This window comes from Gallinula chloropus (genome assembly GCF_964237585.1).
Source record: "Gallinula chloropus genome assembly, chromosome: 23".
In the NCBI taxonomy this organism is placed as follows: Eukaryota; Metazoa; Chordata; class Aves; order Gruiformes; family Rallidae; genus Gallinula; species Gallinula chloropus.
This window is the reverse complement of record NC_140108.1, coordinates 1,041,371-1,111,309: the sequence shown is the minus strand read 5'-3', so window position 1 is coordinate 1,111,309 and position 69,939 is coordinate 1,041,371. Positions and strand designations below refer to the sequence as shown.

At 52.9% G+C, this 69,939-nt stretch overlaps 1 protein-coding gene across 1 annotated transcript; it reads left to right on the top strand.

Annotated features, from left to right (window-relative positions):
- Positions 1–13,429: 13,429 nt before the first annotated feature.
- On the top strand, positions 13,430–32,690 carry DISP3 (dispatched RND transporter family member 3; the record flags this gene model as incomplete). The annotated part of the gene is made up of 20 exons (XM_084274534.1): positions 13,430–14,357; positions 16,087–16,306; positions 18,361–18,497; positions 18,868–19,002; positions 19,234–19,394; positions 19,743–19,882; positions 21,382–21,527; positions 22,974–23,135; positions 23,524–23,685; positions 24,537–24,659; positions 25,244–25,380; positions 25,970–26,151; positions 26,605–26,735; positions 26,833–27,008; positions 28,141–28,267; positions 29,385–29,530; positions 29,847–30,006; positions 30,401–30,514; positions 31,482–31,648; positions 32,328–32,690. 20 exons carry the CDS (start codon positions 13,430–13,432, stop codon positions 32,688–32,690), a joined length of 4,017 nt encoding a protein of 1,338 aa, XP_084130660.1.
- Positions 32,691–69,939: the final 37,249 nt, after the last annotated feature.

Sequence of the window (69,939 nt, the reverse complement as noted above, 5' to 3'; positions counted from 1 at the left end):
GCCTATGACAACTGGAAACAAGATGTATCAGCAGGTAAATGTTTCATCCCCTGCAGCACTGCTTAAACTGAAGAACAGAAGCTTCATTCCTGTAAATCTGCTACATGGATTCAATTCCTTGGTGTTCCCTCACAGTAACCATAGAGTTCACTGCATGGGTGTCTGTGTAAGCGGTACAGTGAAGCGTTTGACCTTATTTAGATTCAGGTAACGAAGCAGCAGGGACAAATGAAGTTAAAACTGTGATGACATTTCCCTTACAGACTTCTTGCTGTTTCTTGTATTTCTCCTCTATTTCTGATGTGCTGTGGGGGAGATCATTCCTTCTGGATCCATGTCTTGGCACACATGCGGCCAAATTCATTCTGCACGTACACCACCTGCCTACATTCCCATCTATTCAGTTATGGTGCAGATCCTGGTACTGTTTGCATTGCCTTTCCTCTGGATGATTTGCACCACGTTTGCTCCCTTAATCAGCCAGCTGGGCCTAGTTTCCAGAGGAGCAGGCACGGTGCCACTTACTCCATGAGTAAGCCCCTCTGAAAATCCGTTTACAAATGTCTGTGCAGGAATAGCCTGTGTTTGCTTGTGGAGGGGCATCCCAGAAGGTTTTGGGATGAAGCAGGTTGTGAAAGGATGGAAGATGAGGTTTCAGACTCCAGAAGCTGAAGATGTTATTTGTTTCTGGAATGCTAGAAAAACCAACAGCAGAGCCACAAATGTTTCCTTTGTTTTTGCAGTCAGCACAAGTAGCATCTTGGCCTGTGAATGCCTGGCTGGGAAGTGTGGGATGCAGTGAGGCCCTGGGAACAATCGCCTCATAAGCTCTGATCCTTTGCCAGATGGCAGTCCCTTGGTATCCTGTGGCTGGACAATCGGTGGTCACAAGGCCCTGAGCTCGCGCGGCTCCTTCATCTCTGACACGCTGGTGGTAGAAGGAAATAGGGACACCGGTGACATCTGCTTCCTGAGCTTCCTCTTGCTAGGCTTAGATCGTGCTTCTCTGGGTCTGTGCTGGGAGGGAGGTGAAGGGGACAGAGCAGGGACACTGGTGCTGTCTCGGCTTCATCCTGGTGGCCTGAATCTGTGTCCTGTAGTGCCTGGGAGCTGCTGCCAGCACCAGCCCCCCTCCCTTGCACAGGGACTAACAGGAACCAGCTCTTAGCATCTTGTGTCTGTATCAGGAAGCATCTTGGACTCTCCCTGAGATTAATGTGTCATTAAAGCCTGTTTGCTTATTCTGAGACCCTGCCTCCTCCTCTGCTAACGGTCTGCAGGACTGTGCGCATTGAGCTGTGGTAACATTTAATGTGAGTTTCTGCATGGTTGGTGCAGCTGGCAGTGAGCTTTAAGTCCTCATACTGGCAGGGGATCTGCCGACATGCTGTTCAGGCACTGAGGCATCTTGTCTCGGCTCCACATCCTCCCCTTCCCCTCAGGAAGTTCTCCTTCTGTGCTGGAAAGCCTTGCCTGTGCCCAGGCCCTGCTCTGGAGCAGTCAGCTGTAGCACTCGTGGCTCTCCAGCCTCTGGGGGTTGCATCTCTGCTTCCACATTGCTCACTGATCCTGGGAAGATGAAAAAGCAGTGCTAATTAATCTAATTCCAGAAGCACCGGGTTTTCATGGGAGGAGAGCAGCTAGCTGCATATGTTTCAGGGAGAGAGAAGTGTGGGAGGTAAGAAGGACATACCTGCTCACATCCCACTTCATCGGCTGCTGAGAGCCAGCTGGCTGCAAGCTGCTTTGTGAGTCCCTCCTGATCTGGTAGTAAGCCTGCCATGGGTGATAACAGAGCATGGGATGCTGCAGTTATTCCCACTCAGCTGCAGTGACTGTCAGGATGAATTCTCCCCAAAATTCAGGCCCTTGTGTTCTCTGAACCATGAGGCCACGTCTGTACCACAGGTGAGCTCTGCTTGGTGTGGGGAGCTGGAATGGTGCCTGAACAACCTTGGGTAAGTCTTCTGCTCCTTCAGGAGCTAAAGGACTACAGCTTCATCCATTCCTCTTTCATGCTGGAAGCCCTGCTGTAATGCCAAGTGTGACTGAAATGCTGTGGGAGCTCTGTCTCCACCATAGATTGCCAACCTTATGGCCTGTGTGAACCTGGCATTTTCTGATGTCATTAAGTTACAGTGGTCAAAATGGCAAGAGCGAGGCTAAGGAAGCATCTGGAGTGAGAAGTGCTGATTTTCTGCCTGTCCCTCCTTCTCCTGGAAGGTCAGAGAAGATCACAGAATCATAGACTGGTCTGGGTTGGAAGGGACCCCAAGGATCACAGAGCTCCAACACCCTGCCACAGGCAGGGACACCAACCTCCAGGCCTGGAGCTACACAAGGTTGCCCAGGGCCCCATCCAACCTGGCCTTGAACACCCCCAGGGATGGGGCACCCACCCCCTCTCTGGGCAGCCTGTTCCAGCCCCTCACCACTCTCTCTGCAAAGAACTTCCCCCTAACATCTCATCTAACCCTTCCCTCCTTCAGCTTTAAAGATGAGCAGGGCTGGCCAAATACAGTGCTTCAGGGGAAGGGGGCTTCTCAGAACGTTTTCTTTTCACCTTAATTGCATTTTTTTGTGTTGGAGTGGCAAGGAGGGGAAGTGAAATAGCTGCCTGTGCAGTGGTTGGCAAGAGCTGGCAGTATGGGCTGGTGTTCCTGCATTACCCTTCACGGTGCTGCCCACAAACCATAACCAGCAAAGTCCTCAGCACAAACTGCTGCTTAGGCAAGGAGGCAGCTCACATTTGTGGTGGATGAGAAGCTTGACATGAGCCAGCAGTGTGCTCTTGCAGCTCGTAGGGCCAATGGTATCCGGGGCTCCATCAGGAGAGGGGTGGCCAGCAGGGACAGGGAGGGGATTGTCCCTCTCTGCTCTGCCCTCGTGAGGCCCCATCTGGAGTCTTGTGTCCAGATCTGGGGCCCCCAATACAAGAAGGATGTGGAACTGTTGGAGAGGGTTCAGAGGAGGGCCCTGCCCTACAAAGAGAGGCTGAGGGAACTGGGCTTGTTCAGCCTGGAGAAGAGAAGGCTGTGGGGGGACCTCATTGCAGCCTTCCAGTCCCTGAAGGGAGCAGAGGAACAGGAGGGGAATCAGCTTGTTAAAGGGCAGAGACTGGCAGGATAAGGGGGAATGGACTAAAGCTAAAGGAGGGGAGGTTTAGATTAGATATTAGGGGAAAGTTTTTTCCAGAGAGAGTGGTGAGGGGCTGGAACAGGCTGCCCAGAGAGGGGGTGGGTGCCCCGTCCCTGGGGGTGTTCAAGGCCAGGTTGGATGGGGCCCTGGGCAACCTTGTGTAGCTCCAGGCCTGGAGGTTGGTGTCCCTGCCTGTGGCAGGGGGTTGGAGCTCTGTGATCCTTGGGGTCCCTTCCAACCCAGACCATTCTATGATTCTATGGGTGGTGAGGAAGAAATTGCCCTCCTGCTCCTCCTCAGTAACCAGCAAACAGCTTATGGGGAGACCCTGGAGAGGGCCCTTTGGAGAGGGTGTTTGGATTCCAGAGGCCTGGTGTGCACACAAGCAGGCTATTGCTGGGGAGCTGCAGATGGAGGAGAGTGCACAGCCAGCCCTTGTCTTCAGACTTCCTCCGAGGAGCAGGTGTGGGGAGCAGGGTCAGAGCTGGGGAGCACACAGCTGAGCCTAGTGTCCTACCAGTGCCTGTGGTGACGTAAGCTGGGGGGCCTGGGCACGGGCTGGACTAACAAAGGGCTGGTGGGGGCTGACAGCAGGACTTGGCTTTCCTTTTCAGGGTGACAGTGATGTGGGAAGCCTGAGTTCTATCGAGCACAGCACATGAGTTCTGGGCATGGCAGACTTCCCAGTTGATTCAAGGGGCTTGGGAACTGGTGAATCTTCTCTGTGATCTGAGATTTCTTACTGGAGTGAGTGACATACTTGGGATAACAGTCCAAGGCCCTGGTCTGTGGCAGCTGGCTGTATTTAATGACCTGTAAAGGCTTTGCTATGAGCACAGGAGCTGAGGAATAGACACCAGAGCACAGACATCCGCACTCCCTTAATGAGCTTGTTATGGTGGGTCCCTGGTAGGTGGGATCCAGGGAGCTTTTGAAGCCTCTGTCAAGGCACCCAAAGGCACACAGCTGATCCAGAAGCCAACCCTTTGCACAGCAACAGCAAGTGACTGGGGCTCTAAGTCATTTTTGAGGCAGTTTGGTAAGCCACTTCTGCAGCATATCAGAACCTTGGCTTGCTCGGTGCCCGTGTGCAGGAACCTGGGAGTGCCAGATGCCTGAGTGACAGCGGGGCCGTGTCGTTAACACACGAAGTAACTGGAGTGGCAAACACAGCAGGAGGCTGCAAGGCATGTTTCCTGAGACTGTAACCAAGAAGCTGTCTTCTCACACCCACAGTTCTTAGTTACAATAACCAGGAGCAAAGTATTTTATCAGGAAATTAATTTTCTTTGGCAATGACGTGTGTTGGTGAAGTTCTTGCCTGGGTTTGCCTCTGCAGCAATCAGGGGATGGCAGGGCACTGAGAACACCTGGTTTGAAGCCAACAAAGCCCAGTGCCCTTTCTCTTTCTCAGTACTTTGAAGCGTGTACATTGGGGCAATTCTTAATTTATTTCATTTTAAATTCTTAATTTATTGTGTCCTTTTGGATTTTTTTTTTCTGTCAAGGTACAGATTCTTCCTGGAGTCACTTAGGAGGTAGCACCCTAGGACAGGTGTCCCAGGTAGGGCTGCCTCAGTTTCCCCAGCTAACGCCATATGAAGGTCATGCCCATTCCAAGGCTGTGGCATTGTTCTTTTTCCTAGTGAAGGAAAAGTTAAGGAAAAGTGTGGTGTTCAACCAGGACCACAGAGTTGATGAAGGGCCTGGAGCATCTCCCCTATGAGGAAAGGCTGAGCGAGCTGGGGCTGTTCAGCCTGGAGAAGAGAAGACTAAGGGGGAACTTGTTCCTTGTTAATGTTTATCAATATCTGAAGGATGGGATGCAGGGGGAAATGGGCAGCCCCTTTTCAGTGTCTGTGGGGACAGGACAAGGGGCAATGGCTGCAAGTTGGAGCACAGGAAGTTCCACAGCAACCTGGGGAAGAACTTTTTCCCAGTGAGGGTGAGGGAGCCCTGGGCCAGGCTGCCCAGGGGGTGTGGAGTCTCCATCTCTGGAGAGATTCCAGCCCTGTCTGGATGCCACCCTGTGCACCCTGTCCTAGGGACCCTGCTTTGGCAGGGGGTTGGACTCGATGAGCTCTGGAGGTCCCTTCTGACCCCTACGATTCCCTGATTCTGTGAGACTCAGGTGGCTGAGCTTGTTCTTGTTTGTATCACCTTCCCCCTAGCAAAGCCCAGTACAGCTGCTGGTTTCTGAAAGCAACAAACAAAAGCAAAAGCTTTTGCTGTGCATCCTCGTGTGGATCACAGCTCTACCGGGACCCAGTCGTTCTGTCCACTTTCCTCTTGGTCTGTTCTGTGGGCAGGAAGTGGCTTCTTGCACAGCAAAGCAAACACTTCTTAAACCAGTCTCCCTTTTCCCATGTACTGGTCTTGCAGTCCCTTTTTCCAGCCTGTTCCTTTTCCACATGGCCACATTAGGAACAAAGGGAGATGGGGAAACTGGTGGTCCTTGCCCTGTTAAGCCTTTCTGAGGTGTCCCTGTACTGCATGCACATCACTAGTTAACCTAGATGGTGTGAAATGGGCTCTCACTGCAGAGGCTGGACATCCCTGGTGGGGGTTACATTGCACAGTGGTGGTTACACTTGATGTTACAGCTCCCATTCTGCCTGCAGAATGAACTGAGGTTTGCAGTTTGCTGCACACAGCTCCCATCTGCACCGTTCCAGGCACTGGAAGAAATTAGGTGTCTTGTGTATCTTAAACCAGGCACCCAAAATAAGTGGGTTTCTTTTTTTTTCTACCTTCTGATCTCTGGCATCTGTCAGATGCAGACACCACCCCCTCCGCAGAGATGCTCAGAGCAGATTCAGCTCAGTCCTGTTTGTTCAGCCCTCAGACTCTTGTCGTGACAGGCGGCGTTGAAAAGCTCATGAGGAAATTAATAATTCTGCCTCTGAGCCAGGCATGAGCAGCAGGCAGGAAATGAGGCGTTGAGACCACACGCTGAACAATGAGGAGAGAACAAGGTACCCAATAGCTGCTGGGGTTGGGGAGCATCATCCATCGCCCGCATCCGTGGAGCCTGGGGTCCTTGCCTTTGGACACTGGGCTTGGAAGGAAAACTGCACTGCAAAGCATTTACAGAAGGGGGGCAAATTAAGGATGCTGTGTCAGCCCTGAATTTGGCATTTCCTGACTGGTGAGTGCTTGACTTTGCAGCTAATCTTTCCACGCTGGTTTTGGCATGCAGTTGAGTAGATGGAATGAGTGCTTGTCAGGAATAGCAGGCAGGTGCAGGCAGGAGATCCTTGGTGTCCACGTGGTAGGCTGAGAGTGCTCCATGGAGCCTTTGTCCCTTCTGAAAGTGGGTCAATAGGTAGTAGAATCGTTTGGATTGGAAAAGGCCATTAAGATCATCGAGTCTGACTAGTTCCTTCCGTTTCCAGCTGCTCCTGTCCTAGCCAGGCTGTGAAAGGGCATGTAAGGGGAAAGAAGGGTAGGAAAGCCAGCTCAGGAGAGGATAGCTCTTAGGAATGTGCATGCACATCCTTGATTTATGACAGCTTGGGACATCAGGCAGTCCTCTGTGCTGTACACAGCTTTATTGTCTTGCTTCCCATGGGCAAGTGGAATTGCAGACAACAGAGCTTATATATTTTTATATATATAAAAATATATAAAATATACAGTATATATTTTATATATATATATATAAATTATTCTGCTGAACTGTTTTCCCCAGCAAGCACATGCTTACATTGTTGTGCTGCAACTCCACCAGCACTCTGCTGCTGGGACATTTTGATGTCATTCTGCTCTGCAAAACACCTGGGGTCTGGCAGTGGTTTTGTGCATCTGACCACAGGATTTAAAGCAAGTGGGAAGGGAAATGGCAAAGACCCCAGAAAGAAACCAGCTTCCAAGCCTTGGTGCTGTTGTGCTGTGCAGCTGGAGGAGTCGAGCTGCTCGATTAATAACGGCAGAGCCAACCCAGCCAGCAGTTTCAACCAGCGTCTTCAGCAGTGTGGGGGGTCTCTGGGCTCATATTCTCCCAAAGCAGGTCCTGGGTTGGATCCTCAGGTGTATGTTCTAGTCAATGGCTGACTTGAGCTGGTGCTTTCAGAAGGATTTCGGGAGACTCAGGGTCAGGTGCCCGGTCTGAAGTGTCCTGGGCTTACTTTCCTTTGCCAGGAGTGCAACACCTCTGACAGTCAGCCCTCCTCTTAGGGACTCAGAAACAGCATCAAATTCCTCCTTACTGTCTTGTTGTTTGCCCTGGCAGGTTACACCATGCTCTGGGTTCCAGCTGTGTTAAGGGGAGAGCAGGGACCTGAAAAAGCCCTTCTTGGTTGGGGTTTTTAGACTAGTCTCAGCGATTCAAGTGCAGAGCAAAACTCAGGTCCTGAGCCTCAGCGTTGCAGCAGAGCCCTGCTGCAGAGTGGGGAGGCATTAATGATGCTCTCCACTTGTTTTATGCAGCCAGAGCTGTGTACAGTGTTCTTCAGCATAACAGGGCCTGGGAGGCACCGTGTCCATCCCAGCTATCAGCACTGCATCGTTACAGGAGGTGGCTTTTTGCAGGAGCTGGGTGCTCTTTGGCTGATCCTCTTAGAGGATCCTCTTAGAGGATATTCATTTCACTAAGGAAGCAGCCTAGAGCTGCCTTTGCTAGGAACTCCAAGAGTTTTCAGGAATACAAATAGGACCACAGAACTGCTAGCTCTGCTCTGAGAGCTTTGCCCCTGGGAGAAATGAATGTGAAGTTTAATTATTCTGTCGATAGGAATCTCCCACATTACCCAAATTGTCTTTCCCTCCCCTTCTAGCCTTGTGCTTTCTTTCCTTTCTTCTTTCCAGCTTGCTGATGCACAGGGCTTCATTTTTCCTGTAAGAAGGAACAACTGAGTAATTGAAATGGAACACTGGTGAGGGTTTGTTGGTTTTTTTAATCTGAAAGTCAGCATTAATTAATCAGGTCGGGTGTAATTAGCTTCCTTGTCTGTCACTGCCTCTCCCCAACTTCTCAATGACTTTCTCCTCTCCTAGATTTCACTGAAAAAAGAACTCTGATGTGGGAGCTGCGTGGGTGTTTGTCCTGGTTGGGGTGCACGTGGGTGACAGTCCCTGCAGGGCTTTTGGGGTCTGAGCTGGGTCCCACCTGCTGCAGTCAAGGGCAGAACTCTTGCTGATCTTAAGGTCTCCTGGGTTTGGCTTTGTCCCTTCTTTCCTGCTGTGTGTCAGGCTTGCAGGAGTCCTAATTATTCCTACCCCATGCTCCATAGCCCTGCAGTGCTTTCAGTGCTCTGTCCCTGACTCGATGGGACTGGAAAGCTGCAGCACCCCATGGATGGATGCCCAGGTTAAACTGCTGAGCAAAGGGGCAGATATCAATGGCTTGAAGGCCCACTCTGCCAGTCACTGGTTCATCAGCAACAGTCATCTGGGGAGGAAAGGGGGCAATGCTCCTCCATTGGGCTCTGGTAGCATTGGTGGTACTGAGGTTCAAGCCCCTTTCCCCAAACCCAGGCGTTTCTTGGCTGGCCCCCTGAGTGAGGCAGTGCAGGGAGACGTGTGCCAGTGCCAGGCTGTGGGTGGTGGATGAGCAGAGCACAAACTGTGCTGGAGAACACAGGGGTTGAGGTTTCTATGCAGCCGTTAGGTAAAAAGCCCCGTTGCAGCGTGGTCTCTGCAGGGGGCTCCACAGAGCAGAGCTGTGCAGCACACCTCTGCAGCACTGCAACCCCCATGGTGAACTTCCCAGACCCACAGAACATCAGGAGATGGAAGGGACCTCGAAAGCTCATCTAGCCCAACCCCTGCCAGAGCAGGGTCACCCAGACTAAATCCCACAGGAACACAGCCAGGTGGGTTTGAATGTTTCCAGAGAAGTAGACTTCTCTGTGCACCCTGGCCCAAGGCTCTGTCACCCTCACAGGGACAAAGTTCCTCCTGACATTCCCATGGAACCTTCTCTGCTCCAGCTGCACCCGCTGCCCCTTGTCCTGTCGCTGCCATCCCTGAGCAGAGCCTGGCTCCAGCCTCCTGACTCACTCATACCGTGGCAGTGTGGGGAAGGGAAAGGGTCCAACACCCCACATATCCCCTGTGTCAAGCACCCCTTGCTTTGCCCTGCCTTGCTGTCTGAGCTGGGTGCCCAGGGTGTGCAGTCTGTCTCTGCAGGAGCTGCTGCAGGCTGGGAGGAGAGGCTTGCTGAGCTCTTTACTCAAGCAGCTGGTTCAGGGCTGCTCCATCACTCCCCTGCATCTCTCTGATGCTTGTATGTTCCTGGTGGTTAAACCTGAAAGCATCAGGACAGTGGGACAGGCTCCCTGATGTGGGGCTCCCCATGGTGACCACAGCTGCAGCTCTGGCTTCAGGCTGGCAGTCTTGGTCAGGGCTGTCTGTAATGTGCCACCAGAGGTTCCTCTAAGATCTGGCTTCATGTGGCCAAGCACATGACTTGAGAAGCAGAAGGTATTTTGTGGGGCAGACCTGCCATGGGGTGGTGGTGGTGGTAGAGGTTTTCACTTCTCTACTAAATACTTTGCCAGCTTCCTCTACCTTGGTCTGACTTAGTGGAAGCTATGCTTGTAGTAGGACCTTAAACCTGAGCCAGAACCTTCCTTACAGGAGAGGGTCTGTTGCCCTACAGAGCTCTGACTGGTTTTGAAAGCCCTGTTTGCTTTCAGAGGGGCGGAGGAAAGCCCAAGAAATCTGCATGCCTACCTCAGCAGGCTGAACTGGTGTCTCTTCTCCAAAGAAACAGATCCAGGGCTCCTAGGACTGCTCTTACCTGCTGTCCCTTCACAGCCTGGAGCAGGCTAAGCTCACACAGAAGCAAGACAGAGCTTTGATCAGGGCTGTGAGATTAGGTCCTCTGTGTGCATCCTGGAATTGGGAAAAAGTAACTGGGCCATGTTTCAATGCTGGGAGTCCCTGGGTGGTGTGGGAAGGGGTGGAGGGAGAACAGGCCAGCCCCTAAGTAAATCCAAACAGAAAAAAATGCATTTCATTCCCCTTCTAGCTGATTTCAGGGTTTATCTCCTCCACCAATTCACTTTGCTGTGGTTTGGGTTGGATAGGCTTTCATCCTGACCCAGGCAGGATCTGACAGAGGTGGTAAAGCCAGACAAGTCCCAATGGCCATGCTAAGTGAGCTGTGTCTGGCTCTGCAGACGAATCATGTGGTAAACTCTCCTTTTGAAGGGAGTTCAGAGCTGTGGTGGATCAAGGGCAGGATGTGTGCACACGCTTACCCTGCGTGCAGAGGGAGGACGTCACCATCAGGGACAGCACAGCCCAGGTCCCTCCTTCCTTGCCCTTTTGCCTGGTCCAACTCTGGCTCCTTCCCTGCCTCAGCTCACACATGAGTGCACACCATCCTGGGGCTTTTCCAGCCCTTGCTGTGCTGGGGTATACACCCACATCAGAATTGGTATCCGTGAGAGCAGATGGATGGAAGAGCCTGAGGGAGCTGTCTGAGGTCTGATCCCTCCTGCAGTTGAGGGTTTAGCTCTTGGTTAAAAAAGAAGATGGTATGATCCCCTTTCTGCTGGTTTTTCACTATCTCAGTCTCTCGTTTCCCTTCCTTGTCACGTGCAGGCTCTTCTGTTTCAGGATTAGGATCTTTTCCCTCCTTCTCCTCAGCAGCCCAACAAATGGGAAATGATGGCTCTTTACCTCGCTTTCTAAAGAGAATACATCTGCTTGATCAGCTCTTGCAGCATCTCCACTCTGTTGAAGGAGAGCCCAGGCCCACAGGACAAAGTGCTGGTGGGCGGAGTGGAGGTAACTGCCCATACACACCACCCAGCCCAGAGGGGACGAGCGAGGCTTGTGCTGAGCTCATGCAGCACCCATCTGCACGGCTAGCCTGAGCTGAAGCACCTTGGCTGGCTCTTAGGGACACAGGGGAGAGGTGGCACTTGTGAGTTCAGCGATGGGTGGTCCACACTGGCCAAGGCTTGTGTGTGCCAAGGGGAGCAGTGTGGGGCCACCTGTGAGCTGGGGCTGGTGTGTCCGCAGGGGATGGCACACACAGGGGATGGCACACACAGGGGATGGCACACACAGGGGATGGCACTGCCCTCTGCAGCCTGCTCAAAGGGATTTTGGCTGCTCTGTGGGGAGAGCCTTGGTGGGGGGGTGTGGGGCAGAAGACAAATGGCAGTGAGGAGCAGCAGGGAGAGGATTCGTGTGCAGATTCAGGGACTGGGGAAATCCTCTTCCCTGTTGTGATGTGGGTAAGGTGGGAGAGCCTCAGCAGCAACCTGTGTGCACGTGGGTGTGTGTGCCTGTGCAGTTGAGGCACCAAAGTGCTGCACACCAGTAGCTGTCCTGGGCAGTTGTGTGTGTACTCCTGGCCTTGCCCCCGGCCCATGGCATACCAGGGAAACTTCCAGACACTCCCTGTCTGTTGGAGTTACGCATCCTGAATACTAAAGAAGTCTTAATGGAGGCTAAAACCAGCTAGATTTTTCCTAACCTTTCCAGAGACATGAAAAGCCCTCCCCTTGGCTTTCCCCTTGCTGACTGACAGCCTTGCGTGTGAAGGGGGAAACAACACAGCTGAGTTTTGTGAGCTGCCCTCTCCTCACCCTGTTCTGTAGCCTCCCCAGGCTTGGGGGTCTGGCAGAGGAGGGACTGAGGACATGTGCCATCAGTGGTGCCCATCTGGTTTTGCACTGTTGGCTGACAGAGCTGGAGGAGGATTCAGCACAGACTCACCTTCCTGTGCTGCAGCCTGGCCAAGGTGGGTGAGCCAGAGCCATGAGCCTGACCAGGGCAAGATGTTGAGAGAGCGCCTGTTCCCACGCTGACAGGAAGGGTGGGATGTTTTCATACTGTATCAGTTGCAGATTAAAGCTGCTGATCAAGATTTGTGCTTTCCTTGGAGCAGCAGGGAGGCTGGAGCTCAGAGGCTGCCTGTTCTCCCTCCACAGGCTCTGCAGCACCGGGAGGGTTCTGCTCTGCTCAGCCTGGCAGCATGGGTACCATCCAGAGCAGAGTGAATCCCATGGGACCTGCTGGGGCAGCTCCCGTGGGCATCACCCAGGCTGACCAGAGCCAGGGACATTGCTGTGATTCTTGCTGCTTTGTGCATCCCTCTTCTGCCAGGGAGCATTTCTGCCCCGATGCTTTTCCTCTTGGTCCAAGTTCAGGCAGCTCCTGGAGCTTCTGAGGACCTAGAGTGCAGGGCTGCTGGCAATTCATCATCCTGCTGACAGTATTTTAACATAGAAACACTGCTTAGGAGCAAAGCATGTAAATTCCTCCTGTGTGTAAGTTGCTTGCAACTCTTGGGGTCAAGCAAGGCTCTGGATCTGCTCGGTGGGGGCGCTGTGGGCACTGCTGGGGGCTGGGAAAGGGAACGATGCTTGGAGGGTCTGGGCTTTGCTCTTAGGGATCACTGCCTGGCTTCCTGGCTTGAGAGGCTCATGCAACACCTGGATGGAGCATGTGGGAAAGTCTAAGAGCCTGTGTGTGCCAGCAGCCTTCTGCAAAGCAGAGCACCTCCCAGGGAGTCTGCCTGTCTGTCTGTCCTTCCTGCCACAGTGCTGGCTGATGAAGGAGTTCCCTCTGTGTCATTCCATGGGAGCAGGGACTGCTTTTGCTTCCTGTTTTTTTCCATGTGAACTGAGAAAGCTCACTCTGGGAACAACACCCTGAAGGTAGGGAAGGAAAGTGGGGCTGTTCAGCTCTTTTTCTGGCCCATGCTGGGGATGGAAAGCCTTTCAGGGACTAGAGCAGGGTTAGTGAGTTCTCTGGGGTGTCTGTCTGTGGGCATGGAGGTGCATGTGCTCCTGTCTGTGCACACATGTGTGTGCTTTGTGGGAAAGATGAGTACAGCTATAAACAGCTGGGAGAAATCCCATTGTCTGTTTTAAGGAGAGGAAGGTAGTGTCCCTTTTCATCTGGTAGTGTGAACTGCTCCTGGGCACAAGAACCAGGTTAGCTAATTAAATGTTCCTACTGCTGCAGCCTGAGCCACATGCTGTGAGTCCCCTGCCATCACTACGCCTGTGTTCCTGGAGCCGTGCTGAGCCTTCTTCTGCACTGGGCTCTGGGTCTGTGGGGTGAACTTCTCCCCTCTATGGTTCCTCTGCCAGGCAGGGTGTGGGGTACCCCATGGGATACCCTACCCCATGATGAGCCTGGTCTTTCACTGGCTGTGGCAAGTCCCTAGGGTTGGAAAGGAGTTGTGCTTTGCTGCTGAGGGTGCAGGGCTGAGACCCAGAGCGTGTCTCCTTCCCCAGCTCTGCTGCTGAGACCCTTTGGCAACCCCTGTGGAGTCCGGGCCTTGCTGACTGCTTTTCTCTGTCCCTTTCTGCAGGCGCTGGACATGGACACAGAGGATGACCCCTTGTTACAGGACGCCTGGCTAGATGAGGAAGATGAAGAGGTAGCCTTCAGCTCCCGGAAGAGGCGAGAGGGTGCTCTGTTGTGTGGGAAAAGCTCCTGCAGAGCCAGGCCCCTGCGTGTCGCTCTCCCTGTGTCTGGCTTCTGGAATATCGTTGGCTGGGTCTTTACTAACCCGTACTGTGCCGGCTTCATCCTTTTCCTGGGCTGTGCCATCCCTGCCGTGCTTGCTGCCGTCATGTTCCTGCACTACCCAGCCCTGGATATTGACATCTCCTACAACGCCTTCGAGATCCGCAACCACGAATCCTCGCAGCGTTTCGACGCGCTCGCCTTGGCCCTCAAGTCCCAGTTTGGGTCGTGGGGGAGGAACCGCCGGGACCTGGCTGACTTCACCTCTGAAACCCTGCAAAGGCTCATCTTTGAGCAGCTCCAGCAGCTTCACCTCAACGCTTCCCATCTCCGGCTCAGCGCGCGGCTCAAGCGCAGCAGCCCGGAGGGCGGGATGAGCTCCCCCAAACCCCGTGCCCACCCGAAGCCAGGAAACCGGTCTGTCCGAACTGGGAGGGGTGCCCCACGCTGGGACTACTCCAGCACGTACATCAGTGCCAACACGCAGACACACGCCCACTGGCGCATCGAGCTCATTTTCCTGGCTCGGGGCGACTCCGAAAACAACATCTTCACCACCGAGCGCCTGGTCACCATCCATGAGGTCGAGCGTAAGATCATGGACCACCCTCGCTTCCGGGAGTTCTGCTGGAAGCCCCACGAGGTCTTGAAAGACCTACCTCTGGGCTCCTACTCCTACTGCTCCCCTCCCAGCTCCCTCATGACCTACTTTTTCCCCACTGAGAGAGGAGGGAAGATTTACTACGACGGCATGGGACAAGACCTTGCTGACATCCAAGGTGAGCTGAGGGCGGTGGGTGAGGGCTGGTGTGTTTAAGGCACCCTCCCCCTGCAAGTTCAGCCAGCCAGCCTCTGCTGTGCAGCAAAGGGGGAGTGAGTGCCTTGTGTGGAGAGGAAGATGCTGCTGTGTTGTGCCTGGAGGGCCCCTTTCCAACTGTTTCAGCAAAGCACCTCCTGCTTCAGGCATGGGTCACGCAGGCCAGCAAGAGGGATGAATGAGGGGGAGTCCTGCGTTGTGCAGATGCTTTCTACTCACCCTTGGGCCCTGTAAATGACTGAGGTTAACTAAAGGAATGACAGGCCTTGGACAGATAATAGGGATGAGCTTACCTGCACCACAGAGCAGATCAAAGAGGTCTGTGGGCTGCTCTGGAGCTTGAAAGGCAGCTTGTGAGTCACCAGCTGAAGGGCTTCTGTAAGGAGAAGGGGAGAAAAGCCCTGCCTCCTCCTCCCAGCTCTGTACCTTGTACTATGCCCCTCCAGTAGAGCAGAGGCTCTAGATGGTGAAAAAGAGGTGAATCATGAGGAGTCTGTGGGTGTGATGTGGCTGTGGGATGAAGCCTCCATCTGTCTCCCAAGCACAGGCTGCAGATGGTAGCTGTCCAGGAGCCATACATGGAGCAGGCAAAGAATTAACTCCATCTGCTCCAGTGTGAGTAACAGTTCTGCTACCAAAACAGAAAGAACATAGCTTCTGGGTCTTTCTGGTGTAAACCCAAGGGGACTCATATTTTGGGGGGCAGACAGGCAGAACTAGCTGACTGCCTCCACCTCTGCATCCCTCACACCATCAGCTGGCAGAAGTACCAGGTTGCAGCAGGAGCCAGAGCTCCTCACCTTCCATGGGCATTGTTTAGCTCATGTGCTTTCCAGTGTGATGGAGCAAATACTGGCCTGGTGCATGAGAAATAAGTGCTTCCAGCAGTGGGAGTGTTGATGAGGACGTTGGGTGCATTGCTGCTTGGGGGAGCTGTGGTCTGCATCACAGTCAGGTGGAAGATGCAGCCCTGATGGGGAACTGCATATAGGCAAGGTCAGGAGCAGAATCACAAGGCAGGAGTGGATGTGGGGCTTTGCAGCCCAGCTTTCCCAGTCCTTGTTCTCTGCAAGGCAGCAGCAGTCAGTGTCACTGCTGAAAGACAGGATGGCTTCCAGTTTCCCTTGTTGGACTAGACCATCGCTGTTTAACTCCAGCCAGCAGCTCAGCACCACACAGCAGCTCACTCACCTCCTTCCCCCACCCATGGTGGGATGGATGGGGAGAAGAATCAAAAAAACCCCAGTAACACTCATGGGTTGAGATAAAGACAGTTTAATAGGACAGCCAAAAAAGTGAAAATAATGATAATAGAATATGCAAAGCAAGAGATGCACAGTGCAGCTGCTCATGACCCACTGAGCAGCCCATCCCCTGGCCAACTGCTCTGTGTGTATGCTGAGCATGATGTTGTATGGTATGGAATATCCCTGTGGTCAGCTTGGGGCAGCTCTACTCAGTCCCAGCTTCCATCAGTGGAGCATGGGGAGCTGGAAAGTCCTTAATGTAAGTTAGGCATTACTTAGCAACAACCAAACCCATCGGTGCCTTATCAATATTGCTCCCATAATGAATCCAAAGCTGTGCCAGCTGCTGGAAGAAGAGTCACTCTGCCCCAGCCAAACCCAGGGCACAGACCCTGTGCCTTGCCAAGTCAACCCCTAACAAAAGTGGTGCTGCTGTCTCCCCAGGGTCCCTGGAGCTGGCCATGACCCACCCTGAATTCTACTGGTACGTGGATGAGGGCTTGTCTGCAGAGAACATGAAGAGCTCCCTGCTGCGGAGCGAAATCCTCTTCGGGGCACCGCTGCCCAACTACTACTCGGTGGAGGACCGCTGGGAAGAGCAGCGCCACAAGTTCCAGAACTTTGTCATCACCTACGTGGCCATGCTGGCCAAGCAGTCCACGAGGTGAGGCTGTGTGCAGGGGGGTGTGCAGGAGGGGTGTGCAGGGGGGGTGTGCAGGGTGTGTGTGTGTGCAGGGGCTGCCTTGCTGGGAGCGGATGAGAGCGAGGAAAGGCAGAGGTTGGAGAGGATGGCGCTTGCTGTTATGCTCAAGGAGTGGATGGAACAGGCCCTCCAGGGTGTAAAACTCTATGGTAGTAGTGCTCACACAGGGCAGACATGCCTGCTCTGCTCTGGCAGCCATGCAGCGTTGTCTCACCTGGCAGCCCAAGCACAGAAGGCTGGGCCTGCCAGCACAGACAGCTGGTCAGGCTGGGTCAGTGGCCATGGTGTAATGCTCCAGGCGAAGGAGAGAAGGCGTCTCTTTGAAGTGGGGCTCAGGCACAGTGCTGGGAATGAGGGTGGGGAGCATATGGCTGGAAGCCACTCACATGCTTCCCTTCAGTGCTGCTTCCCCCTGCAGCACCATGCTTGCCTTTCCGCTCAGCCCCTGCCTGGCACTGCATCTGTTCGCTTCCATTTCACAAGTCCAACTCCACTGGCTCCAGCAGAGCTGCTTCTCTGCCTTCCTGGGCTGATGCAGGGGGTGAAATGGTCCTTACCTAAGGCATCAACCTGTGGATCCAATTCAGCTTCTGCTCACAGTGGTGTAATTCCTTCCAGAAGGGTCTGCTCTTTGTACACAGAGATGGGGAGGGCCATTTCAGGGCAGGGTGAGTTTCAGGAAACACAGGCAGAAGCAGCCCACCAAGATGATGGAGTGGAACCCCTTCCTGATGAGGAGAGGCTGAGGGAGCTGGGGCACTTGAGCCTGGAGGAGAGGAGACTGAGGGGTGACCTTATTAATGTTTATAACTATGTATAGGGTGAGAGTCAGGAGGCTGGAGCCAGGCTCTGCTCAGGGATGGCAGCGACAGGACAAGGGGCAGCGGGTGCAGCTGGAGCAGAGGAGGTTCCATGGGAATGTCAGGAGGAACTTTCACCCTGTGAGGGTGACAGAGCCCTGGGCCAGGCTGCCCAGAGAGGCTGGGGAGTCTCCTTCTCTGGAGACATTCAAACCCACCTGGCTGTGTTCCTGTGGGATTTAGTCTGGGTGATCCTGCTCTGGCAGAGGGTTGGGCTAGATGAGCTTTCGAGGTCCCTTCCAACTCCTGGTGTTCTGTGGGTCTGTGATTCTTTCACCACCAGGTCTGTATGACTTTGGTTGAACAGAGCATTGCTCAGTGTTTGTGAGAGGGAGATGGTAAAATAGGGCTAAAAGAGTAGCTCAGTGCCCAGACAGCTGAGGGATGGCAGTGAGTCCCATTGTCAGTGTACCCTCACGGTCTCCAGCTCCCTCCTGCTCTGAGTCTCAGCAGCTCCCAGAACGAAGGGATGCTGATCTCCAGAAGCAGAGTGAAACACAGCCAGTCCTGGTCAGCCCTGAGAGCAGGTAGCCCTAGAGCATTCTCACCAATGGCCTGGCAGAGTGGGCTGCAGCGAAGGGGAGCCAAAAAGTAATTGGGGCCAAGGCTCGATTCTGAAGCTTGCATTCCTGACAGCCTCCTAAGGTGCTGGGTTATTGTACTCCTGGTTAAATTATCTTGGATTACTTCCACTCAGAACCTGCTTCCAGAAGCAGAAGCTGGTAAATCATGTGGTTTCTGATAAGCTCTCACTCTGCCTGCATCTGCTGGTTATTACTTTTGTGCTTAATATAATAAGCAATGATTAGGATTCCAGATGGAATTGGCTTTGGGGGCTTCAGGAGCTGTTTGCTGATGACAAGAAGTCTATTAGTGCCAGAGACCCACCGTGCACTGGAGGAATTTAAAAAATATTAGACCTGCCCTTTTGTTTTTCTCCCTTCATGTGTGAACTTCACCTCCAGCAGCCACTGTGTTCAGCCTGCTCTCACCACTGAGCTGTTTGCCAGGTTTATTAGAGCAGTGACCTCCTCTGCCTCTCTGGGAGATGCTCTGTGGTGTTAGAGCCTGTGCTTTGTGAAGTCCCCTGGCTCTGCTCCATTTACACTCAACTCTGCCTACTCCTCTTCCCTCTTTCCCACCTTCCCACCCTAGCAAAGTCCAGGTGCTGTACGGAGGGACGGATTTGTTTGACTATGAAGTGAGGAGGACCTTCAACAATGACATGTTGCTGGCCTTCATCAGCAGTAGCTGCATAGCTGTCCTGGTGTACGTCCTCACCTCCTGCTCAGGTAGGCTGTGGTCACAGCTGCCCTGTCTCACAAAGCCAAATGGGCCCTGACTGCCTGTGCCCCTGCAAGCCTCAGGAGAGGCTCTGATGTCCTGACACCAGCCTGCCAAGTCTCATTCTCCAGAGCAGAAGTTTGTGGGCGGGATGGGGGAAGGCTCACAGGAGAACAGGAATAACATGCACATTCCTGTCTTACTAACACTGGTGTAAAGCTGATGTAATTTCATGGCTGGGCTTCATGGGAGGGAGTCTACAAGCAGTACTCTTGCAGCCCTGAGCTGTTATCTGTCCCACAGGGCAGGTGTGAGGTGCCTGTTGTCCCAGGGGGTGGCCAGCAGTACCATTCTCCCTGTGTTTCTTTCCTCCTGTAGTGTTCCTGTCGTTCTTTGGCATTGCCAGCATCGGGCTCAGCTGCCTGGTGGCTCTGTTCCTGTACCACGTCGTGTTTGGGATCCAGTACCTGGGTATACTCAATGGTGTGGCTGCCTTTGTCATTGTGGGGATTGGTAAGCACATCCTGACCCCAAACCCTGCCTGTGCCACCTTGCCATCACTCCTGCCTGTGTGAGAGAGAAAGGGGATGGTGCCAAATGCAGATGGAGTTTTTAAGCCCTTTCCCTCCATTACCTGTAAGGAAAATACATGCAGGGCAGATGTGGAGGGGAAAATGAGGGGGGTTTTTTTAGGTGTGTCCCTGCTATGAGCAAAGTATCAAACCCTCCCCCCTCTTTTCCCAGGGGTTGATGATGTCTTTGTTTTCATCAACACCTACCGCCAAGCCACCCACCTCAAGGACCTGCGACTGCGCATGATCCACACTATCCAGACAGCTGGGAAGGCCACCTTCTTCACTTCCCTGACCACGGCTGCAGCCTATGCTGCCAACATCTTCTCCCAGGTATGCTGCAGCTTTGGGATTTGGGGCTTTCTGGTTCTGCCTAATACACAGGGGAGCTGCCAGCACCGTCTTTCTGCCCTCTCCTCCAGCATGGGGCCATGCCAGGCTTGCCCTTGAGGGCTGTCCCTTACCTCTCTGAGGCAGTGGACCCTCCCCTGGTATCAGCACCCAAGGCAATATTTCCCATGCCACTGAGCAGCCCAACTCTGTACCAGGTTTGCTGATTACCATGACTGAAGTCAGTATGTGCTATTCTCAGGTGCCTCCAGATAGCTCTTTCTGGCCTGATGTCTTTCCAGGTCTCCTGCCCCAGTTGATCCCAACTCCATGTCCTCTCTCTTCATGTAGATCCCAGCCGTGCACGACTTTGGACTCTTCATGTCACTGATTGTGTCCTGCTGCTGGGTAGCTGTACTCTTCACCATGCCAGCTGCTCTTGGAATATGGACCCTTTATGTGTCCCCACTAGAGAGCTCCTGCCAAACCAGGTGAGCCTGGAGGCCCCGTGTGTGGGTGGGAAGTTGTTGTTGTGGAACTCATGGCCAAGGCACTGTGCAAATCCCTGCCCTATCCTCTTATTATCTTCATGCCTCTCACTTAACCTCACCCCCTCAGGCAGCTTGGCTTCCCCATTCCTTGTTAGTCACCAGCAGAAGCTTGGGGCAAAAAGGTATGGCCAGGTCACAGTTGGACTGCTCCAGGTGTGTGCACAGGTGTCTCCCAGCTGCTGGACTCCAGACTGCCCATCGTACCCCTTCACTGAACCTCATGGAGTCCTTGGAGCCACTCACTGCACAGCCAGATCCTCCAGCTGTGGAGACAGGCCCTGCAGCACAGGCAGATCAGCATTGCTTCTGCCACCCAGCACCGTCAGCGTGAGCAGATCATAGAACCATAGAATCCCAGACTGGTCTGGGTTGGAAGGGACCCCAAGGGTCACAGAGCTCCAACCCCCTGCCACAGGCAGGGACACCAACCTCCAGGCCTGGAGCTACACAAGGTTGCCCAGGGCCCCATCCAACCTGGCCTTGAACACCCCCAGGGATGGGGCACCCACCCCCTCTCTGGGCAGCCTGTTCCAGCCCCTCACCACTCTCTCTGGAAAGAACTTCCCCCTAATATCCAATTTAAACCTTCCCTCCTTCAGCTTCACTCCATCCCCCTTGTCCTGCCAGTCTCTGCCCTTTAACAAGCTGATTCCCCTCCTGTTCCTCTGCTCCCTTCAGGGACTGGAAGGCTGCAATGAGGTCCCCCCCCAGCCTTCTCTTCTCCAGGCTGAACCAGCCCAGCTCCCTCAGCCTCTCTTCACAGGGGAGCTGCTTCAGCCCTCTAATCACATGCTACTTCCATGCCCAGAGCCCAGTTTCTTCCAGCTCCACCGGTTAACTGCAGGTACCCCTGTCTCTTGCTGGGCACAGCTGTGAAACAGCACCTTAGGGTGCTAACAAAGAAGGAAAAGCCTGTATAGCCCATATAACCAGTGAGCAGGTAATTCCCAGTATTGGGGAACCAATTTAAAGGGAGAATGTAGAATAGAGCAAAGATCAGGCAACTTTCCTGAGCTAAATCAGTTAATCACAGGGTCCAACCCTCTGAGCATCTCCGTGGCTCCTCTGTCCCCTCTCCACCAGTCCCACATCTTTCTTGTCCTGGGGCCCCAGCTCTGGACACAGGACTCCAGCTGGAGCCTCCCAAGGGCAGAGCAGAGAGGGACAATCAGATCTGTGTCTGAAAGTCAGCACGCTGCCCCTGCCCTGGGCAGTGCTGGTGACCTGGCCTCATTTAATTCATTAGCAGGGAGATGAACTCAGCCCCCACCCCTCAGTGCTCAGCCATGGCCACTGCCCCTGTCACTGCCTCTTGTCTTTCCAAAGCATCCGAGCAGGCTGCTGCTGCTGTCCTTGTCACTGAAGGAGCTCGCTGGTCATTTTGCTGGCTATGTGGCTTAAAACCTCATGCCTTTGTCTCCTTCCTTGCTCCAATCCAGCTGCAGTCAGAAGTGTACCAAAAAGAAGGCCTTGCACCTGGCTGAAGATCTCTTCATTGCCTCGGAAGCCACCTCCAGATCAGGCAGAGAGACGCTTCCCTATCTGGATGATGACATCCCACTGCTCAGCGTGGAGGAGGAGCCGGGTATGTGCCTGCTCTGTAGTGCCTTTTGGGGGGACTACACTGCTCATCCTGCAGCTCTCCTGTCCCTGCCATTGGCCCATGCCTCAGTTTCCCTCCTTTCAAGCCGGAGATGATGCTGTCACAGGAGGTTGAGGGTGTATGAACTCACTAAGGTGCTTTGAGATCTTCAGTGGGTGTTGAGATGTGCTTTCTGCCTGCTTTGCTAATCCTCTTGGGTGTAGTGCAGGTTGTACTTCCTGGCTGGAATCACTGATTGGGATGTGGCAATAGCCACAAAACACCTAATCCAAACCACCAGAACACCTCATCATAAAGAGTTTTCCCCTCTTCTCTGCCACCAGAGCACTGAATTTGGGGGGCAGGTGAGAGAACACTTTGTTGTTCTACAGCATCACCTCCTCAGAGCCACATCCTCTGTCATGGCAAGAAGAGGGCAAGGACTTGCCTGAGACCACATAAGCAATCTAGAGAGAGCCCAGAAACTCCCTATCTCTTGTTAGCAGGAGATAATCCTTCCAGCCCTTATCGAAGATGAGGATGCTTACAGGGTCGTGCTCTGTTGTGCTTGGCTTTTAAAGCTTGCTGGGATCTCTTTCTTAACACCCCACAACAGGAGCTGCCTGGGTGATGGGCAGCCTTCAGACCCAGCAACAAACCAGCCCTGGAGGCAGAGGGCTGGATGGCTGAGCGCCCATCAGTCCCACAGCAGCCTGTGGCCCCCTTCCCACAGAGCAGGCTCTGAGCTGCCTTTGAGCACAGGCAGCTGGAGTGGCCTCCTTAGTATTCCAGAGCCACATGCCATGGAAATGTATGGAAATCACCCCTTCCCTGGAGCAAGCAGCAGGATGCTTTTCTCCAGAGGCCCCTGGGCATCAGCTAACCTGTGAAGAAGCAAAGCAGCTTGTTCCAGTTGGTGACCAAGCGTGGCTGGTACAGTGTGCCAGGCATGCTTTGACCCCGCTGCTGCCAGTCTCCATTTGTCACCTGCAGAGCAGAGGGCAGTTCCCAAGGCATCCCTGAGCAGGAGTAAAGAGATCAGGTGGCAGCCAGCCTGCAGCCAGGGAGAGGACAGCTGTGTCCTTAGCTGCAAGACATACTTAGTGTGACAGGAACAAATTCTGCTCGGCCCAAGCAGCAGGCAGTGTCCCTGTGACCATAGGGACAACGTTAGTGGGATCTGGCAGAGTAAGAATGGCCTGAAGCACAGGCTTTGGGTCAAACTACAGATTGAGAAGTGGGGCTGTCTCCTGGCAGTGACTTGAGAAAGATGGTTCCTGGGACATCCTGGGCAAGCTTCTGCCTCTGCCTGGGTCTCACTCCGTCTCCTTAGCTGGAGTGAATTGTACAGCTCCTTGCAGAAGCTTTTGTAAAGGAGAGCAGAAAGCTGTGAGAGATACCCATGGCACTGACCACTGATACTGCCTTTGATTTTCTCTTTCTTTCCAGTCTCCCTGGAAATGGGAGATGTCCCCTTGGTATCTGTGATGCCAGAAAACCTGCAGCTCCCTGCAGAGAAGAGCAACCGGGGTCACTTGATAACTCATCTGCAGGAGCTGCTGGAACACTGGGTGCTGTGGTCTGCAGTGAAGAACAGATGGGTGATTGTGGGTAAGGAGGGGGTGTTCCATCTGTATGGATTTTAGAGGGTTTGACAGCATCTCTATCAGTCCCCAAGCCTTGATTATTAGTGACAAGGGATTGAGAAAAGGCTTCGAACTCAGTGGAAGAGTGTCCCCTAGAACATTTGGTCCCTAAGGACATGAGGAACTTGGATTTTCCCATCCCTCTCCTTTCACTCAGATCTGAAATGGCAAGTCCTGATATCCCTCAGGCATGGGACTCGTTACAAGAAAGCCCAGCTGCCTGTGTCCTTTAGGGTTTGTTCCATTTCCCTGTTGAAAAGGCCATCTTTCCATCACACAGCTGCTGTCTGAGTATGTCCTAAGTGCAAGGTGCCTGTGAGGTCCCCCACACTTACCTGGGCTTCTTCTTGCAGGGCTCTTCCTCCTTGTTTTGCTCCTGTCCATATTCTTTGCTAGCCGCCTCCATCCAGCTAGCCGTGCTCCGGTCTTGTTCCGGCCAGACACTAACATCCAGGTGCTGCTAGACCTGAAGTACAACCTGAGTGCTGAAGGCATCTCCTGCATCACCTGCTCAGGTGAGAATGCTGGTCCCCAGACCATGATGGGTGCAGCCTGGCCTAAGCCCTGGGCTGGAGGAGCTGAAATGTGAGGTAGAGGCTCACAGTGTTCATTTGGCTGGAGCATCTCTCCTCTGAAGCCAGGCTGAGAGAGTTGGGGTTGGTCAGCCTGGAGAACAGAAGGCTCCAGGGAGACCTTACAGCACCTTCCTGTCCCTGAAGGGGCTACAGGAAAGCTGGAGGGACTTTTTAGAAGGGACTGGAGTGACAGGACAAGGGGGAATGGGTTGAAATTGGAAGGGGGGAGATTTAGATTGGATATTAGGAAGAAATTCTTCACTCTGAGGGTGGTGAGGCCCTGGCACAGGGTGCCCAGGGAGGTGGTGGCTGCCCCCTCCCTGGAGGTGTTCAAGGCTGGGTTGGATGGGGCCTTGAGCAGCCTGGGCTGGTGAGAGGTGTCCCTCACCAGGGGACATGGCAGGGGGGTGAGAACTGATGATTTTTGAGGTCCCTTCCAACCCAAACCAGTCTGGGATTCTGTATCACATTGGGTGTGGGATGGATCCTGTTGAGGGGAGGTGCACTCTGGGTGTGGGATGGTTGAGTTGCCTGTGGGAATGGAGTATTTAAAAAGTATTTCCTGCTTTAGCTAGGGACTGCCAGCATGTTTCTGCTGGAGCAAGTCCTTTCTAGTCCATGAAAACACCACTTTTACTCTTAAGTGCTGGTCGGTGCCAGTGACCAGCTGGAGGTCTGTGTTCCCTGCTCAGGGTTCGATCTTCAGTAGCAGAGTCTGTGGTGTGGGCAGGGTGGGCCAGTCTCTTGTCATGCTGCCCACTCTTTCCTCCCTGACTAACCTTGTGGGACAGGTTTGTTTCAGGAAAAGCCCCACAGTTTGCAGAACAACATCCGAACCTCCCTGGAGAAAAAGAAGAGGGGCTCAGGGTCACCTTGGGGAAGCAAAGGGAGCATAAGTGATCCAGGGCAGCAAGGTAAGTGGGGGGTGGTGACTGCCCACATCTAGGTCCAGGGCCCAAGGGTCCACTCAGGTTAAAACTAAATCATATGATTTGAATAGCTGATGGGGAATAACTCTCTTCAGCCCCTGCTTGGGCCCTAGCTTGGTGTGTCATTACAATCCCCTTCCCCCCAGTGCCTGCTGTTCTCTAGGATGTGGTTCTACACCCCCAGAGGCAGTGTGGCCCAGTGACAAATCCCTCTGGTCTGAGTACAGAGCTGGGAGCTCAGAGCTTTCACATCCCAGTCCATGTCCCAGCCTTGTTGGCAGGCTGTGAGGACAGGAAATTCAGCCTGCTCTGCAGGAGATTTTGAGAGGTAAAAGTTACTCTGCCAGGGCTTGAGACAACATGAATCAATAAGCCATCAGGAATTACTGCAGCTCAGGATGAATTTGTGGAATCCTTTGGAAGGTGTGCTGTGCTGTGGGAAGGCAGAGGTTGTGCTAGCTGCCCCAGAGGAGGCAGCAGACCAGAAGAAACCCTTTGCTGCTGCCCATGTCTGTAGGATTTGCTGATTGAGAAGTACCTTTAGCCCTCATGCCCTCTGTTTTCTTCAGATCTCCAGGGGACTGTGTACATCTCCAAGTCCAGAAGCAAGGGAAGGCCAGCCATCTACAGATTCTCACTCAATGCCAGTGTCCCTGCCCCCTGGCAGATGGTGTCACCAGGAGACGGGGAGGTGCCTTCATTCCAGGTGAGTCAGTCCAGGGATGTTGGACCCCTCTATCAAGAGTGCAGCACTCAGCAGGTGAGCACGAGTCTCCTCCTGTTTCTCTGTGGGGCCCTAGGTAGCTCAGGGTGGAAGCCTCAGGGCGTTGCAGTGGGGTAGCTGATGCGGAGGGGACCGGTCTCACAATGCCACCAAACTTATCCCTTGGGATGTGGCTGCCAGCAGTGGGAGCAGAGGTGCAAGGTGAAGCCTGGCATCTGCAGCTGAGCTCATTCTAGTAGAAACTGCTGCACAGACAGCTGGATTCCCACTGCCTCCTCCTGTCCAACCCCCAGACACAGCAGGCATCACTGCTCGTGCACACGTGCTCCCAGGAGGACTGGCTTTCAGATGGCCCTCACCCTGGAGAGAGCAGCCACCCTTCAGCCTGGGCCACAGAGGATGGGGGTGGGAAGGCGTTGGGAAGGAGTCAGGCTGGGGGCTGGCTGGTTCCTGCCTGCAGTGCTCATTCTGTGTGGCTGTGCCAGTGCTCAGGGAGGAGGGGGCGTGTGTGATGCCAATGTGCTGCGACCCTGTGGAGTTAAGTGTCTGTTTTCATTAATCCATTGCTTAGGTGTATAGAGTGCCTTTCGGTAACTTCACCAGGAAGCTGACAGCTTGTGTGTCCACAGTAGGGCTGCTTAAGCAGACGAGCCCCAGGAAGTGGATGATGACCACCTTGTCCTGTGACACCAAGAGAGGCTGGAAGTTCGACTTCAGTTTCTACGTGGCCGCCAAGGAGCAGCAGCGAACACGGTAACCTTCCAAAGCACACAGAGGGCCAGGCACCCAAACCAGCACAGCTGAATGGCTCATGTGGGGTGCCTAATGTCCAGTGCCAGTCCTGTCCTCAGTTGGTGGCATCCGTGGCCCTAGAACTTGGTTTGCTGTAAATGTGCCAAGTTTTGCAACGTGATTTTGCAGGTGTATAGAATTATTAATGTGCCAAAGGCTTGATGGGTGCAGGACTGTGACTGACTGGAGGCTTCTTTGGGTGGCAAACAGGCATTGCTGATCTTGGACTTATCCTTACCCACCTGAACTCTTGGGCTGAACAGGCAGCACAAAACATGTAATGGCTAGAGATCCAGGTCTGGAGTTGTTCACCTCTTCCTTCTGTCCCTGAGAACATCTGTTTCCATGTAATGCTTTGGACACATCACCTGTAGTACCTCTGGTCCCCCCTAACAAACTTTCTTTGCTGCACAGGAAGCTGTATTTTGCCCAGTCACACAAGCCCCCTTACCATGGCCGAGTGTGTGTAGCACCTCCTGGCTGCCTTCTCAGCTCGAGCCCAGATGGACCCACCAAAGGCATCCTTTATGTTCCCAGTGAGAAAGGTGAGCTGAGGGGCTTCAGCCTCTGGGGTCCAGAGAGACAGGCCTTTTGTTTCTCCACCTTCTGCTGTAACCCACCTTTTTCTTCTGTGTTTGACAGCAGCACCCAAAGCGAAGCTGTCAGCCACTTCTGGATTTAACCCCTGCATGAACACAGGCTGCGGGAAGCCGGCGGTGCGGCCACTGGTGGACACGGGCGCCATGGTGTTCGTGGTGTTTGGCATCAGAGGTGTCAATCGCACGAGGCGCCCAGACAACCACGTCATTGGAGACATGGTACATGCACTCTGGCATGCTGGGCAGACGTGGTCTCCCTGGATGGTGTTCAGTTCATTCCCACAGTCCAGTAGTCTAAACATATGGAATAGCAGAGCTGGGAGCAGTGTGATGAGCCAAAAGTACATTTCTGCTTTGGCACGTTCACAGATAATGGGGCTCAGGAAGCCCTTACTGAAATCACTTCAGACTTCAGAAAATCCCTTGCTGAGTGCAATATCTAACCTTCTAATTTTGAGTCTAAATCTGGCTTTCCTGAAGATTTTAGAAGCAAACCCATCTTGAGCTCAGTATGAAAATCTCACTACAGGTTCAAGATCCAGGGAACTGATATTTTTCTATAACTATTTATCTTGTAATGAGATATTAACATGAAAAAATGTAAATCGATTACTCTGGGGAAGGGTTACTAAATGTGACTTCTCCACGAACAGCTTATCTCCCTGAGCTGGTACCCTGACACATTCACAGCCTTTCCCCAGCAAAACTCTGCTTGGCTCTGGTCATTTGGCAGAAACACAGAATCAGGGAATTGTAGGGGTTGTAAGAGACCTCCAGAGCTTACTGAATCCAACCCCCTGCCAAAACAGGGTCTCTAGGACAGGGTGCACAGGTAGGCATCCAGATAGGACTGGAATATCTCCAGAGATGGAGACTCCACACCCCCTGGGCAGCCTGTCCCAGGGCTCCCTCACCCTCACTGGGGGAAAGTTCTTCCCTATATTGGTGTAGAACTCCCTATGCTCCAACTTGAGGCCATTGCCCCTTGTCCTGTCCCCACAGACACTGAGAAGAGGCTGGGTATGTCCCCCTGTGTCCCACCCTTCAGATATTGATAACCATTAATAGATGCACGTCAGCGTTGTGCTTCTGAGCTGGGGGCACTGTGTGGAATCAGCCTTTGCCTCCCTCCTCTGGAGGGGGTGGTGTGAAATGCAGGCAGAGGAGGGGGTGGGAAGCTGGTGTTAGGGGTGGGGGTCCTGCCAGGGATTCAGTGCCACTGTGTATGCGAATGGTTTGGGCACGGTGGCGATTGCTTTGCCACTGCGTAGCCAGGAGACCCCTTCCTGTGCCTGTTGCCGTGTGTCCACCTCACGTGTGGTGTTGCTGTCGTTGTGTCTCCTTGGGAAAGGGCAGCGTTATCTACGATGACAGCTTCGACCTCTTCAAAGAGATTGGCAACCTGTGCCGCCTCTGCAAAGCCATCGCCGGCAACGCGGAGCTGGTGAAGCCGGGCGGGGCCCAGTGCCTGCCCTCCGGTATGTAGCGCTATCGCCAGCCACACCGTCCTTGGGAGGATGCTGGGTGGAGACTGGGTCTTGCTCCCTGCTCCAGCCAGGGAAGTAGGGCTGCTTAAGGGTGTTTAAATTTGGAGAACCCAGCTTGATGAAGCAGGGGAAGGAAAGGGAGGTGCTGGGCAATGACAAACCTGGGCAGTGCAGGGAGGAGAGAGGCTTCTCAGCAGTCAGCGCTCCTGATCTGGCTGCAGCACAGCTCTGCCTGTTCCCACCTGCCTCAAGCCACAGCTCCCATCCCCATGGGCTGCTCACCTCATGTTTGCATTGTGCCAACCATTTTGGGGTGAGAAATACACAGCAAGCATGACAGGAGCATCATGTTCCTGTGGTGCAGCTCTGCTTGCAGCAGCATTTGTTTGAGCCAGGACCCTCAACAGCAAACCAGAAAAGGTGGCTGCTGCTTGCTGCCTCCTTTTCTTCCAAGGCAGCTTTACCCTCCTGGAACATGTCCCTGGTCATGTTTTCTGGGAGATAAGAGAGAAATGGTCTCCAACTCCAAAGACACTGGGCATAGTCTTCAGGATTGAATCCATCGAAGAACAGAATTGTGTCTGTTCTTCCCAGTCATGAGCATTGCTGTGATACACTTCCAAGCTTCTGGACAAGTAAATATCTTCTTAGTAGCTCCTGAATAACCAGACAATCACATCTGATCTCCTTGGAATGAGGACAGTCACTGCCCCTATGGCTTCACATACCTAACCAGTGACAGACTCTTCCAGCTTCAGAGGTCACAAAGTTGGGAGCCTAGGAAGTGTCTGTTGTGTGTTGTGTATAGTGGCTTCAGGCCAAGAGCCAATCTCATGTGTGGAGGAAATGCCTGCCAGGCCAGCAGGCAGCACCTCAGCCTTGCTGTCTGTAGGGCTCTCAGAGCTGGCCATGGTGCTGATGGCACAGGGTGCCTTCTCAAGCTAGCAGCAGCCAGGGCTTCTGGCCCTGAGAGCTCAAGGGTTTGGATGAGTCAGAGTTGCAAGGGGAAGCAGCTGACACATGGGACCTACAGCTTTCTCTTGGTTCCCCGCCTTCCCTGCCCTTTCCCTATCCCATCCTACAGCCCTTGCTCTTTCTTTCTCTCCAGGTTACAGCATCTCCTCCTTTCTGCAGATGTTGCACCCTGAGTGCAAGAACATCCCTGAGCCAAACCTGCTGCCTGGACAGCTCTCTCATGGGGCAGTGGGGGTGAAGGATGGGAAGGTGCAGTGGATCTCCATGGCATTTGAATCGGTGAGAACATGGCATTGCCATCTATCCTTTGTGACAGCTGCTTCTTGTGCCTTCTAGGGGCTTAGCCCTGCTCTTTCTGCACTGGAATTATTTACATAGTTTAGTATTTGTGCCTTGGTGCAGAGATCCCTGCACTCACAGCCTGCCAGAAGTGCTGCTGCTGACACAGTTCACTCTCCCTGTGACAGCTCATGCAAAGAGCTGGTGGCAGATTGGCCCATTCTCCACTACCAGTTCTGCCCAGTGCTCGTTCTGCCACTCACACCCCCTGCCCCAAAGAGCAGGACATGAGGATAACACGTTCATCTTCTTTCAGACCACCTACAAGGGGAAATCTTCCTTCCAGACATATGCTGACTACCTGAAATGGGAGACGTTCCTGCAGCAGCAACTCCAGCTCTTCCCAGAGGGCTCTGCTCTCCGCCACGGTTTCCAGACCTGTGAGCACTGGAAGCAGATCTTCATGGAGATCATAGGTGGGTGACTGCCAGGTTTCTCTTGCTGAGGAGCTCACACCCCTTGATACACCTTCCCAGCACACTGTCCCATCTGATGGCACGTGTGGGATCTTCAGTCCCTTACTGTGGGAACTCCTACAGCCTGTCCCTGCCCCAAGCAGCACGTCCTGTCAAAATCCTAGGCAGAGCAGAGAGAAATAGAGAGGGGAAGGGGCTCTTGCCCTGCTCATGTCAGGTGACAAATTGATCACCTGCTTTCCACTTTCATCCCCCCTTCCCATCTCCCCCAGTGTGAGTCCCTGCCTGCCCTGCTCCCAGCAGGGACACGGTGCCTTTCTCATCCCAGCTCTCTCCTTCCAGGAGTCAAATTAGCTGAATCTTGGGGTTTTTTTGTTCATTTTTCTCCTTCCAGGAGTACAGAGTGCCCTGTACGGTCTTGTCCTGTCGCTGGTTATTTGTGTGGCCGCGGTGGCGGTGTTTACCACTCACATCCTCCTCCTGCTGCCAGTGCTGCTCAGCATTTTAGGTAAAAAAAACCCAAATTCCAGTGTGTCAGGCTCTCCCTTTGTCTGATATTGGTGGGTTGTGGCACTGCTGAGTCTCTGGTGATTTGAACTGAATTGCTCTTACTCTGTGTAAACCCTGTCAGCTTTCCAGGAGCCAGCCCTGCTAGACTTAGGTGAGCAAGGAGGAACTCTCACCAAATGCCCAGGAACCTCATTGGGGAAAGTAGATTTGTGTGTCTAATTCCTAGTGTGTTTTATCTACACAATCCCTTCTATTTGTTTAAATAAGGGTTTTAGCTACACAAATGCCATCCCTGCCTGTTATGTATAATAATGTGATTAAGTCCCACGTGCTCTGAATAACAATCACCCTCCTTCCCCAGGATCTGTACCGTGGCTGCTGTTTTCAAGCAGTGGGAGATTTTAAAAGCTGAATATTTTAGCAGCTTTGTTAGTATTTGAAGCAAATTTGTAAATAGTTCCCTCTCCCTGGCTGGTGATTTGACGAGATTGTGGACTAAGTGTGTTGCTAAACTTCTCAGTTGAAAAATCAAATCTATCATTTGAAAACCACTTTAGTCTCCCACATGAGTCGCAAACAAACATCACTCTTGCCTCTGAGAAGGACCTGTGTGTGCCTGTGTGTAACTCAGCAGGCAGAGCAGAGGGCCCTCTCTGCCCTCATGCACGTGTGCAGGGTTGCCTGGGCTGGGATTCCTTTAGCAAGCACTAGACTGAATTGGCATCAGTCACTTGGGCCAGTATTTGCTGAGGTGCTTTGCTGGCCCACATTTGATGACGTGGTTGAACGGTCCCTGGGCCAGTGCCAGGGGAGGGAAGCGTTTGCCTCTGGGCAGGGGGAGTGTGGACGAGGTTCAGAGCTGCAGGGGTACCATCCCAAACTGCCCTGTGGTCAGCTTGTATCTCTGAGCCTGGGCAGCTGTCCCAGAGTCTTTAAATCTACCTAACATGAGCTTCTTCCCACAGGGGTGGTCTGCTTGGTGGTGACCATTATGTACTGGTCTGGCTGGGAAATGGGAGCTGTGGAAGCCATTTCCCTCTCCATCCTCGTTGGCTCCTCTGTGGATTACTGTGTACACTTGGTGGAGGGCTACCTGCTGGCAGGGGAGAACCTGCCTCTGCACCAGGCAGAGGTGAGCTCACTTCTTCCCCTGGTCTTGCACCCATCACATGTTGAACGTGAGGGGAACTGGTGGCAGCGCAGGACCTAAGGCATGATGGGCGAGGGGGGATGCGTCTCGCCACCCTCTCAGCACGCCTGGGGTGTCACTGCTTGTCTGGCTGACTGGCCAGAGGCTGCTCTGAGCCTGTAAACCCAGCTGAGGGTCCAACCCACAGGCCTGTCCCTTTCTCAGTGTCCCAAGTATGCCTCTTTGATGCCCCAGTGACATCTGGTGCTGGAATGGCCCTACACTCCTCCTGTAACCTCTGCTGGTTGCTGTGCTGTGCCGTGCTGGACCTCCAGGTCTTCTCCAGCCTTGTTAATGTCTTTTTCCTCCTTGGGAAGAATGAGACTGCAAAACATGGGGTCTGGTACAGCAGCTGCATGCAATGCCTCTGCAGTGTATGTCCCACAGTCGGTCTGATGTGGCTGGAAGGAGGCACAGAACCCACCTCTCCTGGGTTGTAACCTCATGGCTGTTTGCCCAGGTGCTCCCAGACTGCACGAGCCGCCCGGTCTGCGCTCATGCAGCATCTTCACCCACGACTGGGACTCCCTGAGCTAAGCCATCCTCTCAGAGACCTAAACCACTAGCACAGCCACCTGTGCTTGTCCTCACCCCACCTTAACACCACTGTCCCTTCTGCCAGGACCCCACAGCGTGCCGCCAGTGGAGGACCATTGAGGCAGTCCGGCACGTGGGCGTGGCGATCGTCTCCAGCGCCGTCACCACAGTGATCGCCACCGTCCCCCTCTTCTTCTGCATCATCGCCCCTTTTGCCAAGTTTGGGAAGATCGTGGCCCTCAACACAGGAGTGTCCATCCTCTACACGCTGACTGTGAGCACAGCCCTGCTGAGCATCATGGGGCCCGGCACCTTCATCCGCAGCAGGACTTCCTGCCTCAAGGCTGTGGTGGGGGTGCTCCTGGCTGGCCTGCTGGGGCTGTGCATCTGCCTGGTCCTGCTGAAGAGTGGAGTTAAGATCCCTCTCCCAAATGGGACAACCCTGTAGACCCTATGGCAAGAGCCACTCGTTCTGTCCCCTTGTTCCCTTTCTTGTTTCTCTTTGGTTTTTCTTTTTTTTTTTTTAAAGGATATTTTTTGTAAGAAAAAAAAGAGAGGAAAAAAAAATAACTCCCATTTTTCCAGAAGTTTTTTCAACTCCAGATGCACTTTATTTTCTAATGGGTTTTGCTCTAAACTTGTATTTATTTTGGGTAGTGATGGATGGATGACGGACAGTGAGGGCTGCCCAGGGATTTCCTCAGCCCGTGAGTAGGAGGGGAGGAGGTCTCCTTCTCTCAGTTTTCCTTCTGCTTTGCTTTTCTCTCTCTTTTTCTTTTTCTTTTTTTCCCCCCCAATGAACAGAGCTTTCTGGAACCGCCAAACTAAAAGGGGAGAAGGTGGGAAGACCATCCAGTCCTTCTCAAAACCCTTCCCTCTGTCCCTCCCCTTCCCTTGGCCAGGGTCAGCACTGCAATGCTGACTCTTGAGGTGATGTCCTACCCCTATGCCAAGCCTGTGCCTCATTACCTGAGCCTTCAAACCCAGCAGTGAGCTGTTGGACAGGCCTGGGAACTGGCGCTGTCTGGAGCCCTGGGCTGTGCCCTCTACTCAAGCAAGACCAGCAGTGAACTCGCTGTACAGGAGCGCTTACGGGTGTCATTGTGGGATCCCACCTGGAGCTGCTGGGTAGCATCACCTGCAGTGACCTGCTTCCATCCTTCATGGAGGGTGTCAGGACACACAGCTTTCCCCTTCTCTCTGCAGGGACAGAGCATCTTTTGCTGGGATCTCTGCAAAATGCAGTCGGTGCTCCCAGCAGCCTGCCCTCCCCTCCCTCATCGCAGTGAGGTCACAGCACGAGGGATGCCCAGTCCCACCTCAGCGTGTGACCTCACCAGTTACTGCCTCCACTCTTCATGGGGGAGAGAAAACAGCCTTGAGCTCCTTGCAGAGCCTTTTGGTCAGGACAGTCCCTCTTTAGCCTGAGGATGTACTAACCAAACCAGGGGGAGCCCATACCTGGTGGCATGAACAGGTAGATAGTGGTGCAGCCTCTGGCAGCTTAGAGATGCTCTCTGGGGTGTGGACATGAGGGCAGCAGAGCTTCAGTCTGCGCCTGCTGCCTGCTCAGAGCAGATGGTTTATATTAAAGTAAAATGAAATCGCAAACTGGTGCCATTAACAAGTACATTTTAAGCATCACTGGCTCCATCATATTTTTAAAATTGAAATAGCTAAGTGCAGGCATTGATATGCAGCACATCTGGTCCTTGGCAGAAGGGGAGGGGTCAGGCCCACGGGGAGATGCATTAAACATTATTTATAGGGATGCCACTGGAAGGGAGTGGCCAGAAAACAGCCTGACTCCATGTGTTCCCAGAGGCTATGTCCCTGGTGGCTTTAGTTCTGTCAGGATTGACCCCCCCCCTACTTTTTAAGGTGGAAATCCCAGGAAGCCCACCCCAGAGGACTGAGCTGCTGGGACAGACCAGCTTCTGCCTGGCTCAGAGCATCCTTGCTCCCATCCCTGCCAGTCCTGCACCTTCACATCATGTCATCCCTGTGACGATGGATCGAGTGTTTGTTCCTAAGGTAGGTTCCCCACGGTGTCAGCAGGAGAGGGGGGCTCCAGGACAGGGCTCTTGCTGATGCCTGGGACCCCCAGCCCAGTCCTGCTGCAGGCAGGGAGGGTGGGGAGAGTGTGAGACCAGCCCTGGATCCTCACCATCCCATGGTGCAGCTGAGCCACCCCTTCTGCAAAGGGTTAAATGTCCCTTGGCACCTACCTCTGACCTGCACCCACTCCTTCATAACTGAACCCTGTGCCCATGAAGAAATGGTTCTGGGAAGGATTTTTGACTGTCCTTAAGCTGTGCTGCTTTGAGGGCTGCTGTGTAGAGTTCACTGAGCTGTAAGCCATGCTTTTCCCTATGTCTGTCCTCTGGATTTCATCACTAGCAGTACCCTGAGCATTGAGTGTGGAGGGCAGTGTGCTGATGATATACAGCCCTGTGAGCCCCCTGTGGGTGCTGGGGGGGTGGGGAGCAGGGTAGTCCTAGTTCAGCTGCCAAGGATGCTCTGGCTGGTGGCTTGACCTGAATTTAGTTAATGCCTCAAACTCCTCGGGGTGATTAGAACTGATGGGTATTTCCAGGTCACCAGACAAGAATAAGGTGCCAAGTTCACCCTTAGAGGAAGTTCCTCCTTCTGTGAGCATGAAGAAACCTTGAAAAGCCTTTAAGATAAGGCATAGATGTGCTTTGAATCCTGCAAAGTTTAAAGCTCGTTTAAGCCCTTGGTGTCCTCTGTTTGTGCTCACTCTAAAGAGGCTGTGCAAGCCCCCCACCTCCGGCCTGATTCTGGACACACCACGCTGAGACCATTCATTGAGCTGCTCTTGGAAGGCAGAGATTAATTTCAAAGTAGTGGAAGCCCTTTCATGTCTCTTGGGTCTGATCTGACACTGTCTGATCTGCAGACAGAAATAACAGAGTTCTTGGCACCTGGCAGGATCTGTCCTGCTTTCTGGAGCAGGCAGGGGGAGGGACATGCTATCATTTTCCCTCCTCCAGCAGCACAGAAGGGCTGGCTGGCATTGGCAGGAGGTGTTTGTCCATGGTGGTACTGGGAGGGCAATGGCTGGGGCAATCCAGAGAGGAAAAGGAGGGATGGGAGTGGGTGCAGAGCTGTAGCTGATGGTTCACAAACTTGTACTGAGGAGGTTGTGCCCCTCCAGCAAGAAAAACTGAGGCAAGAAGAGGAGGAGGAACTTACTACAGGTTGTAGTAGGATAGCAGAAGAGCCAGGAGACTATCCTTGGTTGTGCTTTTAACTGTAAGGACTCAGGGGATGTTGGTGAGCTCACAACTTGATGAAACATGATGTTAAGACAAGTCTCATGACTGAACTAGACGTTTGCCCCACCGCTGCTCGCTCAGCACAGCTCTGTGGGCAGGGTGGCTGGTGCTTTCTCTACGTGCTGTGGAATGAAAGAGGCTGAGAGCTGTGGGAGGGGAGGGGGGGCTCAGCCTTCCCCAAAACGCTGACAACACCCTGATCTCCCCCAGCATCTGCCAAGACAGTAAATCATCACCAGATCCACACATCCAGCTCCGTGTAGGCAGCGGCCTCTTTGGGATTGGGAAATATTCATAAAATTAGAGAGGTAAGAGAAGGGATGGGTTTATCTGAGCACACCTGAGGGTGGGGCTGACAGCCCTGCTGGGACCCAGCACGCCGAGCCAGATGCTCGTAGCAATAAAAAGCAAGGCCTCACCTGTCTGGCACTGTTCTGGGAGCAGATGCTCCCCCTAAATGAATTCCTCCTCCATCTCTGCCTGTCTTCTTCCTGTGATGATTCCTCTGTTTCCCAGAGCATCTCTTGGGCCCTGTCATCTTGCTAAGCAAGGTTCAGCCTTCTCTGTGGTAGCTGCTTGTGCCTAAGGGGCTGACAGAGTCTGGACCAAAAAGTGGCTGGAGATTGTCTCAGAGAGAATCTCTCGGGCAGAGGAAGGGAGGGAGTTAAACTGCTTCATAGAAAGCTGTCAGGTTTGATGGTTTGAAACAGTAAAACTCAGCAGAGCAGCCTCACTGGGAAGAGAATGCTCCAGTTTCCCATTTCAAACCAGTCTCACTGCTATTAAAAACACCCCCAAGTTCTGGGTTCCAGCGCACGGTAACGGGGGGGCTGTTAACTGCCCGCTCCTGGGGTGGGGTTTTGCTAGGGAAAGGTGGAGGGTTATGTTCTGAAAGGTTGGTGTAAGTGTTTCAGGATGGGGATCCTTCTGAAGCTCTGCAGTCTCCTACAAAACACAGCAGGTCCTGTCTAGGCCAGAACCTCTCACCCTGCCAGCCCATGGCAGTCACAGAAGGGAGCTGCTCCCCAGTGCTGAAGCACTGTGATACATGCAGAGAGTGGGTGTTGCTTCCCCTTGCCCTTCCCCTTCCCTTCCCTTCCCCTTCCCCTTCCCTTCCCCTGCTGAATGAGTTTCAGGCTCCCCATGACTGTGGACTCTGGGGCAGAGGGTTTGTGCTCACAAGGGCCTGTCTCTGCTGAACAGAGCTGATGTGATTTGTGAGGATCAGTGTCAGAGGAAGGAACAGAGCCAGGTCTCTGTTTCCTTATCTCAGGGTGCCTGGGCTCTGTACACATAGCTGGGGCATCAGGTTTGGCCACTTACCCACCAGTCCAAAGGCTGCAGGGCCCCAGAGGGGATCAGTGGCTGTGCTGGGATGTGTTTCCTGATCCCTGCTGGATCCCAAAGCATCCCAGAGCAACAGCAGCCGGAGAAACAGCCCCAGGAGAAGGATGTGTGGCATGCTTGGAGAGTCACTGGGACTGCTGATGCAGCAGTCTGGATGCAGCCCCTGGCTTTGTCTCTGCTGGAGCAAACTGGGATGTTGCTTTATGCCACAGCACCTAATTCTTCTAGTTTGTCCTGCACTGAGTTTTCTTACCAGAGCAACCTGCCCTCCTGGAAGGCTTTTTATTTAACCCTGTGACGTGAACAAATCCTCCCACACTCTCCACCAAGGAAGCTGTGCCAATAGATTTCCAGCCAGGCAGGACAAACTCAGCATCTCTCAGTAATTCCAAAATCACTCCTCAGCCCTGACAGCGTGCAAGCCATAGCTCACAGGTTTGACAAAGCCTTCCACCAACTGCTCTGCCCTGGCTTTGTACCTGGGGTCCTGGAGCTGAAAGTCTTTCCAGGCTTGTCTCCAGCCTGAGGACATCGTTCCTTGGCTGTTTGGCTTTTCTCCTTCCTGCTCCTCCTTTGGGCAGTTGCTGGAGGGGGCGGAAGGGGACAACCAGGGCAGCAAACATGAGCAGAAGGGTTTGGGGCTGGGGGGGGAGGAGGGGGGTGTGGAGGGGGCAGAAGAGAACAAACAGGAGGGAAGATGGTTCCAAAGCCAAGGGAAGAGGTGTGAGCACGCCAAGGACAGAGGGAGGGCGGGCACTGCCGCTCCACCACGTCACGTGCAGACCTTAGCATGTCGGTTCTCAGAGTGATGTAGCACAACTCCCGGTGTAACGTACACGTGGTACTTTTGTAAGTCAGTCCTCTCCTATCCTCACTATTTTCAGTGTTCCTTGATTTTTTGGAGACTGTTGTAAATAAAAAGATTTTGACATTCTCACGTTTGGCCCCTTGGCTCGTCACTCTGCTGCTGTCACTTGCAGAAGTGGTCAATAGCTCAATGTCCAGAGCTGATGATCAGTGGTCTCTCAGGGGACCCTACTGGGAGCAGTACTATTTCATTTCTTCATCAGTGACAGATACAATGAGATTGAGTGAACCTTCAGCAAGTTTGAAGATGATTTGCCCCATCCCTGAGGGTGTTCAAGGCCAGGTTGGATGGGGCCCTGGGCAACCTTGTGTAGCTCCAGGCCTGGAGGTTGGTGTCCCTGCCTGTGGCAGGGGGTTGGAGCTCTGTGACCCTTGGGGTCCCTTCCAACCCAGACCAGTCTGGGATTCCATGATACCAATCTGAGTGGTGGTGTTGGCATGCCTGAGGGACAGGGCACCATCCAGAGGGACCTGGACAAGCACAAGAAGAGGGCCCGTGTGAACTTGAGGTTCAACAAGGTCAAGTGCAAGTTTCATGCACCTGGGTCAAGACAACCCCTGTTCAATACAGGCTGGGGGAGGAATGGATTGACTAGAGCCCTGAGAAGAAGGGCTTGGGAGTGCTGGTAGGTGAAAAGCTGAACATGAGTTGGGAAGGCACACTTACAGCCCAGAAAGCCAACCATGTACCTGGCTGCATCAAAAGAAGCATGGCCAGTGGGTTGAGGGAGGTGATTCTGCCCTTCAGAGTGGCACCGACACATTATGTACATCATGCATGTAAGGAATGTGGTGGGCATGAGGCCATGGCACCAGTTCCCTGTGTGCACAAGAACTCAGGCCCCTTGAAGCCAGCTTGCCACATCCAGAAAAGCTGCCAGTCTGTGAAAGCCAGCTCAGGATCCCACACAGGTCAAGCAGGAGCTTTACCTGAGTTCTGGGGAGACCTTTTACTCCTCTGCTCCATATTGAGCTCCTGGCAGTGCCCGGAGGCTGCACATCCATGCTGACCCTGAAACCAGCACCACAGGTTTTCACAGCACATGGGGACTGGCACCAACTTCTGGTCCCAGTTTTGGCTGCGCCTGTGCTTCTCTGCACCTCCCAGTGCCACGCTGAGCAGATGCACACAGAGGCCAGCAGCAGGGTGGGAGGAGGACCCAGGCATTTCCCTGACTTGGCAGCCATGCTGACTGAGGTTCAAGTCATGCTGCACCCAGTGAGGATGCTGCTGAAAGGATGGCACAACACACCAAAAGCCTCCTGCGTTTTCAAGGCCTGGCTCTTACAGATGAGGCTGAAGTGGCTGGCGAAGCCCCTATTAATAAATACCAGAGGGGGCTCAGGGTTCCTGTATCCACAGGAAGGGGGAATGTGGCCCTTTCAATGAGAAACTGGGGACTGCAGGTAGGGGAGGGTTTATGCTCGAGACTGCTGCCAAGCACAGCTGGAAGGGGTTGGTTTTGGCTGGGAACTCAGCCCCTTGCCCCCAGAGAAGGTGCAACAGGCACCCCCTTGCACGGCCGTGGGGAGCTGTGTGCAGTCTGTGGCTCACGGGTGGCCCAGGGCTGCCACCCGTGGGGACAGGGACACAGCAAAGGGGCACCCCGGGGTATGGCAGCTGCCTGCACAGGCAGGGACAGGCAGGGTTTCCACAGGAAACTGCTGCTGGGCTGGAGAAAGGGTTGGGCCAGGGGAAGGGGCTCAGAGAGTGGATCGCACGGCTGCTCGCTGTTCCTTGCGAGCTGGCAGGGATGGGAAGGGGTTGTGTCTCTGTCTGCGGGAGCGGGTCCACGGCGGGCTGCTGGCTCAGCCCCTGTGCTAACATGGATGGTCCCCGCTCCGAAACCTGCTGCCTGCGATTTGGCAGAGGCCCCATCTCTTCTTCCAGGTGAGTGAGTCTGGTGTGGAGTCTTCATTACAGCCAGCCAACTCTCCCCTGGGTTTGTGTCAGGCTGGGGCACTGTGAGGTCTCCATTGCCTCCCCACCAACATTTAGGGGCTCTACCCATGCACCCCAGGGTGCTGCAGCAGCGGCACCCCGCCCTCCTTCTCCCACGGGCTCCATCCACCCTGAAAACAACCCCCAAGCCCAAATTCTGTGGCTTTGAAAGGGAAAAACCACCCGCGCTCTGAAAACCACTGCCAGAGTCTGCCCCTCCCTTGCACAGGGGGGTGCCCGGGTCACCCGCCCGCCCCCGGGGGACATGAGGGGGGCTGGGGAGATGGGTCGGCGCTCCTTAGCGCCCCGTGTTCCGGGGGTGAAATGGCTGGAGGGGCCGAAGCTGCCGGGGGCCGGGCGCGGGAGCAGCCGTTACCCGCCGGGGCGGCCTGAGGCGGGGCGGCCTGAGGCGGGGCGGCCTGAGGCGGGGCGGCCTGAGGCGGGGCGGCCTGAGGCGGGGCGGCCTGAGTGGGCGCCCCGGGGCGGGTAAGGGGACGGGGTTCGGCCCCTCGGGGTCCCGCCGGGGCGGCCTCAGCCTAGGAGGGGAGCCCGGGCCCGGTAAGGGGACGTGGTTCGGCCGCTCGGGGTCCCGCCGGGGCGGCCTCAGCCTACGAGGGGAGCCCGGGCCGGGGGCGGCAGCGCCACTCGCCCCGCCACGGAGCCGGTCCCCTGCGCTGCGAGTGGCTCCTGGCAATCACCCTGCAGATGATGCATCGCGGTGGCTCCTGGAGCCCAGCTGCGGGGAGCAGGTCTCTGGGATGCTCCTTTGTCCTCCTGGCCGGCTGCTCAGCTCTTCCCTGCTCCCCAAGGCCCGGAGGTGGTGATGAGCAAAGCCAGAGGGGCTGGGTGCCCGGCTTTCCTTCACTGTGTGAGGAAGAATGTTCATCCCTGTGAGGAAAGGCTGAGTGAGCTGAGGCTGTTCAGCCTGGAGAGAAGAAGACTAAGGGGGGACCTGATTAATGTTTATCAATATCTGAAGGATGGGATGCAGGGGGAAATGGGCAGCCCCTTTTCAGTGTCTGTGGGGACAGGACAAGGGGCAATGGCTGCAAGTTGGAGCACAGGGAGTTCCACAGCAACCTGGGGAAGAACTTTTCCCCAGTGAGGGTGAGGGAGCCCTGGGACAGGCTGCCCAGGGGGTGTGGAGTCTCCATCTCTGGAGAGATTCCAGCCCCGTCTGGACGCCGCCCTGTGCAATATGAGCTGGGGAACTGCTTTGGCAGGGGGTTGGACCCCATGAGCTCTCCAGGTCCCTTCCAACCCCTGGGATTCTGTGATTCTATAAGCCACTGCAGGAGCTGAAGAGAGCCCAAAGCACTGGGCACTTGGTGTTTCTCCAAGTGCTGGCTCATGATGCTTATTTCTTGTTGATTTGTTTGGGTTTTTTTAATCTCAGAGCAATTTTATTGCCCCAGGAACTCAGCATGAAAACATGGTTCACACTGTAGCATGCAATGAGCAGGAGGAAGGACCAGGAAGCTTAATAGCATCTTGATGGGTGTTTCAGCAGCAAGAAAAGTTGTGAAGGAGCCTGGATAGGAGTAAGGCCTGAAGGGCATTGGGCTGGGAGCTGGGGGGAAGGTTGCCCAAGATGTGGTTTCAAACCCTGATTTGAAGCAGAGAAGCCGTTTTGCCGGGTGGGGTTGTGCATGAGTCAGTCTGGGGGAGATGGATTAATCTGCCAGTGAAGTGCAGCCTGGCTGGGCTGAAAGGCAGCAGCTGGTAAACAGCGTTGTAAATAACTGCATGTGATGGGAAGTGGAGGAGGTTGGATTAAATTACAAATAGGTTGTGATTTAGGCAGACTGGAGAAATGTCCTCTATCTTAAACAGGAAAGGTTCTGCCCCTGCAAAAGAAGGTGGTGAGACAACAGTGAGGGCTGCTAAGGGGTGAGTAAGGGCAGGGAGGAGGTATGAGTAACTCCAGCCTATGGACTAGCCCAGAGGAAGGGTTGTGGTGCTGCTTTGGGTAGCTGATGTGATAGCTTGGCGGGGGGGAATGACGGATGACACGTCCTGTTCCAGTCTCAGAGTCTGCAGGATGAGAAGGGATGTGAGGATATCCAGTCAGTGATGGGGTGAGCTAAATTGTGGCATTGAGAGCATTGTGGCTCAGCTGGTTTTGGCAGGAGGGCAGCAGCTCTTCCTACCTCATGTCTCTGTTTCTTTAAGGTTTGTCTCTAGCTGTGCTAGGCTTATACTTCCTACAGCTGTGGGCACTGGTATCTTCTTACTCACCACCAAAGAGCTCTGCAGCCCTATTGGAGCACTGCAGCTGATGAGTGTTGGGAGATTAAGGAGTTCCCACAGGAAATGGTGATGTGAGATTATTTCCTTTAACCAGACTGAGCCCAGAGACTGCAGATGCAGTAGGGCTGGGACTCTTCACAGCCCTGGGCAGGGTGAGCTCTGGGTGAGCTTTTAAAACACCTCTGTGGAAATGCTTTTTTTCTTTCTTAGGCTTGAGTGACCTTTCCAATGGGTCTTGGTGCTGAGTGAGAAGTGCCAGGTGATGGAAGTAAGGTGGTGTGTCTGCACAAGGACTTTTATTTCTCTCTAAGTGGTGGTCTCTGTCTTGCTGAGCTTCCTGGGGATGTGCTGTGTTGGATAGAGACAATATGAAGCAGCAATAGGAACTTGGGGTCTTCTCTCTTGAACCAGCTCCCAGATCCATTGGCTTGTTCAGGCTCCTGGGAGCCTTTCCTGAGATGTGATAGCCTGGGTTTCCCTGAGCTGTTTTCAGGCTAATGAAGGGGTTGGGAAAGTGAGATGAGCTGATCAAGAAGTTTGTGGGTCTGACTGAATTCTGTGAAAACTAGTCCAGATTTTTATTTTCCCTGCAAATGCTATTGAGCCAGTCCTGGGTGGTGCACAGTGCTCCCTCTGTATGATCTTTGCATGAGCCCAGGCAGCCAGGAGGGCCAACCCCATCCTGGGGTGCATCCAGCACGGCACAGCCAGCCGGGCCAGGGAGGGGATCGTCCCGCTCTGCCCTGCGCTGGGGCGGCCTCACCTCGACACTGGGTGCAGGTTTGGGCACCACAGGGCAAGAGGGACACAAAGGAGGCACCAGGATGGGGAAGGGTCTGGAGGGGAAGGCTTATGAGAAGAGGGGCTGAAGTCTCTGGGGTTGTTCAGTTTGCCTGAGGCATGGGTATAAACGAGCAGCAGACCTGTGCCCTGGCCCTGGAATTCCTGTACTTCCCAAAGGAGCTGCTATAAGGGAGCCAAAGGATAAACCCAGGCAGTTGGGAATGCCTGGGATGGCAGTGATGATGAATCATGAAATCTTGCCCGTGCTTTGTCTGTATGTCTGTAAGTTTTACTTCTCCTGATGCAAAAGTGGAAGTGACATTGTGTGTAATGTGTGAGGCTGTGACCTCACTGAAACCCACTGATGGATGCTCCATCATCTGAGGCTCTGCAGAGGCTCTGCCCTTGCTGAGCAGGCACCCTCACAGCATCTCAGCTCTTGTTGCTAGCTGGGGATGCTGGAAGGCTGCTGTTTCCTTGGATTCTGGCTAACCCTGGGTTTACTTATGTGGGGAGAGAAAGCTTGCTCTGAACTGCCCCAGTGTGTGTTTAGGCATCTGGTGTGGTGACAGATCATCCTGACTCCTCAGTATGCAGTTATCTCTGCTAGAGGCTGAGCTGTGCTGACCCTCAGCTCCTTTGGAGCTTTAGGGCTGTGCAGCTGGTAATAAACCTGGGATAAGAGCATGCCTCCAGCCCTGGGAAGCATGGAGGGCACTGGGTCAGAGACACCCAGCTCAGCTCAGTCCTTTCCTCCAAAGGCCTGCCACCAAAGTCCACTGGTGTTCTCCAGAGATCCTTCTCTGACATCTGATCTCCTGAGGCCGTTTCTGATAAAGCCAACTACAGAAAAGCAGATTCACCTCCCTCCTGATGCCTGCACACAGGTGAGTTGTTCCTCTGGCACTGCTGCACAGAGCCCGCTCCTGCCAAGCCGAGAAAGCTGCCTTACCCCCCAGCTCGGTAACAAGCCCTCCCTGCATACCTGCCAGCTGGATTTTAGGGCTGGGGCAGCTCCTGGCAGGGCTCACTGGGTGGGGGGCAGAGCTGGGACTGATGGGTGGGCATGCCTAGGCCCCCCACGCTGTGTTTGAAGGGGGCTGGGGTGGGCAGGCAGCTGGAGGAGCCTGGATGGGGAAAGCCAGTGGTGACCAGTAGCTAACCTCGTGTGTGCTCAGCAGCCTGCAACCCCATTTATTAGTGCTTAAAATTTGCTGTCTCTGCTCCAAATGGAGTGTTTACAGCATTGACATGAACAGCTGTCCCAGTCAGCCAGATCATAACAAATGGGAGCTCTGGCTGGAGTGTTATTTCGCTGCGAGGGGCCAATACATCTTATTACTAAACAATGAAGCTCCTGATGGATGGTGACGAGTCTCTTTGCTGTCTTGCTTGATGATCAGACTGAAAAATAAACATAAACCCAAAGATGTTCCCAGGGATCTAGGCAAGGCCTTGTGTTGTATGTGGGAAGAGACAGATTGGAGGTTGTCTGGTGCCTTAATGCAAGAGCCTTTGCATCGGGCTACCAGTAATGCTGCCTCCTCTCCAGGAGGGGTGAGCTAGGGGTGGGGATGATGTTTAGGGAAGAAAGTTCAGGGAGAAAGGAGGAGGAGGTGGTGCAGGTCAAAAACATGGAGTGTCTCAAGAGCTGAAGACATCATGTCTTTTCCCTAGGAACACTGCAGAGCTCTTGTCCTCAGTGACATTGCCTGTCACCTGATTGAACAGGTCAAACAGTGTCATTTTGGGCCAGCCTAGAGCAGGGCTGTGTTATTTTGGGAGTTTATGTTTTGGACAAGGGTTTCCAGAGTGGGCTGTGGAGGACAGTGATGGTTACTGAGGACACAGGGCCCTCCTGAGGGACAGGCACATCTTGATTCGTTCAAATGATGTGTGTGCAGGACTGTAAGCTGCAGCCTCACTGAGCAGAGAGCTGGAACAAATGAGATGCTTGTTTAATGCCAGCACAAAATTGGAGGAATTGTGTTCAGCAGAAAGGAGGTGAGCTACCCTGATGAGCTGCCTCTGCTTCAGAGCAGCAGCAAAGCTGGGCCCTGGGCAGGTCCCTTACCTATGACTCAGTCTCCACAGGGACACAGATGCCTCCTGGATGGAGCTCCAGAGGAGTTGCGGGGTGCTGGCTGGCTCAAGATAGTGTGTGACACACTAATCCCCTGTGTGTACCCTCACCCAGCACCCTTCCCCTCACCCTGGATCTGCCAGCAGGCAGCACAAGCACCCTGGGATTTTCCTATCTGCTCTTCCATGGCCTAAGGGTATTTTCTATTAAACGGGAGGTGGGGAAGGACCAGAGCAGGTGGTGCTGTGATTTTACACCACAATAAATATAGTCACAGCAAAAGGGAGGGGAGCAGAACACACCCACAGGCACCCAAGTCCCCTCTTTTTGGGGGGGTGGGGTGCAGGTGCAGCACAATGGGGCTGACAGCAGTGAGGACCCCGGGTGCATGGGTGTGTGAGTGAGGCATGGGGTGGGGTAGCCTTGGAAAGCTAATTAAAGCTCATTTAAAATATTAGCATATCAGCAGGCAGGAATTCTTCTAACCGGATTGGTTTCGGTAGGGGGTCAGGGAACAGGGCCAGCATTCATCTGGCATGAGCATCCTTGTGTTCATCCCCCAGCCTGGTGAGGCAGTGCCTGAGCAGCGGCTGGAGGAGCCCTGCAGAGGGGCTCGGCATCTCCCCTGGGGAAAGGCTGGAGGAGCCCTGCAGAGGGGCTCAGCATCTCCCCTGGGGAAGGGCTGGAGGAGCCCTGCAGAGGGGCTCAGCATCTCCCCTGGGGAAAGGCTGGAGGAGCGCTGCAGAGGGGCTCAGCATCTCCCCTGGGGAAGGGCTGGAAGAGCCCTGCAGAGGGGCTCAGCATCTCCCCTGGGGAAGGGCTGGAGGAGCCCTGCAGAGGGGCTCAGCATCTCCCCTGGGGAAGGGCTGGAGGAGCCCTGCGGAGGGGCTCAGCATCTCCCCGGGGAAGGGTGATCCCAGCATTGCGCTCTTGCGGCAGGAGCTGCCCGATGAATGGCAGCAGAGGGATGAGCTTTCGGTTGGGAGCCATGAAAGCAAACAACAAAGCAGCTCCGTTTTGGGCTGCCAGTTTGTGGAGCAGATGAAGGAGGGGGAAGCTCTTAAAAATCCCAGTCCTTCTCCCCAAAACTTCTCCCTGGTATATATTTATATTTAGCTTCTGTTTAGCAGAGAAGAGGGGGAGGCTGTCTGGGAAGAGGGTTTGCTGAGAGGGGGTGGGTTTGTAATCCAGACAGATTCAAAGGCAGACTTAAATAGAGCATTAATGGAAGAGGAAAGGGTTGAGATTGCAGCTCTTTTTTTTGGCAAAAACAGAGCTTTTTGTGTGCACTGGCTGCTGCTTGCACACAGGGGTGGTCGGTCGGTCCCTGCATGGAGGAGCTTTCGTTTGTGTGTGCACAAAGAACTCCTGAGAGTCTTTGTGCTGATTTGGGGGAGATTTTTGGATGAAGCTCTGAAAAGATGAGGAAGAGAAAAGAGGGAACGGAGCCCTGTGCGGGGGTGTGTGCCGTGGTGGAACGAGCAGTGTGGGTGCTGGCTTTGGGGCTTGCTTGCCTTTCTCCAGACTGCAAGCAGCCTGGTGATCTGCAAGTTGCTGCTGGACGCTTGATCTGGAAAAGAACTTGTGGTTCTGCTGTTCTCCCTGGGTGGAAACTGGGGCTTTGAAGCACTACTGAGCTGTGCCTTTCCCTGCTGCTGGGCTGGCTCTGCTGCGCTCCTCTGCTGCCTTTTCCCTTCCAATTGTACTGACATTGGAGAAAACAGCTCTGAACGATGTGCTGGACATCGGAGGCAGCTGAAACTGTTGTGTTCCCTTTTTTTTTTATTCCTGTCAAGGTCACGGTGTGCTGGGAGATTTTATTTATGACTGTTCAGTACAGGTGAGTGGGACCATGAACCTCATCTGCAATAAATCTGTGCCTAGCGCCAGCGCGCTGCGGCTTCCTCGGGGGCGTTTGCTCTTTGGGTCAGCCAAACCCTGGGTTCTTCACACTTGTGCTTTCAGCTATCAGTGTCTGAAACTTGCAGTCATGTTGCCTAGTTACCATGGGGTAGAGAGATTGCATGGGCTTGATTTCTGTGGGTGGCTGCAGATGGGTGTGCAAGCAATTCCCAAGCAGCTGCATGGGGTAGGAGGGAAATTCAGGACCTGGAGTATTGCATGAGAGATCAAGGATACAGATCCAGCTGGAGAGAGAGACTGCAGTAGTAGTTAGTGGAGCAGCTCTTAACTTCTGTGGACCTGGGTATGTGATGTTACAAGAAATAATCTGAAGAAGGACTCTGCATTCCCACACTTAGATGTACTGGAGCTGTTAGGAAAAGTCTCTTACACCTCCAAATCAGTAGAGAAATCACAGCCTGGTCCCCGGACACAGCCCTTGAATCATTTCCTGCTAATGCTCTCACCAGCGACTCTGTCACTCAAATATTTGCTGAGAGCTGAGGATCTGGGCTGAGCCTGTGCCTGGGTGAGTCCTCACCAAGGAGGCACGAGGATGATGGGAGAGGTGACCCAGGCTGGGTTCTGCACTCTGAGGAATTTTGCCTCTGAAAAATGCAAATATGGTTGGAACCAATTTTGTTCAAGAACATGAACAGACACTCAAAGGACCTTTTCTCGCTCTCCCCATGACTTTTCCTTCTCCCTCTCTAATTGCTAGGATGAATGCATAAACCCTTTTGCTGAAGTGTTCAGGAGAGTGGGTTTACTCATTTTACTCTTTTTCTTGGCATAAAAGGCATCTTATTAAGCAGGTTTTAATGTTTGCTCACCCAGAGACATGGATTATAAAGCTTTAGCAATAACCTGCGTCTGGAAAAGCCAATTAATAAAACAAAAATTCTGATGTCATTTTCTCATAAATTAACAATTTATAGATAATTTACAGTGCTCATGTCATTAGGCAAATGGGCTTTAAATTGATTTCAAATTAGCAGGTTAATGATTTCCCACAGGTATCACTTCAGTGGGCAGCATATGCGTGGTGCCTTGTCAATGCTGGGGTAGGTGCGCGGGCGCCAGCTCGTGCCTCTGGAATCGGGGCGGTAATTGGAGTGGCGGTCACATCCAAGTGCAGTATTGATCTGCACAAAAAGTGCTGACTGTCTCCATCACCACAGCAAAGAGGCCTCTGGGAAGGGCTGCCCTCTGCCTGGTTCTTGTATACTGACTTTCTTTAGGTCGTGTGTGGGATACGTGAAGGGAAACAGGCGGTTTGGTGGTGCTAAATCACAGAATCCCAGGGGTTGGAAGGGACCTGGAGAGCTCATGGGGTCCAACCCCCTGCCAAAGCAGCTCCCCAGCTCATATTGCACAGGGCGGCGTCCAGACGGGGCTGGAATCTCTCCAGAGATGGAGACTCCACACCCCCTGGGCAGCCTGGCCCAGGGCTCCCTCACCCTCACTGGGGAAAAGTTCTTCCCCAGGTTGCTGTGGAACTTCCTGTGCTCCAACTTGCAGCCATTGCCCCTTGTCCTGTCCCCACAGACACTGAAAAGGGGCTGCCCATTTCCCCCTGCATCCCATCCTTCAGATACTGATAAACATTAATCAGGTCCCCCCTTAGTCTTCTTTTCTCCAGGCTGAACAGCCCCAGCTCACTCAGCCTTTCCTCCCAGGGGAGATGCTCCAGGCCCTTCATCATCTTTGTAGCCCTCACAGTTCATTGTGGTGGGGAAAACATATTCAGCTGATGTCTAATTCTAGTTATAAGGGATCCCAAATAGCTTAAAAGTGGGGTGATGACTATGTGGAGCCCAAGACCAGCTTGAGGAGGAGAGGGGGGGTGTTGAAGTGCTCAGTGCTGTTGTGATGGCCAGGCTACGTGCTGCAAGCCTGACTGGGTGCCTTGTCACTGCTCTGGTGTCAGCTTCCAGCTTGGTGTGACTTTTTTTCCCCCCCTTTTTTTTTCTTTTTTCTGTCATTTCATCCTGCCTGCAAAGGCTGGAAATGCCTCAGGGGACAGCTGGCTCCAGCACAGGGAGGTAAGTTTGGAGCCCTGAGGTGCTAGCAGGAGGTCACCAAGTTATCACTCAGCTTGGTCCACTGTTAATTGTCAGGAGGTCCAGACTGGTGTCGTGCTGGAGCAACTCCCCTGGCTTGGTTAGTGGTTCTGTGGGCTTGTGCTGGCATTAATAAATTGATGATCTGGGCTCTTTGGTTCTTAACACCCTAATCCAAGAGGCAGAAGAAATGCTAATGAGTCCTTCCTCTGGGAGATGAGAAGTTATCATCCCTGCCTGGCAGCTGGGGTGGGGAGAGATGAAGAGAAGGGGTGGCTGAAGGGAAGAAGGGGCTTCCATCCTGTTGGTATAGTGCTGCTTTCCTCAAGGCTTGCTTCCCATGGGGGTGTCTCACAGCATGGGGCTGTGACACAGGGAGACTGCAGTCTGAACTGGCAACACCCTGAGCAGTGCCTTGAGCAGTGGTGTTCCACACCAGGGATGGGATGGGGAGGCTGAGCTGCAGAGGATTATGTTTGGAGCACAACAGACAGTAACTCATGAATTAAAGGGCTGTGGAAATGGATTTTGTTGGCAGTACATATTTGTGGAGTGTGTTTTCCCTGTGGCTGGCTGTTTACACAAACTCTATTGCTTCCAAGCTTTGTATTGCAAAATTAAATTCCTCCTGCATTAAAAATTTATGTTGGATGAAAAGATCAGTATATTGAAGCTTGGTGAGAATATCCCCCTCTGTGCACATGCACACCTCATTTAGATGTACCTTTCCCATGAATGCCAGCTGATGATCCAAATCATGTGAGATAAGGTTTATAATTACCTTCTATCAGCACTCTTTAGGAAGTGGAAAGGTGCCCTTAAATTGGGGGTGATCCCTAGAAAGATGAAATTTATACCAACTGAGAAGTTATTGCATCCCTTAGCTTCCAGGGGTGTTGAAAGCCTGGGCTTCCAGGGGTGTTGAAAAGGGACAGAGAGAGAGATTTATGGGAAAGTGGCTTCTCACAACGTGTTGTTTTGGATTCAAGGACACTGAAGTTCCGTTGTTTATCGCACAGAGCTACTTGTGTCAGTACACAATTCAGCTCGTAATTATAGCCTTTCATCTTATTAGCATATGTAAGAGTTTATATAAGTTTTATCCAAACATTTTTAAATTCATTAGGTGTTCTCCTTGTATCTCCTGTGCCCTGGGGGTAAGAAATACTTCGCACTTGGTTTTTTTTATGTAAATTAGACCTTAAAGATGCACATAAATCTGTAGACCTGCATCTACCACTTAAAAATTATGCCTTAAGATGTGTACAATGAAGGGAATAAGGATTTAAAGCCCATCTCGGCAGAATGAGGTTTATTTTGTATAGGTTTTGCGGGAAAGCAGATATAGGGCATCTGGGAGGAGTCTGGGGAGAGGTGGGACAATGAGGGGTGAGAAACAAAAGGTGGATGGGGCTGAAGGTGATAGCAGAGGTGAGCAGCAGCTTGAGGTAGAGACCCAAAGCACGGCAGGGGTGGGAGGGTGGCAAGGGTGGAGAAGGCTTGAAGGACCTTGGGGTGAAGTCTTCAGCATCACAGCAACTGTGGTCTCCCTGACGTGGCCCTGAGTGCTGTATGTGGGGCAGGAGGGGGCAGGACTCCAAGTCTGCCATAGGCCAGGGGCAGCGATGCTGCCCTCATCGCGAAGGAGCCCTGACTCTCCTTGCAGAACGTTGGTGTCACTGTGTGTGGCAGTGTGCTGTGACTCACTGACATTTCTCTGCCCAGACAGGGCTCTCTTCCCCTCAAATCACACACTGTCTATTCCTGCTGCCCTGTCTTTGGCTGCACATTCTGAGGCTGGGGGAGTTGTGACCCAGAGGCACCCTCTGCTTCTGCAGGTGCAGGCAGGAGAGGTACCAGGGACTGGGGAGGAGGGCTCAGCTCCCATATGCTGCTCTTCCCAGTGCCTCCTTGCTGTCTTGGTACTTTGAAGGGAGAAGGGGAGCAGGAGGGAAACCGAGGAACAAACCAGAAAGCCCCCTCGTGTCACCCTGGGCAGCTGTGGTGTGGTCAGACTCATCGTGTCTCCCTGCGGATGGAGAGGCTGGGAAGAGTTACTCCTTTCCTCTGGGCTTTGGAAGCCCCCCCTCGCTCAGGGGAGGGATCTGACAGGCAGCCCTGTCTGCTTCCAGCAGCTGCGTGGTCTCTTGCTGGCACAGCAAACCACACGTGTGGGGACCCGGGGGATGGACCTGGCAGCGTCTGGTGTCAGAAGGGCTTTGGCTGCTAACGGACCTCTCTGCTTGCTGGTGGTTGGAGTCTTGGATGTGCCCACGGAAAGGCTTTGAGTCGAGACCCACAAAGGCTCTGAGGTCCCAATTTAGGAACCCAAATAGGAGTTTGATGCTTTGGCTGCTGGCAGGCTGTGAATGAAAGCCCCTGCCCCGCGGTGCTCTCTGTGAGCATCTGTCACTCTCCCCTTAGCGAGAGCTGGAGACGCAGCCTCTGATTAACGCCTCCGGGGAGCTGCTGCAATATTGTTTTGCAAGCAATTGTCATTTAACATTAAGGTAAATACCTCCCGGCTAGGAATTAGCCTTTTTTATCCCTTCCCTTTGAAAACAGGCTCTTGGCTTTGTGAGCTCTCTGGCTGATGTTAAAGCTGCCTCTTTCATCTGCCAGCACTCCAGCCAACCTGCTGGTACCCTGGAGCTGGCCCTGAGCAGCGCTGAGGCACAGGCAGAGCAGCTCTCACCCACAGAGGCGGGCAGATGGAAAAATGGGAAGGAGACGTGGTGCTTCTGCCCTTTTTAGCTCTGGTAGGAGGCTGCTGGTTAGCTGGCAGGGCTAATGCTGAGTCGTTGGATATGTAAGTGAGCTCGCTTTCATTAGGGATCTTGGCTGTGTGAAAACACCATTAACTCGGTCCAGGCTCATCTCTCTTAATACCTGTTTTTCCCCTGGGGACAGCTACCTTTCTCAGCTAATGTCTTATCAGCCTCTGGTGACTTTTACTTAAGTAGCTTGATGCTGGGGGGGCGGGGGGGACACGGACACGACACCCGCTCCTCACGCTCTTCCTTCATTTCTAAATGATGTGAAGCCTTTTAATTACTATTGCTTCTCTGCAATGTTTAGTTTCCATCTTTGCTTCATCCTCGTTGCCTCATCTGGGTCTTGATGTCACCCACGCTGACCAATGTGGTAGCCAAAACCCACAGCAGAACCTTTCCCACCATGCTCTGTGCTGGAAATCAAATGGGTTTGGGGTGGTTACGGCAATAGTGGTACCAACGTGTGCTCCACATCTTCCTGAAGGTGGTGGAAGGATTCTCCTCTGAAAGACAACAGTGTCCCCTTTTCCCAGCAGCCTCCCCAGGGCAGTGTGCCTTGTTCTGGCTCCTTCAGAGCAACACAAACAATTACCGTTGCGTGAAAGCCGCGGCTGCCCATGCTTTAACAGCACTGCAAATTACACTCATAAATTCAGAGTGCAGCTAATTGTTGTTTTATGGAGTAGATGTTCTTCAGGAAAAAAAAAATTAATCTGTAAACACTCTGCTGCCCTGCTGAGCAGAGGGCTATTTATCTAGGGTGAGGAATAGCCTACCAGAGTGATGTCAGTGCAGGCTGGATCACAGGCTTTTCAAGGGCACTCACGTTCCCTTGGCGTGGTTCTGGGCAAGTGGGATCCATGAGGGGGTTGTGTGGTGGGTTTTTTTCTTTAATGTGGGGTTTGATCTGCTGCTAGAGCAATATGTTTTGTGTCTACAGTGTTATTACCTTTTCTGGAAACCCCTCTGGCCTGGCTGCTCCCCTGTGCCACCCGCTGCCCTTGTGAAGGGGAAGGATTACACTCAGAGTGGCCATGGACAGAGGTATCAACCTCAGTGCAGAGGGGGAGCAAGGTGCTGGGCAGCCTCTGCTCTAACTTGCCAGGACACTGTTCTGTGGTATTTGTTGCCATAAGGACCTGCCATGAGGAAGTTTCTGCCCATCATCTGTCTTGAGCCCATCCTGAGGATGGATGGGAGAGCCAGAAACGAGCCACTCTGGAGTCCTGGCCCAGAGCTATGGCGTGGAGTGTCCTCATCCTGCACCCAGGGAAGTCAGTGGTGAAGCAACTCCCCCATTTGCTTGAGGGGTGCTGAGGCTTTCACTGCTGGAGTGGCCCTAGCTAGGCTTAAGCTCCCCTCCCTTAGCCCCTGGCACCTGTAGATCAGCCAAAACCAGCTGGCTCTCATGGTGACAGTCCAGAGGGAGCTCCCCCCTGGGTCCTGCCCAGCTCCCCCCATCCTGCCCATACAATGCTCTGCCTGCACTTTGCTTCCCCAAGTGCTATCACTCTTCTAAGCCTTTCTCCCTTTATTCCTAATTGGATGCTCTGTACTCAATTGTCTTCCTCTGTGGAAATGTTATGAGGGTGAGGCTTCAGCACTTCTTCCTTACAATAATTTATTGTATTTTAATTCTAGCTGCAGCGTGCAGGGACTTGGCAGGATCTGTGATTTGCAGGGAGGCAGAGAGTGGGAGGCTTTATAAATAAAATACCTGTCTGTTCCATCTCCCTTCACGACCAGGGGCTGATCTTTATTACACCAGGGCAAACCTGGGAAGCTTTCCAGGAAAATTTAGGGTGGCACCAGCAGCACAGAGCTAGCGTGGCCGAGCTGAGGATCTGATGGTGTGTGGCTTGTCAAGGCTGCAGCTTTCAGGGCTCTAAATAGACAATGTACATGCACTTTAATAACCATAACCTTCACAGCAAGCATGGTTTCTGCTGAATGTGCAGAGTGTAAACCTGCATTGTAATAGCTGGGAAGGTTGTTTGTGGGAGCTCTTGATATACTGTTTGGACTGAGCTTTGCTTTGCTCCTGGAGGCTCTAGAGAGGCTTTGGAAGGGAATGATGTGCTAACTGAAAATTGAGCAAATAACAGCTCTTAAAAGGTGTGTGTCTGGTAAGGTGAGGGACACCTCAGGAAACACGCTCTTGCTGGTTAGACACACGTAAGAGAATGTCCTTGTGTGCTGAAGGGGACACTGTAATTACAGGTAATGACAGTGCTTCCAGCTTTGCAAATGCTCTGTGTAATCAAAATGCTTTTGGCCCTTCTCTGAGGTGAAGCAGGTAAGGACAGGGAAGGCTGTTCTCTGTTTTTTTTCCCCTTGAGTGTGTGGAGGGAGCTGCACTGAAAGCACCATCTCTTGCCCAAATCCAGCCTCTGAACAGGACCTGGGCACTGTACAGAGCTTGGGTGTAAATGTTGACGTTGGGAAGTGTCTAGGGCTGCAGTGAGAGTTGCTGGAGAGCCAGACCTGGCATCGTGCGAGGTGGAGCCTGGTGGGAGTCGGACCTGTATGCACATAGCCAGCTTTGTTTGGCTTGGTGTCAGCTGGGGCAACTCCTGTTGTGACAGCTGCTCTTTTAAATGGGAAAGACTTCATAGCCTGCTGAAAGTGAGCAGAAGGGTTTGAAATGTGAGGTTGAATGAGGCTTTCATGTAAACAATGTGCCCTTTCCCTTTGGTGGCATGGAACCTTGTGTGGGGTGTGCTCTTGGCTGACAGCCTTGAAGAGCTAAGGTGACCTCTTGTAGGAGGGGGGAGAGGAGAGGTCTCCCTGGGAGGTGTGATGCTGCCACACTGCTGCTGCTAGAGTCTGATCCTGCTTCAAGAGGAACAGATGGGAAAAGGGACAGGAACAATAGCTGAGCACAAGAGTGGTTCTCTCTGGTGGGGACTTGGCTGACGGCTCTGCTGCTGGAGGACCTGGGGCCTGACCTCCTGTCTGGTGAGCTGAGCCAGAGCACCTCACCTCTGCTGCTGAATCAGGGGTTGTTCTCTTAGAGGAAGGAGGCAAAGGCTTCAGGCAGTGCTCTGCTGTAGTCACCAGGCTGGAGCACGTGTGTGTGTGTTATTGTGCAAACTCAGTGAGCAGAGAGGCTGGGTGGCAGCCAGGTTCCCCAGTAATGCTGGTGCTCTCATTGAAGGGGAAGAAAGACCTTCATCCACCCCCAGACGTGATTTAGTGGGGTTAATTTTTATTCCTGGTCTTGAACATGAGCTTACTCTAAGTGTTGAGTGTTCCTGTGAGCAGGCTGGGGTGTATTTGTGTGTGATCCCTCCAGCTGTTGTACTGGGACCCCTCAGCCTGGCACTGCTGTACCTTCTGCAGCTGGAATCTCTCAGCTGTACCCAACTTTTCCTGGCCAAAGGTTTCAAGTAGAGCAGGAGGCAGCACGTGGGTGAGCGTGAGCAAAGCCAGCAAGGTGTTGAAATTCAAGTAGGTCAGAAGTGGGAAAGACAATTTCACAGGAAAGAGAGACATGTATTTTAAGTTATTTTGTTCCAAATGGAAGTCAAATCATCTTCTTTTTTTAACTCAGGTTTTCTAGAACTGAATCTAAAAAAATAAATCCCTTCCACCCTGAAAATAATTGCCTACCTCTTCAGTTTAATCAAGACATTTCTCTCTGGTAGATTGGGTTGGGAGAGATTCCAAACTGGTGCAATTTATGCTCATTTCTAGTTGAAATACATTCAGCAGGGCCTTTGACAAGTTATTAACTTATAATGTCCAGTGCAGCCCTGCTGGCCTCAACCACCATCACAGGTGCAAGTCACAGACTCACTGGGTTGGAAAAGACCTTGAAGATCATCAGGTCCAACCATCCCCATCCTAAGCTAAACCAGATCCCTGAGCACCTCATCTACCCAAACACACTCAGGGGGGTGACTCAGCCCCTCCCTGGGCAGCCTGTGCCACAGCCCCACAACTCTGCCAGGGAAGAACTTTCCCCTGATGTCTGATCTGACCCTGCCCTGGCAGAGCTTGAGCCCATTGCCCCTGTCCCATCTCCATCATTTTTAAAACACATGGAGTCCTTCCACCTGGGCAACCTTGTGTAGCTCCAGGCCTGGAGGTTGGTGGCCCTGCCTGTGGCAGGGGGTTGGAGCTCTGTGATCCTTGGGGGTCCCTTCCAACCCAGACCAGTCTGGGATTCTATGACCTTGGTAATCATGCAGCCAACCTCTCTGTGCCATGTTGCTCTCTCCATGCCTTCAGGTGGGTAGTTCAGGTGCTTTCTGAGCTGGAGACCAGTGTACAAACACTGAGTGAAGTGTGAGGGAACGAAAGGCCCTCGTTTCGCTGGTGCTGCGTGGGAGCGTAGGTGGTGTGGGAGGAGGAATGTGCTTCTGTGTGATCACCAGATTGAATTTGTTCTGTGTGCTAATGTAGCAAGTGTCATTTTCTTTACACAAAAGAGAAAGTCCAAGGAATAAGAGGTTTAAGTCATCAATACAAAAGAAATACGCCTCTGGTTGTACTGCAGTAAACAAATGAAGCTGGATGTCTGTCTAAACAACCGATAGCTTGCAGGCAAGTAAATAAAAACCACTCAGGATGTGACATTTCTTCAAGGAGACCTTAATGTTTTGATTTACTTCCACTAAGGAAGGTGGTTGTGTTAGTGGAGCTGCCCCAGCCCTGAACTGTGCTGGCTCTCATGTTTGTGCAGCACTGAACACGGATCCCTGGGGAGAGGGACTGGGCTGGAGCTGGCTGGTGCTGCAGCTGGCTGAGAGGCTGCAGAGCTGCCTCTGCTTCCACACAGTTCCATCTGGACGTGCATCCTTCCTGGGGTCTGTCAGGATTTCACAGCTTTCCAAAAGTTCCTGTGGATCGCAGGACTGTAGGAGTTGGAAGGGACCTCAAGAGGTGGAGTCCAACCCCCCAGATGTCATGGCACTGCCTGCAGTTTGAAGTGTGTGGCTGCTTCACGTGTACTGGTGGTCTGTGGAGGAGAGCTGTGGGTGATGGTGTGTTCAGAGCAAAGGCGTGGTGGGACCATGATGAAGGGAGGCACAAGAGCTGGAGTGCTGCAAGCCTCCAGCCTGGTTTCACCCTTAGCAGCACTGGTTGCGCTGTGGAAAAGGCTCTTGGCTGAGTATCTGGAAATACAGACTTGAATGGGACTGTTGGGGCAGTGTCTGTCCACTCCATGGAGCAGGGATCAGTGAGTGCAGGGAGCTGAAACACTAAGCACCTCCTTGACGTCTCCCTGTGGCCCCTCTTCAGCCCCCCAAACTGCTGGTTCCTGGCTGTGAACAGCAGGAAGCACAGGAACGATTCCTCCTTTGGCATTTAAATTGCAGACAAGGCTTCCAATTAAATTCCCTCTCTTTTACTAGATGTTGGTTCAGATGTATTGGCCTCTTTATTTTATTAGGCTGCTTCTCTGTTGTCGAGGCTGCCAGCGATGCAGAATTTGCTGACATTTTGGTAGAAAGGCTTCTGAAAGCATCGCCTGCCCTTAACCTTTGGGGAAGCAAGGGACTGTCATTGGGCACTTGCCAACGCTGTGGCTGGCTGAAAATCACAGATTCACAGAATGTCAGGGGTTGGAAGGGACCTGGAGAGCTCATGGGGTCCAACCCCCTGCCAAAGCAGCTCCCCAGCTCATATTGCACAAGGCAGCGTCCAGATGGGGCTGGAATCTCTCCAGAGATGGAGACTCCACACCCCCTGGGCAGCCTGTCCCAGGGCTCCCTCACCCTCACTGGGGAAAAGTTCTTCCCCATGTTGCTGTGGAACTCCCTGTGCTCCAACTTGCAGCCACTGCCCCTTGTCCTGTCCCCACAGACACTGAAAAGGGGCTGCCCATTTCCCCCTGCATCCCATCCTTCAGATACTGATAAACATTAATCAGGTCCCCCCTTAGTCTTCTCTTCTCCAGGCTGAACAGCCCCAGCTCACTCAGCCTTTCCTCACAGGGGAGATGCTCCAGCCCCTTCATCATCTCTGTAGCCCCTCTGGACTCTCTCCAGGAGATCCCTGCCTTTTTTTATCCCAGGGAGCCCAGAACTGGACACAACACTCCAGGTGGGGCCTGACCACCTCTCTGCTGGGATCTGCAACCCCTCCGAGTCTAGCACGTGCTGAAAACCCCAAGGGATCTTTAACTACATACCCCTTGGCTGCAGCCTGTGGGCTCTCTGCCCAGGTGGAAGGGTGGAAGGGTGGTGGGGGCTCTGGGAAGGATGCACAGGGAAATCCCAGACTCACCCCTGGCGTTGTCACTTGAAGTTATAGAGCTCAGCCCAAATATTTAGTTCTGCTGGTTGGATAAATGGGAGGAGGGGTTCTCAGATGGTTTTGTCAGGGCTTTTAATTGCTAATGCTGTGCAGATAAACCTACAGTCATGGAAAGACACCAGGAGGGAATGAGGAAGTGGTGGGACCAGCAGAGAGAAGGAGACTGAGGAAAGAGCAGTAGGAAGGTAGTGGAGGGGGGGAAAGAGAGAGGTTAGGAGAGGGTGAGTTATGTCACATTGTCCATATGTGTTACTGTCTTACTCTCACAGGATGTGAACTAAATCAAACAGGGTCAGCAGAAACTCACTGCTCTCCCAGCAAAAGCATCAGGAGATGATGCACATAGATATAGGCATGTATTTTTTTCAAAAATATTTTGTTTTCCAGTGCACTGGGGCTGAGTTTTACCTTGGAATAGCTTTACTGAGCCCTGCAAGGCAACGGCTGTGGCATTACCCAGAGCAAGCCAGAGATCTGTAGGGATCAGCTGGGTGGCTGTTTCAGGCTTTCCAAGAAGTATGTTACAGGGATTTTGCTTTGTGCAGAGCTGTGTAGTTAAATCCTCTTCAGCTGCTTTATGACTCTTTCTGCTCACTTTCTCTTCTGCTAGAGATAGCTCTGGTCCTGGTGTGACAGGAGAGAGGAATGCCCTTTGCTGCAGTGGGGGGCTGCCCTGGGGCTGAGAGAGCCCCACAAGTGATTCCTGCTTGGTGTAAGGGCTGTCTCTGAGCCTTGCTAAATGTACTGGCTGTGTGACCCAAATCCCCATTTCCTCTTCTGCACATATGTAAACTCATCTTAATGATGGTTATGCAGGGCTGGATCGGACCTGGGCTGGTATTTAGGGCAAATGGAGCATCTGTGCCTCCAGGGTTGCTGTTAGTTCCAATTAAACTCAGTACTTCTCCTGACAGTCCTCTGCCTCTGTGTAGCATCTTCTGTGTCAAAGTCCCAGTACCTTTAGGAGCTTTAATTACCTGTCTTTCGTATCTTATCCCTGTGGAGTAGTATAATTCCCTAGTTTATAGATAGGAGCTTTGAGGCACAGAGAGGCCAAGGTCAAGAGTAGGGATGCATGGAGAATGGGAACACAGGCCAGCAAAGTATTTTGTCACTTGAATTCCCTCTGATCCTGAAAGGAAAACCAGAAATGCTGAATTATCTGGGCAGCTGTGGTGGTTTAGCCTACCAAAGTCAGTCTATTACTCCCCTTCTTAGTTGGACAGGGGAGAAAATATATATTAAGAGGCTCAGGAGTCAAAATAAGGACAGGGAGAGATCACTCTGTCATCAGCAATGTGGGCAAAACAGACTCAACACAAAGTGAAGAAGAGAGAAACTACTCTATTACACTACACTACACAGAACAGCAAAGAAACCAGAGTTGAGAGCACGACCAGATCTTAAAACAAATATAACCAGATCTTAAAACACTTTCCCCCACCACTCCCTTCTCAGCAGACTTTAGTCAGGATGTTGCTCCCTTCTTCCCCCCCATTCGCAGCGCAGGGGGGCAGGGACTGGGGAAGATGGGGTTCTTGGTAGCACCTTCCCCCCACCCCTCCATTCTAAGCAGACTTCCCTTTAGTCATGATCTGGCTCCCTTCTTCCCCCTGCTCGCAGTTCAGGGGGGCAGGGACTGGGGAAAAATGGGGGTCTTGGTTACTTCTTCATGAGCTGTTTTCCTTTTCCAGATCTTAAGACACCCCTAACCTCCCTCCCCACTCCCTTCTCAGCAGACTTCACTCCAGCCATGATTTCACTCCCTTCTTCCCCCTGCTTGCAGCACAGGGGGGCAGGGACTGGGAGATGGGGGCTTCGGTCAGTCCTCTGCAAGTTGGTTTCCTTCTCAGCTGGGGGGAGGGGGCCATTCATTCCACACCCTCCCCTGCTGCACTGTGGGGTCTCACCCACAGGAGACAGTCCTTCAAGAACTTCTCCAGTGTGAATCCTTTCCCCAGGGCTTTACCTATTCCCCAGCTGCCCTGGTGTGGGTCACTGCTACGGGTGCAGTCATACATCACAGTGTCTCTCAGTCCCAGTCCTCTGTGGGGTCACCAGCCTCCCCCAGCAAACCTGTTCGGGTGCAAATCTCTCTCTCACTCATCTCTGTGTCTCTGATTCTCCTCATGGCTGCAAGTGCTGGCAGCAGCTTATTCCAACATAAGTTCACAGCATCTTCTCTGTGTCTCCACCTGCTCCATCCAGCGTGGAGCCCCTCCACGGGCTGCAGGTGGGGTCTGGGCCTTTCCCATGGGTTTCTCCAGGAGCTGCAGGGGCATCTTTCTCTCTGGCACCTGGGCTGCCTCCTCCCCTGCTCTTTCCCAGCCTTGGTGTCTGCACAGCTCGTTACATCTTCTCACTCCCTTCTCTGGTGGCAAAATGCAGCTGCTTCCAGGTTGTTTTCTCCTCTATGTGATTCTCAGAGGCGCTCAACTATCTCTCAGGCCGCGACTTTGGCCTTGAATTGCTCCTTGTTTATAGTTTAGGCTGGCAGAAAACTCTTAACTGCTGCTTAAAGAAGCCATCTCAGCAGCACAGCCTCACCAAACTGCAACAGCAGCTCACTGCTTACTGCTACAGGGTGAAGAGTCATTGAGAGGAGCACCGCTCCCAGGCAAGTCCCTTAGCAGGGCCTGGGACTCTGTGGCTCCCAGTGAGAGAGGTTTGGGGCTTCAGATGTGTAGCAGGAGTGAAACACGATTTATGAGGGCATAGATTAAAATTAATTGGTTCATTTATAAAATCAACTTCTCCAGGCTACTGAGCTTTTTGATGTCTCACCAGTATTTAATTGTCTTAACTTGGTCTTAATAGAATTATTAGGTTTTATATCTCTGTAGATCTTGATTTATTTCCCCACTCTCAATCTGTTGGCCTATGGCAATATTTCTCCTTAGCTTTGATGGAGGGGGGGGGGTATTAGACCAGCAAGTTTGTTTTGCATTAGGAAAGGGAACAGTTCTTAACCAAAACATCTGCATTTTGTGCTGCAGAGTATAAGTGAAGCATTGCTACCACAATGCTTGCCACGCTGGACATTCTATTGATGAGTTAATTATTCTCCCTTCCCACCTTGGAAAGGCCCCTGTCCCTCAGTAGTGTGTATCTGGGTCTTGCTGTCCCTCCTGCCTCAAATACAGCTGGAGCTGTGAGGCTGCCTGGGGACTCAGGGATGCAGATCTGGGCAGGCTGTGCAAAGTCACAGGGGACTTAATGTCATAGCAGATGTCTGCACAAATAACTGCTAAGACTGTAGATTTGCAGCCTGGTTTGGGTTGTGTCACATCTCCCTTCCCCAAGGGGATGGCAGTGTCATGTGTGTGCCCCCACACCTCCTCCCCCTTCGTTTGCCTGACCTCAGGCAGAGCTTCATCATGACTTGATAATCTTGAAGGTCTTTTCCAACCATGATGACTCTATGCAGGAGGCATCTGTCTGGCTCTGCATAGCCTGTAGCCCAGCAGTGGCTGCCATGGAGAAGATGGCCCAGGGTTTGGGGCTCCCTGCACCCCTCTGGTGCCTTCACCTCTTGGGTGGTGTGAACAGGGTGGGTTTGTATGCAGGAAGGGGCCATGGGCCTTGCTGCAGCTGAGAGTAGTGGTTGCTGCTACCAGGCCCAAGGAGCTGGAGACACCTTTTGCCAAGCAGAGCTGTGAAACAAAGTTTTGAGCCAAAGTTGGCGAGTGGAGGGTGAAGGGAGGCAGGAGGATGGATGTTCTAAGTTTCAGCCTTTGTGTTTTTGGGAAATGCTTAAGTGTGTTTTGAAACAAAGTCTTTGTTGTTCTGTTGGATACAAATAGGGATTGTCTGGACTTGAGCCCAGATGAAATTTCACTTTTCACCTCTTCCTTGGTCAATGACTAAATTAAAACAAAGAAAGAAATGAGCTCCTTCCATCAGCTGCATCCCCAGGCTGCTGAGGTTTTGGCTGGGAAGGAAGAGATTGGCCCCGTGCCCTCAGGGATCCCACTTCTTAGAGAAGAGGCTGGCCAGCTGCAGATTGGGGAAGGCATCTTGGGACACCGGTGGATTTAGCTGGTAATAACAGCAGGGGTCAGTGACAGCTCTGTCTGTAGCTGATAAGTGAAAGAACAAGCTCAGAACTGCAGGTCAGGAAACAGCAGCTGTCATTACCCTAGAAGCCCTGATAACATAATCCTTTAATAATACCAACATAATACCGGCAGCTGAGGGCAGGGGAGGGAGGGGAAGCTCTAAAACCTGGCTCTGCATTGGGGGTGGAGTGATGTGGGACAGAAGAACGTGTGCCCAGGGCACAATACAGGGCAAGATGGGAGCCTGAGCACAGGGTGGCTTTGCTAGGAAGGATGCCCTGCTGCATGCCCCAATGGTGTTGTAGGTTTTCATTCCTTTTTCCCCATCCCAAGGGGAGCAGTAAGGCCTGTGCTCTTGTCCCTGCCCTCAACTAATGCTGTGGCTGCCTGCTAGAAGGAAACTCATTTTGGTTGCCCCTTGCCTGCCCTGTGTCTGGGTCTGAAGTACCTGCTGTTCAGAGCTGGGACTCCTCTTGCTTGCTGGAGACCTTGTGTAAGGCTCCTGGAGACAACAGGGCCTTGGATAGGCTCTGCACAGGAGGTCCATGTCCTCAGGGCTGTGCAGCTCTTCAAAAGTGGAGAATTTGTGCAGAGTGCTTTGAAAAATAATGAAAAAAGGGTAGCTTGCCTCTTACTGGATGTGTTGTCCCTCTGCCCCCCACTTAAGAAAATATCGCCCTCCAAATTCAATCCTGTAGCCCATTATTCATGAGGTCATTACTGTTTAATTTAATCACCAAATGTCAGCTGAATCCCATTTATTCTGCCAGCTCACTGGAGATTTACCTATTTATTTTACATTTCAAATGAATTGCTCATTATTCTGTCATTCTGGGATTTTATTCTGTAATTTATTTTGTGGGCCCTGACAAGTTGAAAATGAGCCCTGGTTCTCTCCTCTGTCTTGCATGTTAATTGCCAGGCCCACGGTTCAACTGTTCACTGGCAGGACTCAGGGACCTGACCCAGTATTTGGGGAGGGAAAGGAACCAGGCTGTGTAATCCCACAGCTGCTGTTGCTGATTCAACTGTGACAAGAAGGAAATGCTTTTTCCTCTCCCCTCACTCCTCTGCCTCTTGGGTCAATGGCAAAGGACAAGTTGCCCTGTGCAACCTGGTACTGAAATACATTGTGGGGGTTCAGAAGTGCTCAGCATCCCTCATGGTGTGTGGGCACGGATGCATGGTCAGAGTCCTGAGAGCACAGGCTGTGAAATGTTGGCAAGAATCCACTGCTTGTGGTTCCTGCCTACAACTACCTGCCAGGAGGGTGCAGAGAGGTGGGTGATGGTCTCTTCAGCCAGGGAACAGGAGATGGGACAAGGGGCAATGGGCTCAAGCTGCCCCAGGGCAGGGGCAGAGCAGAGGGGAGGGAAAAGTTCTTCCCTGAAAGCATTGTGGGGCTGTGGAACAGGCTGCCCAGGGAAGGGCTGAGTCACTCCCCTGGGTGTGTTTAACAGACAGGGAGATGAGGTGCTCAGGGATCTGGTTTAGCACAGGACAGGAATGGTTGGACTGGATGATCTTCAAGGTCTTTTCCAACCCAGTGATTCTGTGATAAACCAGCCTGTGGTTTTAATGAAGTTAGGACAGAATGGTCCTTGGTGAGGGGCTGGTTCTTAGGTTGCCTGTTTCTTGCTCTTGTCTTTGCCCTGTGCTGGTGCTGGAGGAGCCAGAGCAGTGCTCTGCCCTGGCTAACGTGGGGCCCTGGGTGAGGTCTTGGTGCCTGCTGTAGGCTCAGGTGGCTGAGCTCACAGGTCAGCTCCTTGCTGACGGGTTGCTGTGCTTGCCCAGCTGTCAAGATCACCGGGGGTGATCCGAGCCCCATCCAGCCTTTCTCTCCTTCCTTTGCAGAACACACAATATTATGAAAAACCAATTTTCTCTCTAGATGAGTTCTTTATCTGCCAATCGAGTGCTCCACAGTACTTCTCAGCCACCCTGTGAGCTCCTGGGACCCGTGGGCCCTGCACGTTGCCCCTCTGTTATCCAGCTGAAGAGCAGCTCCTCTGTGCTGAGCAAAGACTTGTTAAGGAAATGCACAAAAGGCCAAAGACACAGGCAGGTACTACAAAGAGCAGGAGAAGGAATTCAGAGGATGCAAAGCAGGATTTCAATCTTCAGGTTCGTTTCTTGGTGGATTATAAACTGAGCATGCTCCCAGCTCACTCAGAGCTAAGGGGGAAACCCACCAAAATCTACTGGCTTTGTCTTTGACACTTTCCCTGACTCTGACACAAATCCAAAGCTCCTCATTGATTTTTCTGCTCTGCCCAGCCTGAGCTCAGCAGTATGAGATTGCTGCGATTTGCTGGGCTGAGTTATTGCCTGCTGCTTCCAGTGAACTTCCCTGGCAGGTGTGGGACTTGGGTGGGCTGGACCTGTTCAGCTTTTTTGAGATGCTGTTTGTGGACATGGTGTTTTCTCACCCTTCCCAGCCTGCATGATCAAGGGCATGCTTTGGAAATCCCTTTCACAGGAGTGGAAAAAGGCTTTCTTGGATCTACCTCATCATCTCTGAAGTAAGCTCAGCCTGGCTAGGCCAATGCTTATGTAGTCCTGCTAAGAAATCCTAGGTGCTTTCAGTACTGAGCACTCTGAGAGACTCTTCCTTGTGAACAGGGGTTGGGAAAGCACAAATTTCCAGCCAGATGTCAGGCATGTTTATTTCTGGATACTTAAGTCTGAATTCAGTTAAGGACTTGGCCCTAACTGAATTTGTGTCCTAGCATTTTCCTTAATTATGCACTCCAGTTCCTCTGTGTCAGTGGTTAATTGGAGATTAATTGGGGAAAAAAGTGGTACACATCCTGCTAGAGGAAATGGATCATCTGCATGTCTCCTCCAGGCTCTCAGCAGGCACTGAGGAGGAGCCCAGTTAAGTTTTGGCCTTGTCTGCCCCTGTCAAGGTCAATGTCTCCTCTGCTTCCCTCTCTGCTGCCTGGTTGATGCCAGGGAGGATTGCTGAGTGCCTTGGTCAGCACCTGTCCCAAAGCAGGGTGGCTGTGCTGAGAAGGGCTGAGCAGGCTCCCCCACGTGCTTCCCTGCACCCTGGCTTTGGGGTGCAAAGGGGAGGCTCTCAGGCTGTCAGTAGGTGTTTGGTGGAGGAGTTCAGTCCTGCCTGGTTATATCCTGCCAGAGGAAAGGCTCTGAAGCCCTGCTGAGCACTCCTGGCCCTGCCTTCAGCTGAGCATGGGATGACAAATAGAGGTTATTCCTGCAAGTGCTCCTTCCACCCATTAACAAGCAGTTAATGGCACAGGCATCCAATAACCATCCCTCAGACTGACTTGGGAGGCAGCACTGCAGTGTCCCTGCCAAGCAGCATCTCTGCATCCTCCTGTGACTGGGAGTCACAGCAATGAAGGGGATGAGAGGACTGCTGCCAGGGCAGCTGGATCAATTTAGAAGCCTAAGCTCCTTACTCTGCCCCATCCAGTGAGCAGAACCATGACTGACACAGATGTAGCAGCTGGTGTCCCTCTGATAGCTGGGGAACGTGGGTCTTCAAACCACTGACAGTGCTGCAGCCCAACGCTTGCTTCAGGCTCATTTCCCCCCAAAACTCAGTGTTCCAGGCCAGGTGAGGAAGGCAAGGAGCAGCCTTTGCTCTGTTTGGTAGGCTGTGTGCTGCTTGGGGTGACTGCTTGATGCTGCAAAGCTCTTTGTATTTCTTAACAGTAAAAACTTGGGCGCTTTTTGAAGCTGCATAAGCAGCCCTGTTCCTGAGAGCACTAAGGAGAAAATAGAGCCCCTCAACATCTACCCTGCTGGCAATACATTGTGAAAAGCTTCCTTTCCTTCTGAAGGAGGAGAGAGCCATGCTCTACTGCCAATAGAAGATGCATTTCTCTGGCAATTGGTGTAAAATAAATCTATTTAAATAGAGGTAATTTGGGGCAAAGGGATTGATTTTGCTATCAAAGTATGTTGAGTAACAGGAGTTTGTTTCTATTTTTTTAAAAAAAAAAGGGAAGGCAGGACTATGGTTGGGCACTTCACACAGCTGTGTAGCTGTTTCCCTCCATGGTTTTGTGTTCTGTGTCAGAGGGATGTTGCTGTCCCTCTTGGTTGGTTGGGGTTTTTATGTTCCAATAGGTTTAGCTTTGCTGTCTGGTTTAGCATGAGAAATTCCTGGCATTGAGCATCTTTGGATGGTGCCACTTATAAAGGAGACAGGGAACAGCACAGAGATGGCAATAGCTCCAGTGGAAGCTGCAGGGCTTAGAGCATCTGATAATCACCCCATTGGTTACCTCCAGCTCAGTGCTAAAACCAAAATGAGGTGTCTAATGCCAGTGGATGTTTGGTCAGTTTAGGCTGAGTTGTAGAGCTGACTTCATTTGCCTCAGCTCCTTCCCCTTTATCACCAGGAGCTTTCCAGCCCTGCCAAACTACTCCAGGGCCAAGTCTGGAGTTTGGTATGCCTGTTTCCTGGTGCCACATGGCCTCTTCCCCTCCCAGCCCCTTCTTCCAACTGAGGTCTGACATCCCCACAGAGGCCACAAGCTCCCCAGGGTGCTGTTGCTTGGAGAGAGGCTTTGCCTGTCTTGCCCCAGGGTGGTGGGGAGCAGAGCCCTGGCACTGCTGAGCAGCCAGGCATTGGGGACAGCTCATGGGGGTGGAGCTGGTCCCAGTGGGTCTCCTTTCCTCAGTGCCTGTCAGACCTTGGAGGGTGGGGGCAAGATGTGAAGGGGAGGGTTGAGTTATGGCTTGGAAACCATTCCATTCCAGGAAACCATTCAAATTTACCTCCATGGCCTGGCTACTCTAATAATGGATTGATTCCTGTGCACCAGAGCACGTTTTACAGAAGCCCTGTCAATATGAGACACTTGATTCAGTCAATAAGAAATGGGCTGGGGACTTCAGACTGGGATTTAATCATTGCAACATCACTGGTGACATTTCAAGTGACAGATTTCCCATTAACCTGGGACACCCTGGTTGGCTTGTTGCTGCCATGCCCTGTGATCAGCTCATGTTTGGGGGGAATCCCTGCACAGGCACCTGCCCCTGGCCAGGGAACGGAGCAGTGATGGGGAAGGGAAGAGGGAGACTCCAGCCCAGGATGGTGCTGCTGCCTCAGCAGATGAACTGCAGGCTCTGTCCTGCTGTCACTGCTGCAAACTTAATAATGTTTGTCAGCAGCTAATTAAGGAGGTAATAACTGCTTTCTGGCAGGAAGCTGCACAGACCCTGCAGATCAGGATGCTGTTCCCTGCTGGGGGGAGGCTGGGGCAAGGACAGATCCCTTTGACTGCTGTCTCCAGTGAGTAATAGCTGTGCAGGAAAGGTGGGGTGAAGAGCTCTTGTTGTCACCACTTGAAGATAACAGAGGGTGCAGCCTGGGAGCACAGTGGGGACTTGTCAGCCATGGGAAGAGAAGGGAACTGGCCCTGCTGCGGGCTGGTGAGTCAGGCTCTGCAGCAGCACAGCCACAGCACTTGTCTTACCCACTGGTTGGTGGGGTTTTGGTGTATTCCCACTGTGTGGTCAGTCTGCCTGTGTGTGTGGTGGCTCTGATCTCCCCAATGACACCTTAGTGCTGGTGACAGTGTTTTTCAGGCAGGGGTTGTTCTGCACCCGGTCGCAGGAGATGGTCCTGTGTGGTCAGTAGCTGGACTGCTGCAGTGCTGGGTCCCCTGCCAAGCTGCTAAAGTCCATGGAAAACTGAGACTTGGGGCTCTGGAGTACAGGGGTGTCCATGAAACCACGTTGTCCGTATCCCATCAGAGCGAAGTGGACATGAGGCGTTGAGCTTCTCCCTGAGAGACATGTGCTGCCCTTGGTATGTCATCTGGGAGTTGAGTTGGTGCTTCCATCAGAGTGACTGGTGTTCCCCCTACCTGGGGATGCCCTTGTGAGGCTCTGCCCACACCCCATTCTCCATCACTCTGCACCATTCCCTCGGCAGCTGTGGGAACAGAGGTGCCTCTTCCTTGCTCCAGGAGAGCCAAGGTGCTGCCTGCTCCTCCTGAGCCTGGAGCAGAAGTTGCTGCCAGCTCTCTGGCTTTCACCAGAGCCCTTTCTTCTCAGCAGGGCAAATAGAGAATCCATGACCCCCTCTGCTGGCAGTCCTCTCCCTGTTGAAATATTATTTCAAGCCAATATAAAATTCATTCACATCATCATCAGTGTGAAATGAGGAGGCAAGGGTTTTCCTGGCTTGTCCCATTAAGAATAAATCTGCCCTCTGAGACAGCCTGTTTACATCGTTTAATGAGCCTCTGCTCTCTGAAGCAGGAGTGCTGCCTGTTCTGCAGGATGAGCCGTGCTCCCTGACCACCCTCTTGTCTTTCTGTTCCTCCTTGTAGGAGTGGCAAATGCTCCTGAGTCCCTTGTGCAGGGCTCCTGGGATGCTGTCCCCCAGGATTGGCTGTATTTCAGCTCCACTGCTGACACTGGGAGTTTTGTTTGGCCAGGGCAGCCAGATGATGCTGGGACATGATGTAGAAAATAGCTGAGGCTTCAGAAAGAGGTTTTGTTTTGCTGGTTTAGGGGAGGAGCTTACTCTGCTAATTAAGCTAACTCAGGGCTCTTGGGGCTGGGGTTGGACTAGTGTGTGTGGTAGCTGAGGGGGGAGGTAGCCGGCAGCACCAGGTCTGAGCTGGAAGCACTTGCATGGGCCAGGATGCAGGACAGTACAAACATTCCCCATCCTCCCCTTCAGCACTGGGACAAGCTGGAGTTGCATATAGGTTTAAGGGAAACTTTGAAATATCAGAGTTTATTTAAAGAGACCTTTTTCCTTCAGGTTATTTTAAGCTTGTTCCAGCAGTCACCAGATGAAAGCACCTTCCAAGCATCTTCCAAGCCTCTCTGAGGAGCTGCTTCTCTTCACTGGACCTGCTTTATAGGTGAAGGAAGGGGGTAAAAGAGCCAGCAGTGTGTGGTGCCATCTCTGGTGGTGTGGGGCTGTTGCATGGTGTGACTTCTGTTCTCTGCCTCACGGTGAGGGGTGGTGCTCAGCAGCAGGATTTGCACCAAAGGAACAATGCAGTTGTTGGGTCCCTCCCCAGGTCTGAGTGGAGAGAGGAGGGGTGCTGTGGAGCCCTCCTTGGGGCAAAGCTCAGAGGTGTGGTGGTTTGGCCTGAGCTGGCAGCTCTTTCAGTTTGGCTCTGCAGTCTTGCACCACAAAATACAGACCCTGCTCGGGTTGGCTGATGGGCTCTTGTACAGGTGGAGCCAGCTGCCCGCTCTGATGCAGGGAAGATGTTTTGCAAACTGGCAGCAACCAGATCTCCAGTTTGTGCCTGACCAGGGCATATCCTGATGGAGCAGACCAGTCCTGGCAGACCTCTCAGAGCCCAGGCTTTCTTGGTAGCCTCCCATGGCCACCATGCAGAAGCCATTCCATGCTTACACTTGTGTGACATCAGTGAAGGAAACCACTCCACCTGCAGAAGTGACTTCCCAAGGATGCTCTGTGGGCAGTGGGTATGGCCAGTCCTTAGCCCCTCCTATCAGCTGTGAGTTGAAGTTTCTCAGATTCAAAAACTGTTTCTGATCCATTCATGTTCCTTTTCCTTGACAGGAGAGCAGAGACCCTGTGATTAACCCATTTAGCTCAGGAAAGTTGCCTGATCTTTGCTCTATTCTACATTCTCCCTTTAAACTGGTTCCCCAATACTGGGAATTACCTGCTCGCTGGTTATATGGGCTATACAGGCTTTTCCTTCGTTGCTAGCACCCAAAGGTGCTGTTTCACAGCTGTGCCCAGCAAGAGACAGGGGTACCGGGAGTTAACTGGTGGAGCTGGAAGAAATTGGGCTCTGGGCATGGAAGTAGCATGTGATTAGAGGGCTGAAGCAGCTCCCCTATGGAGAGAGGCTGAGGGAGCTGGTTCAGCCTGGAGAAGAGAAGGCTGTGGGGGGACCTCATTGCAGCCTTCCAGTCCCTGAAGGGAGCAGAGGAACAGGAGGGGAATCAGCTTGTTAAAGGGCACAGACTGGCAGGACAAGGGGGATGGAGTGAAGCTGGAGGAGGGAAGGTTTAAATTGGCTATTAGGGGGAAGTTCTTTGCAGAGAGAGTGGTGAGGGGCTGGAACAGGCTGCCCAGAGA